This window comes from Neoarius graeffei, chromosome 23 (genome assembly GCF_027579695.1).
Source record: "Neoarius graeffei isolate fNeoGra1 chromosome 23, fNeoGra1.pri, whole genome shotgun sequence".
In the NCBI taxonomy this organism is placed as follows: Eukaryota; Metazoa; Chordata; class Actinopteri; order Siluriformes; family Ariidae; genus Neoarius; species Neoarius graeffei.
The window spans coordinates 46,334,805-46,394,020 of record NC_083591.1 but is presented as its reverse complement, the minus strand read 5'-3'; the positions used below and the strand labels follow the sequence as shown (position 1 = coordinate 46,394,020).

Here is a 59,216-nt window from a genome sequence, read left to right as displayed (position 1 = left end):
CATGTGCCTGGTAGTATGTCATTCTTCATTTTGAAATGTTTGAAAATGGCAATCCTGTTTATAATCCCTGTTTTTATTAAATGGATCACTGGTTACCATTGTTTCCCAATGACCAAACACTGATAACCACGATTCCCATTACATTACATTATCTCATCTCATCAGCTCTAGCCGCTTTATCCTTCTACAGGGTCGCAGGCAAGCTGGAGCCTATCCCAGCTGACTACGGGTGAAAGGCGGCGTACACCCTGGACAAGTTGCCAGGTCATCACAGGGCTGACATATAGACACAGACAACCATTCACACTCACATTCACACCTACGGTCAATTTAGAGTCACCAGTTAATCTAACCTGCATGTCTTTGGACTGTGGGGGAAACCGGAGCACCCGGAGGAAACCCACGGGGAGAACATGCAAACTCCGCACAGAAAGGCCCTCGCCGGCCACGGGGCTCGAACCCGGACCTTCTTGCTGTGAGGCGACAGCGCTAACCACTACGCCGCCCCCATTACATTATATTAATGGAATTTAGCAGACGCTCTTATCCAGAGCAGTGTACAACATACCAAGAGCACTTAAGCCATTCCTGCTGGTCCAGGGAATCAAACCCGCAACCTGTCAGTGTCTTGGACTACTTTTTATTCACGTACTAACACTGGTCATCAAAACTGCTTCTCTGGCTTCCCAATGACCAAACACTGATCACCACTGTTCCCATTACATTATATTAATGGCATTTAGCAGATGCTCTTATCCAGAGCGCTGTACAACATGCCCAGAGCAGTTGGGGGTTCAGTGCTTTGCTCAAGAGCACTTCAGCCATTCCTGCTAGTCCAGGGAATCAAACCAGCAACCTGTCGGTGTCTTGGACTACTTTTTATTCACACTGGTCATCAAAACTGCTTCTCTGGCTTCCCAGTGACCAAACACTTAAGAAGTAATCATTTTCTATTCTAATAAAACTCTATTCTATTCAGCAACAAAATGTTATGCAAATTATCGTTATTGACAATTCAGTGATTGTGAATAAAAAGTAGTCCAAGACGAAATGTATGAGCTGCTAATTTCCTCTGAAAACAGCAACACTGGAGCCTCAGGCACAGCATTTATAGAGCCCAGAAATTCTTGAAATATTCTGCTCATGATTCAAGAAAAACAGTTTCACATTAATCACACATTTAAATTGTAGTGTTTTCATTTAGCCTTTTATTAACGCCTTTGTTTCAATATTTACGGTAAGTAATAGACAACCCGGAAGTAGACTCTCGTGCTGCTGTAGCGGTTCAGGGAAAATATTTATGATATTGTTTTCAGTAATAATAAGACAGTAGCTGTGAGTGTTATTAATCTCTCATCGGGGGAAGGTTGGGGTGTATGAGAGGCTGAATAATCGAAGAGGACGATGCTGTCGGAGGACACGGCGAGCGGCGTTTCTTTCCACAGTCGGCTGGCCTCGGTCATGGCTGTGGTGGCTCAGTCTGCTGTGGCTGAAATCAGCAAGCTGTACGATGACGGGCTGCTGGTGCTGCGCCTGGAGGTCTGCCGCAAAGACTCGGAAATCGAGACGCTCAAGACAAAACTGGAGACGGCTGAAAACGAGCTGCGGCTTCTGAAAGAGTCTCAGCGCTCAGAGACCCGCAGCAGCACAACCACCACCACCGACCGCCTCCGCGCGGCTCCCTGCGCGCACACACCAGGTATGCGTGTATACACACGCACACACACGCCAGGTAAACCTCAGCAACACGCGCACACACACACCCACACGCCAGGTATACGTATACGCACACACGCACGCGCCAGGTATACGTATACGCACACCCACACCAGGTGCGCACACACGCACACACACCAGGTATACGTATACGCACACCCACACCAGGTGCGCGCACACACACACACACTCGCGCGCGTGCACACACCAGGTATACGTATACGCACGCGCCAGGTATACGTATACGCACACCCACACCAGGTGCGCGCACACACTCGCGCGCCAGGTATACGTATACGCACACACGCGCGCGCCAGGTATACGTATACGCACACACGCATGCGCCAGGTATACGTATACGCACACACGCATGCGCCAGGTATACGTATACGCACACCCACACCAGGTGCGCGCACACACACACACACTCGCGCGCGTGCACACACCAGGTATACGTATACGCACGCGCCAGGTATACGTATACGCACACCCACACCAGGTGCGCACACACACTCGCGCGCCAGGTATACGTATACGCACACACGCGCGCGCCAGGTATACGTATACGCACACACGCATGCGCCAGGTATACGTATACGCACACACGCATGCGCCAGGTATACGTATACGCACACACGCATGCGCCAGGTATACGTATACGCACACCCACACCAGGTGCGCACACACGCACGCGCACACACCAGGTATACGTATACGCACACACACGCGCACACACACACACGCGCGTGCACTGCGGTCTGCGCGGCCATCTTGGAAGTCAGTCGCTCCAGAGCGCGCATAGAGTACACATCATAGAGTACACATTCACCGATTCGTTTCCGCGTTAGAGGGCTTAGAAGCTTGGATTTTTAAATAATTTAGACACCTGAAGTGATGGAGCACTACTGTGAAAGTTTGGATAAGCAGGCACGGGAGCGTTATGCTGAGAAGGTACGTTTCATTGGGAATGTAGATCCATACACTGTTAGTGAGAAGGAATGGAAAGCTGAGCCCAGCTTGTTGCCGCATAATTATCAATTATTTTAGTCAATGAATTAAATATAGGCCTAGTATGTAACTTGTACTAACAGCATGTGTACATAAACATCACTAGGCCTAGATCTTAAATGCCATTTGATGCAACAATGCACTGCAGTAGACATAAGCTACCTAATGTGACAAATATATCCATTAATCATTGCTGAAAGTACATAGAAAAGATAAGTTTGTATCACATTTATTTTTAGTAACTATGAAATTCAAGACAATTTAACCTACCTGTCACAAAGTGATCAGAACAAATCCGGATACAGTCAAGTTGTCCTAAATTTGATCGGTTGATGGCAGCCAGCCACTGTCGTCTCCTCTGCTCGCTTTTCTCCTGTGCTGCAATTCCCTGGTTAGTCACGACTTTAGGGAGTCTGTAGAAGCTTTTGCCACCCTTTTCCCGCCGGCTACTACAGCCAACAATGACACACGTATTCGGCATTGTCACCCCTTTTTGCTTCGCTGGACAACAACAATGCACTGACACAGCGACCTTTGACTTCCAATATGGCCGCCGCCGGGTTCGCGCTGATCTCGAAGCACTCTATACACACACACCAGGTGTGTGTTTTTTTTATATATATATATATATATATATATATATATATATATATATATATATATAAAATATATACACACACACACACACACACACACCAGGTAAACCTGAGCAATACACACACAATATAAATTTTAGCATAAATACACAGGTGATTATAGAAAATCATGCGCGCTGACTGGTCGAGAAATTCAGAGTATTTCTCGATAATCACCTCAAGCGACTCGGCAAAATAGTGGTCAGTCACGTCATCATCATGTGGAACAGTTCCAAAATATGAAAGAAAATGCTGTTCCTAAAAGCACTAAAGATGCGCCAAAGTTTGGGCTGAAACTATTCAAAGTTAAGGTGGAAATGTGATTTATCTATTTCAAAACAAAGTATTTTATGCGAGTCGGCGTAGATAAACGACAAGTCTGGGCCATGCCTTTATTACATTTGCATGACGCTTTTGAAGTTTGAAATAATTTAATATGATTTTTAAAAATAATCACCCGTGTATTTATACTAAAACAGTCATCCGCCTCAGGCTCAGTGAATAATCGGTGAAATAATAACCTCGACTTCATCTCGATTATTATTCACCGATATTCACGTCGCATTCGGCAAATAATTGTTAAATAGTAGAATTTCTGAAAGAGTTATCACATATGTATTAAAAAATAAATAAAAGGCGTCAAAACAGAAAAAAAAAAAAAAGCGCACACACAAACAAGGACAGGGTACTCTGACGTAGGTTTCCTTCGGGTTCTCTATCTTTAAAAAAAACATGCCACAAGAGGACTGTCTCCACTAAACTGACTTTGTTCCACAGTGCCCCGAGGTGTACATAGCATTCGACCGGTTTTTAGTGTGAAATATCTTGTTTGATTCAGTCTTAAATAAGGATATGTAAAAAGTTTAAAATGGAACTCATATTTTCATCTTCTGTTCACATTCAGCCGACCTTAAAGAATGCACAGAGAGGACAAATCAGCAGCTTTCTTGGACACATAAACCTGCTACTGATGTGTGTAATGGAAAGCAAAACGATCACGTAGCAGAAATTAATTACAAATCCTCCGAAGAAACAAATTCTCAGGACATTCTCACAAAGGAAACGGCGCCCACCCCTACAGAGCCACAAACTTCCAGAGAGGATTTCGACCAGCCGGCATTCTGTGAGGAAGAGAGTGGACCAGTATTCCAGAAAAAGACAGAACAGGAGATACAGCCAGTTACTTTAGACGAGAGCAACGCAGAGTGTGTTGTGATTGAGGACAGAGAAACGCAGCTGTGGTCCGCCATGGAGAACAGCATGGAACATGCAGAGGACCCTGACTGCTCTATTGTAACCGAGCAAGACGGACATCCACTGATCTCCTCTGTGTGGAGCGTGAGTTCTAGTACGTCAAGTCCTGTGGGCGATATGACTATGATAAACAGACTCAGTGTAGAAGAAATAAGACCGCAACAGCATAGGAGTGAAAGAGGATCAAGAGAACCAAACCCATCGCGACAGGTACAACACAGAGCAAACACAGCGGTTGAACCGAGGCTTTTATTTCCTTCCAGAACTCATGAACGTGTCACGCTTTTAAGCAGTAGCATGAGCCAGAATCGGAACCAAAGACCTTTCACAGTAAACGACATCCCTATAGCCAGGTTACCTCAGAAGAGAAAGCCAGTGAGAGAGAAATGGTTCATGTGTTCGTTCTGTGGGAAAAGCTTTGACCGCATCAGCCATCTTCAGATGCACCACAGAATTCACACAGGAGAGAAACCGTTCCACTGCGGCATGTGCGGGAAGAGTTTCTCTCAGCAAAGCAACTTACGTACACACCAGAGAACACACAAAGATCTCAGGACACAAAGTAAAACGTTTTGAAAAATATAAGACAGCTAGAACATTTGTGAGTCATTTTTATTTTCTAATGGTTAGCAACACTGAACCATCTCAGTTGTCATTTTATTTTTTACAATAAACAAAAAGTTGTTGACACTTGTTACTGTCTTTACAAAATGCACAATAGAATACAGAAAAAAAAATCTATACAAAAAAGGTACAAACTGATCGATGGATTTGTCTCACCGTATTTACATGAACATCTTTCACAAATATACGTAGCACGCTGCTCCCGTGAACTTTGAAGCTAAGGCATTAATAAAGAGCAGCTAAACTAGGTTGTGGAGTTTAAACAAAATCATCATCATTGTATCTGATGATTAAAGAAAAAGCTGCAGAGATTCAGTAATATGTACGGTATGTAGTAATACAGTGTTTAATGAAAATTAAAATACGCTGAGGTAATTAATACGGAGAAAAAAAATACCTCTGAAAACACAAGTTGTTAAAGCAAAAAGAGCTAACCATGCTAGCGCCAAAGTAAAAAAAAAAAGTCACTTGTGTAACAGGTGTATATTCTTCTGGCAGTAAAAGCTGCTAATCCTTACAGTGATTTAAAGTTTTGTTTTTTGTTTGTTTCCCCCCCCCCCAAGCATGTGAATAAATGTCACTGAAAACTTCACGTGCTTCCTTCAGGGTCTCCTGCCCTTTCAGTGAGCTCTCTGTCCATCTGAGTAGCTCTGTCCTACTGCATGATGTAGCCTGAGCTGGAGATTATATATCGAGGTACAAAAGAGAACATCTGCTTCCTGCAGACACTAAAGGTCATGAAGGTTCGATAAACTGTCCAACATCCAGCCTTCATTATTGGCTGTGGACATGTCTGTCAATCTGCTTATAAATCACTCAAGTTTCCAAATGCTGTTTATTATCATTATTTTTATTTATTTATTTTTTTTAAAAGACCATAAACTCAGTAACCTTTTATAATTCTTTATAGACATGGAATTCAAAATCAAACGTATACGATTTTAACATGTCCTAAATTGTCAGGGTCAGCAAAATACTTAAAGTGCCATTCCACCATTGGATGCATTCTTTGGCATAAAATACAATATATTTTGACAACATATATAAATGGTATCACTAGATAGAGAAATCTTTTAGCTTCAAAATGATATATCAAACATAATTTTTTGACAACGACAAGTATATTAATTTTGCGACCAAAGTCACCTACCCTTTTAATTTCCGCGCGTGATGTCATCGGCAGGTTCCCCTTCTTGTGTACCACGTGACGTGGCACATATTAGCAATCGCGGATAGAACGCGATAAAAATAATACCAATAAATCTAGCTAACTGAAAGATTAACTCAATTTTTCGCAATTTTTTTGGCCCCCATATACGAGGAGAAATGACTCTCTCACTTTGGGGGTTTCCTGGTCTAAAAATAGACCGACACGTGGTACACAAGAAGGGGAACCTGCCGATGACATCACGTTTCACTACCGCGCGGAAATTAAAAGGGTAGGTGACTTTGGTCGCAAAATTAATATACTTGTCGTTGTCAAAAAATTATGTTTGATATATCATTTTGAAGCTAAAAGATTTCTCTGTCTAGTCATGTTGTCATAAAATATATTGTATTTTATGCCAAAGAATACATCCAATGGTGGAATGGCACTTTAAGAACGAGAGAAGAGTCTGTGAAATACTTGTTGGTTGTCCATCACACCTCCAATCCATCTGCTGGGTGTTTTTTTCCCCCCTTTTTGGTTTGTTTTTTGTTAAGAATAAACCTTTTGACCTTTATTTAGGTCAGCATATGGCAAAATACATGCAAGGGATTTGATTGTGAAAGTTAATTAACAAGCTGATTATTTACCCATTTTGAACATTTAATTCAAATGTTTCTGCTGTTCTGAATAAGAGCTATAGATGAAGGATTATCTTGTCTTCCAAATGAATTACCAAGCGTTAGAAAATTATCTGCCGGTGTTAAATCGGAACCTTTTAACTGGTAACGTTAATTTAATGTTACTTTTGCACTCATTCAGACAGTTTTCCGAATGCAGGCACAAGTCCTAACGGAGGAACTGCTACACGAGTTCATGTTTAGATGCTTTCACCAGCTCAACACGTTGCTGGTCGGCTTAAACCTGTTGATGTATCCATATCTGGACTTGCAGCCTGCTGGTAGAGGACCTGCGAGTAGAACAGAAAGCTGAATATGCGCCAACCTGCTTATGATATTAACGCGTGTGCTCCAGGGAGTGTAGAATGAATTTGTTGGTCGGATGAAGCAGCAAGCAGGACGAGCTCCACTGGACCACAAAGCTCATTACTGGTGACTTGAAAAGATCACAGGAATGACATGCCGTGTAGAAACATCTTCGCCTCATCATTATACGACATGGCCACGTGACTGGAGTATCACATTGTCTAGTTGAATATTTGACCTGGGGGTGCCGTTGCTGTAGTTGAAGTGGTTTGAAAATCCCTCCGAGTGCTGACATGAGTTTGAGGTACGGTCTCCCTCCTCTCCCTCTGGCATGCCTTCTCTCTGTTCCCACATGTATTTTTCTGTACTTTCTTCTCTTGAAACCCCCGAGGTCCTGGACAAGTGTGGAAGGCCCTGTTCTCTGCAAGCATTTAAATCCTAAGTGAGGGAAAGAGAAAGATCGTGTTAGTCCTCCACAGCCCCAAACGACTCATTTTCATAATTACATTCTTACTATTACTGCATGTATAGCTTGAGTGCAAATTTACTACTGACCACACAAGAAAGAGTGATATGCTGATGTTTCCCCAGTTTCAACCCAGCAACAGAAACCGAAGTGACATTTCCTGATCACTCGGCTGCTTTGTGCCCAAGTGATCTTGAGCAAAACTGCATTTATAGACCCTTTTCACTCACGTGACCTTCGTAAACGCGACCGCCATTTTGGACATGAAGAAATAACGGTTTATGGCACAGACCCTTTCGGTTCTCGCTCATCTAGCTGCTACAATGACTGCTTAGACTGCAACAATAATACCTAACACACATTTAAGTATCCGTCGTAAAGACGTGTAACTCGTCGAGTGACGAGTGTGTTCATTGATAAGCTAACACAATCTAAAAGTAGACATACCATCACACTGCCCTGGCGCTGTGTACAGTTTACCTTCTATGGTTTGTGCACTCACTATTTGCTAGGGCTGCACAATTAATCGAAAATCACGATTTTGGCTGCCACGATTAAATTCAATGAAAATCGCGATTTATTTCCATTTAAAATACGAGCTCTGCTGTATATCTGATCAAGCACTTTTTGACCAATACTCCGTCAAACCATTAGGGGGCGAACCGACGCATGTAAGGTTTCATTACTCCGCCTAAATAAGCAAACAAGCCAAGTGCAGTGTTGCCAGATTGGGCAGTTTTAAGTGCATTTTGGCGGGTTTTGATCATATTTTGGGCTGGAAAACGTCAGCAGCATCTGGCAACACTGGCCAAGTGCGCAGAGCTTCAGTGCAGCGGTATCTTCTTCAAGGGGTGATAGCGTGAGAGTAGGTAACAGATTGAGGTGAGAGAGAAAAGCTAACTATGTCGGAACAACAGACTATTTAGCACTGGAGGCAATGTTGTGACCTGCCTTCGCTCATGTTTAAAGCCAGAGCATGTTGATAGGCTGGTCTTTCTAGCTAAAAACTTGTAGGCCTCAGTATAATGCTATGTAATTGTTGCAATTGAGTTTTCAGTTCCTTCATCCTTTGGTAATTTCTTGGATAAATTTCATTTATTTGTCATTTGGAAATCAGAATTTCTCTTTTAAATAATTTCATTCTGCACTGAAAGCTGTTCATATTGTTTGTTTGAATATAGTGAAATAAAATTTAAGTGATTTCCCTAACATCAAGAATAATCGCGATTAATAATCACGATTACAATTTTGATCAAGATGATTGTGATTATCATTTTTTCCATAATCGTGCAGCCCTACTATTTGCCATTACTTTCTCCAATCCAATGTTCGAACTATGCCGATATTTTCGGGGTGTCCCTTTTTTCCCCTTGGGGGGGGGGGGGGGGGGGGGGGGGGTGTGTGTGTGTGTGTGTGCTTGCGCTTGTCTCAGAGCGCGGATCTCCAAACATATGAGAAGCCTCTCTTACGCACATATCACGCGGACTCCACACCTCCACACGCATCGCATCTGAAGTCATAACTCATCAGGGGAAATCGTGTCCGCATTGGCATGTTCAAAAAACAACCTCGCGTCAACAATGATACCACACGCAAGGAAAAAAAAAAAAAAAAAAAAACAGTCAGGCTACTCAACACATCTGATCTACAGCAGCACTAAAGTATCACTGGAAATCATGTCAACAACCAATCTTCCATTTCAACACGCGTCAACAAACAAATGGCACCACAAACATGAACGACTCGGTCAGGCTACCGATTCCAAACCCACAGCAGACCAATAATTAAATGCATCTTACCTTAAAGCAGAATCCATCACAAAGGAAGTCTGTTAGCACACTTCCTTTCTACTAGTTTGTGTCCCCAACCTGGCAGCAGCAGTCGTTGTTATATCGGTTTATTTCATCTTTGATGTAAACAACACTTCGGATATGCAAATGCTTCCCGTTACACACGATTGCTATGCCAATAAACATCATTTTGCCAATATTTTAGAGACCATCCATCTTCTCCGTCGGTCAGCATCTGTCGGGATCCGATAAACTGATAAATCTTGCCTTGTGTGTTGATGGTTACTACATCCAGGTGCACAACAATATAATGGCATGATGGAAGTCTTGCTGAAAGTAAAAACTTTCTTTGATGGCTATATTCCTTTCGATGCTTCGCCGTTGTTCCTCGTTGTTGGCTGTGGTAGACTACTGGTAGTTCATGTCCAAAATGGCGGCCGCGTTTGTCGTGACGTCACGTGGGAAGGGTCTATACACTGTGTGCACAATTATTAGGCAAGTGAGGACTCTGACCCTACCGGTATTTCTATGCATATTTTCCAACCCCAAGCTATATACACTTGAATACTAATTGGATTTAAGCATTCTCAGGTGGTATTTATTTATGTAATGAGGGACAGTGTGGCCTAAAGTCATTAACACCTTATATTAAGGTGTTCATAATTATTAAGCAGCTTCTTTATCTCAGGCAAAAACGGGCCAAAAAGAGATTTAACAGACACTGAAAAGACAAAAATTGTAAAATGCTTATCAGATAGATGCAGCACTCTTGAAATAGCTAAGCTATTGAAATGTGACCACAAAACAAAATGTTTTGTTAAAAATAGTCAACAGGGTTGAAAAAAAAAAAAAAAAAAAAAAAAGGGTGGAGAAGAAAAGACGCAAATTAACCGCAAAAGAATTGAGAAGGATTAAACATGAAGCTACCAGGAACCCGTTATCCTCCAGTGCCACCATATTCCAGAACTGCAACCTACCTGGAGTGTCTAGAAGGTGTTCGGTGCTCAGAGACATGGCCAAGGTAAGGAAGGCTAAACACGACCACCACTAAACAAGACTCACAAGCTGAACCGTCAATACTGGGCCAAGAAATATCTGAAGACAAATTTTTCAAAGGTTTTATGGACTGATGAAATGAGAGTGACTCTTGATGGACCAGATGGATGGGCCCGTGGCTGGATAACTAATGGACACACAGCACTACTTCGACTCAGGCACCAGCAAGGTAGAGGAGGGGTACTGGTATGGGCTGTTATTATTAAGGACGAACTAGTTGGACCATTTCGGGTTGAAGATGGACTTAAAATCAACTCCCAAACCTACTGCCAGTTTCTAGAAGATACATTCTTCAAGCAGTGGTACAGGAAGAAGTCTGGATCATTCAAGAAGGCCATGATTTTTATGCAAGACGATGCACCATCACATGCATCCAAGTACTCCACTGCTTGGCGAGCCAGCAAAGGCCTTAAAGATGAGAGTAATGACATGGTCCCCTTCCTCACCTGACTTAAACCCTATTGAGAACTTGTGGGCCCTTCTTAAACGTGAGATTTACAGTGAGAGAAGACAAAACACCACTCTGAACAACATTTGAGAGGCCGTGGATGCTGCTGCACAAAAAGTTGATCGTCAACAAATCAAAAGACTAACAGACTCCATGGATGGAAGGCTCATGGTAGTTACTGAAAAGAAGGGTGGCTATATTGGTCACTGAATATTTTTGAAATGCCAAAAGTGTTTGTTAATTCTGAGTTGTTTGTTACAGTTACTCTTAAAATTAACAAGTGAAATGGGAAAATTTTAGCTTTTCAATTAGTTGCGTAATAATTCTGCACACTAAATGTTGCCTAATAATTGTGCACACTTAAGATTCCCCTCAGAAAGCCTAAACTGGGAATTAAAATGGGATTCGCACATCTGCTCAATAGTCAACAAGGCTAACTGGATGCTTGGCTTTCTAAAAAGATCCTGTCCCTTGCTGACGGAAATTCAAGTGAGGAGGACTTTATATTTGTCGCTCGTCAAGTCACAGCTCTGTTACGCGTCTGAAGTATGGTCCCCTGCTAGTGTCACCCTTAGAAGCCTGTTAGAGTCCAACGACGTGCAATGCGCTGGATACTATGGTACGACAGCGTATTGGGGATGCTACTTACTCAGACAGACAGACTCAGAAGCCTGCACTTGCTTCCTCTGACTTATGATAGGGAGATTAGAGACTTAGTCTTTATATATAAATGCATTAATGGCCAAACAGATTTGAACATAAACCTCTACGTGTCTTTTGTAACTCATGACCGGTCTAGGGCCCAAAACCCGAAATTAATTTTAAAACCTGCACACTGCAGAACTTCAACTTATCAGGCCTCATTCTTCAATAGGATTGTTAAACCATGGAACTATGGATGCAGGCCCGGCACCAGGAACAGTTTACTAAGGGGGCAATTAGAAATCGCAAGGGGGCAAATATTTTTCATATAGTGTGTAGTAGTGATGGCAGTCTGACAACGTGTTTCAAACAAATTAACTGCGCCAACCACAAAACCACGGCCCCGAAGGTTGCTTTAGTACGGGAAAATCATGTGACATATTACCAGGGCAGTTGCGCTTTATCAACACCCGTGCCCACCTGTTAACCCTCCCCTCCAATTTTCTCACAGACACGCGGTACAACCGGAAAGATGCCAAACATAAAACAACACACACAAACCTACAGGCAAGTCCTTTACATTTAAAATACATACAAATAGCTCCGCGGCATGAAAACAAAACGTCAATGCAAGTCTAATGCCGCTTTTCCACTACAAACGCGGCTGAGTCGGGCTGAGCCGTGCCGTGCTGAGTCGGGCTGAGCGGGGCTGTTGGAGTTGCATTTCGACTACAACCGCGCTGAACCGTGCTGGCTGGAAGTGGGTGGACACATTGGGTGGAGTTAGCGAAAGTGGGTGGACGTCAGGTGATGTCGTTAAGCAGCGCAAACAGCGACATCAGTGAGCTTTTAAGCGGTAGTCTCACGACCCGAATAGTAAACAATAAACATGGAGGACATGGAGTCGTTAGTGTTGCTGGTCTTGGTGCTGTGGCTTGTTGTCACCGACCACGCGGACAGATACTGGCAAGAGCGTATAGATGAGGCGAGGCGCATAAGGCTTCAGAAATTCTCGTAATTCATAATTATTCTCCTTCCGGGTTTGCGGTGTTTACAGATCCCAGCACGCTCGCGGGGCGTGTGTGGGCATGTGAGGACACTCCTCCTCACCAATCAGTGCACAGGGGAGTGTCTGCTCACGCCCCCAGCCTCACTCGGCACGGCTTGGCTCGCTTCAGCCCCACTCCAAAACGGTGCGAGTTTTAGGGGCTAAGCAGGGCTGAAGCGAGCTGAGTCGTGCTGGTTTTTGGTAGTCGAAACACGAGCCGTGTCGGGCTGAAGTGAGCTGAAGCGAGCTGAAGTGAGCTGAAAAAGGGTAGTGGAAAAGGGCCATAAGGTACTTGGCTCGGCAGCCAAAATCATAATTTAAAAAAAATCAACAGACCCCGCGGCTGCACCAGTAATAGCCTTCCTGACTCGCACCGAGTCAACGCTAACCACTTAATCCGCGATCCCAGTTTAAGCGTGTAGGGGACAAAACACTCTGAAGTGATGAACTTTCACCCCTGCTGCATGGGGGGTGACGTCAACAACACATTCTTACGCTATTTGCGCACAAAGCGGACCATATATCAGGGTTTTTTCTAGAAAAATTTAGTATGAGGGCACTCACCATGGTGAGGGAGCGAAGCGGGGGGGGGATGGTGCCGGTTGTCCCCCCCCGTGCAAAGCCTCCAATGGGACATTCTGAGGCTATCGGAGAGGGAAATTGTAACAAATTGTCTGTCAACATTGAAAAAGAAAGAAGTAATCTTCTTCTGCCCTGGACAGTCTTTGGCTTTCTTCCGTTTCGTGCCGCGGGATGACATCTTTAAATGCCCAAGTGTCAACAAAAACAACTCGCGAACTACTTTTGTCAAAAGCTTCCGCGCCAGTGGGTGAAAGGTCATTCAGTCTCGAGAAATCTCACTCTACAAGTCAGCTGACCTTGTATGTAACCCATGTCAAATCTCGCGAGAGCAGCCACGACAAGTAAACAACTAAACAACATGGCACCTCAGTCTGGAAAACGCCAATTCGGATTGTTTTTGCACCGTCTGGCGGTGTATCAACTATGATTGGAATATTTTTGGAGTAATTATAACGTATTTGATGATCAGACACATTGTCACGTAGTGTTGCTGGGATGTTTTCACGGAGTCGGTAAGGGGGCGCACGCCGAGAGTAAGAGGGCGCAGTGCCCCTGTTCCCCCGTTTAGACGAAAGCCTGATATATGAACACATACACCAACATAAACGGAGATAAACTTAGCCTACAAAGAAAGAAAATGGATTCACAATATTGTGATTGAATTCGTTTAATTCGGTGGGGGAAAGACTACTCCCGTAAACTTGACTGCATATTACAGGATATTGCAGAGACAGTGCACTTGTAAGTACACATGTAAAACCCCCGCCCGCATGACCCCTCCCCTTGTCCTTATCACAGGTCTGTGTGCGCGCGGCTGTGTCAGCATTTCACACATACACCCACAAGAACTAGTAGTCCCCAGTAGTTAGGATTGATACATATGTCTAAAACAGGGTTAATATTTTCTTATATCCATTTTGATGCCATCTAACACACGGTCAGCAGCCAACTACGAGCTAACCGCCAACACTCTCAAAACCCTTTGCCTGCATGTACAGCATCAGCAATGAAAGAGTAACAGTGTGCAATGTAAGAATCATAACAACCAATCAGATTTGTTCTACCGTGCCAGTTTTAGTAGTGATTTATGTGAAATGTATTTTTGTGCAATGCGCAACCACTTAATATCTCGTATTTGAAAATGCAAGTTATTAATACGTCTATAATAAATTATATTTTCATAAGAAAACAATTAAGTGATCTGAGTTTCCGTTGAGGGGGCGGGGCTGTAGCCACGAGGGGGCGATGCCCCCTTTCGCCCCCCCCCACGGCGCCGAGCCTGTATGGATGTAAATATTTTTCCTCAGATAAATTCCGTAGCCTCCCTGTTTTCAAATCATCCCTGTTAGAGCTGTACTTTGAATTACTGACCTCCACCTATAATACAGACTTTTCATGTACTTGGTCTGTGTACCGTGACTGTGGTTGCCACAGATCAGTTTAGTCTAATTTTAATTGTATGATTTTTCTCTTTTATACCTTTGGGGAAACGCCTTGCATGGGTCGCCCGTTCGCGTTCTCCCCTTTGGGCTGACTTACTTTATTGTGTTTATTTTTATGTTTATTCCTTTTTTTTTATGTTTATTTTGTAACAGTCCAATAAAGTTGGTAAAATAAAAATAAATAAAAAATAAACTCCCTTTTCCCTTGTTAAACATTCAGGTTTTAGGTTTATTAACAATTTGGATTGACTGAGAGCACTGTATTTGTTCAGCAATAAAATTAATCCTCAGGAATACAACTTGCCTAATAATTGTGCACACGGTGTATAGTTATCTAGCATTTTGCATACACCATTTTCACATGGTAGTTTATCGATAATTATGGCAAGCAGATTTGCTCAGCATTTTTTTTTTTTTTAAGTGGTGAAAGAAAGAGGAATGAGAAGATAGGCTGGATTATGGTAAGATACTGTAATGACTGTCTCCTGCAGTCGGCCTAGACGACTACACACAGCACTGTGAAAGGTAATGCTCAAGTTAATTAACCTTTTTAACACCGTTTTTAAACTAGCTGGAAGCAGCAATTTACACTCATGAGCTCATTGCCTTTAGAAATACTGTACGTACAGAATTTGCAGCATTATGTACACCCTGCAGCATTTTTATAAAACTAAAACCATATTCACTCACTCCTCCTTTAAAGTGCCATTCCACCATTGGATGTATTCTTTGGCATAAAATACAATATATTTTGACAACATATATAAATGGTATCACTAGATAGAGAAATCTTTTAGCTTCAAAATGATAAACATAATTTTTTGACAACGACAAGTATATTAATTTTGCGACCAAAGTCACCTACCCTTTTAATTTCCGTGCGTGATGTCATCAGCAGGTTCCCCTTCTTGTGTACCACGTGATGTGTGACGTAGCACATATTATCAGCAATGGCGGATAGAACGCGATAAAAATAATACCAATAAATCTAGCTAATACCAATAAATCTAGCTAACTGAAAGATTAACTCAATTTTTCGCAATTTTTTTTGGCCCCCATATACGAGGAGAAATGACTCTCTCACTTTGGGGGTTTCCTGGTCTAAAAATAGACCGACACGTGGTACACAAGAAGGGGAACCTGCCGATGACATCACGTTTCACTACCGCGCGGAAATTAAAAGGGTAGGTGACTTTGGTTGCAAAATTAATATACTTGTCGTTGTCAAAAAATTATGTTTGATATATCATCTCATCTCATTATCTCTAGCCGCTTTATCCTTCTACAGGGTCGCAGGCAAGCTGGAGCCTATCCCAGCTGACTATGGGTGAAAGGCGGGGTACACCCTGGACAAGTCGCCAGGACATCACAGGGCTGACACACAGATACAGACAACCATTCACACTCACATTCACACCTACGCTCAATTTAGAGTCACCAGTTAACCTAACCTGCATGGGGGAAACCGGAGCACCCGGAGGAAACCCACGCGGACACGGGGAGAACATGCAAACTCCGCACAGAAAGGCCCTCGCCGGCCCCGGGGCTCGAACCCAGGACCTTCTTGCTGTGAGGCGACAGCGCTAACCACTACACCACCGTGCCGCCCCTGATATATCATTTTGAAGCTAAAAGATTTCTCTGTCTAGTCATGTTGCCATAAAATATATTGTATTTTATGCCAAAGAATACATCCAATGGTGGAATGACACTTTAACAACCACTTATTGTCCACCATTATCTGATCTGACCAAGAATGTGGCTTTGGTAAATTCTTATCAAGTATTGAATCTTTAGTATCGCAAATAACATTCGAAATCATTTTGGCCAAGCTTTAAAAAACATGTAATTGAATGAAACATGCGTAAACAGCAGTTAACGTTCCAAAGTGGATTATTTTCCTATAACAGCATGCCCCAAAGTAGGTTTTTTTCCTTTTGTACTACAGTGATTTGCCAACTATTCCACTTTTTACTTTATTAGTGAAGGTCATACTTTTTAACCATTTGTAGTTATATTTAAGGTTTATGGAATATCCACACAAGTTATCCTGTTATTACTTTATAGCAGCTATAAACAGTTGTTCCTCCACCAGCTTTTCTTTTGACCAAGAAAGTGCAAAAGACTTTTTGTCTTGACTGACTGTTACAAAGCACTAAACCTAAAGACTCCTTCCATAAATGTTAAACAAACATCACCTAACAGAAAGCGTCACAAGATCAATGATTATACTTGTTTCCTTGCTAAATAATATTTTTTAAATCCATCATCATCATCATGTGGAGCAATTGTCATATTAGTCTCTGTGATTGAGTTGTTACTATAGAAATAACATCAGAACGAGCATATTAAAATAAACCCATCCTCTAAATTACACCCAGAACTACTGTCAGAGCTGCTGTTACAGGAAATTAAAGCACACTTTCAGATTTGAGAATTATATAGCACTGTGGTATAAATGCATACATAATATACACACACGTGTGCAGGAAGCCTCACCAAAGTCGTATTACGGTCGTTTCCAAAGGATGCCTCTCTTTGTAAGTAGTATTGTCTCTCCATTTCTGTCCCTTTCCATCTCCCGCTGTCTCGCACGGAGCTGTAAGACCGGTAGAGGGCTGGACGGCCGATGCTGTCGCAGTCGCTGTATCTGCACTCGTTTGCCTGCTGAAACATAGTGGGATTTTCCTGATGAATAAGTGTTTGCAGTCTGCATCACATCATTACTGGCTCAGGCTTAAAATTATTTCACATCATCCACTATATTATTACACCATCCCAAAATGACATCAGTATGCAACTACATGACCTAGCTGACAAGATCTACTGTATATAAAACAAACAGTTATTATAGGAGCTGTCTGGACAGTGCAATCACATGATACAGTACCTCTAGTGAAATGTTACTGCTTTTTACAAAAGACTCCATCCTCAATCGGACACATTCTTCATTCTACAAGAACAGACACAGTAAAATGACATACAAGATCTCATGTCACTGTACAACCATGTTTGAAAAACATTCGGTTTGAGCCTTCCAGCATTTTAGTACTCTTCGTTGTACTTGTCTATAGAGGTTCAAGTTTCAGTCTTTGAGGCCAACAAGCCAATCCACATTCTTATTCGACAGCCTTTGGCACATCTGTGTGTGGTTTTGAACACTGCCCTTGGTGACCCAGTTCATATAAAAGTCTAGAGCTGGAACTGAGAAAAAAGCCAAAAATACTTCCTAGACAACTTAACTGGGCTTATATCTGTTTAAGGAGAGAAGCATTGTTGTTTTAAAGCAATAAAAACCATTACCATGTTTTCCAGACACTACCGGAAAGGTTTCCATTTGCAAACAACACAAGCTTTGTGTTTGTTAAAGCAGGAACTTGTCCATTATCACACCCCAGGTGTCAGTGTTCATGTTATATTTACAGCGTTATTGTCTCAATGTTTGCATGTACCATCAACAAATGGTGAGCTTTCATCTATTGAAAATAGGTGAGAAATAATTCCATGAGCAAAATCATACATCATATTCGATCTTTCAACCAACAGCAAGGCTGAGTTATTGTTTAGAAACACAGCAATTATAACATTTACAGTGACTGCTCACGGTTAATAAAAATAGCTATTAAACCCCCTCCCCCCCCACACACACACACTTTCAGGTACAGAAAAAAAACAGGCGTGCAGTTCTATTGTAAAAATTGTTCTAATTATTGTTCTAAAATAAAAGACTTAGGTGGTGTTTACATTAGACCACATCAGCGGATCATCAGATTAACGTTTTTAAAACGATTCGCGTGCACACAGCAACGCCAATACACGGATACGCTAATCACATGACTAATTAGACGGCACGTCACATGATCCCAGTGCATATCGGGCATGCGCAAGTCACTCGCCACTTGCAAGTGGAAGGATGGCAAGCGAACACCTTCTCCAGCAGATAAACACACCTGGCTGTGATGTTCATGTTCTCACTGAGTTTAAGCGCCTGAAGGAGGTTGAAATGTGTAAATAAACCTCAGTGCGGCTCAGCGCTTCCTCCTGCGCTCCAAATCACTCCGCCCTGAACAGCGAGTGCCCTCTGGAGGGTGCGCACTCCGGCCCTGCGCAGCTCACAGAGCGCGCGAGTGAAGCGCACGAGCAGTGATTCGGGACTGAGCCGCTGTGTGTGTGATCCCAACGCCAGCGAATCAGGAAGGTGGATGTCACAGTGACGTTGTCCAATGACGACGTCAGCTAGAGCTCAGCACAGCGTTTCCTCGTTCCTCAATGTTTACACAGCACCGGATCAGATACGAACTGGGTTGAATACGTGGGCCCTGGCGGATTCAAGTTGTTCCGCCTGTGGAGTCGTTTCCCAGCGTTTTAATGTGCACGGACAGTGCATCCGCGACGAAAACGAGACGGATATGGTCTAATGTAAACACCACCTTAAATATGACTCCTTTAACTGTTTGTTCAGGTCCAAGTGCTCTGTAATAGGAGCTGCAGGGAGGGGTCCTGCAGGTGACCATCCTCATCCAGCAAACCCCCCCCAGCAAAATAGGATAACAGCACATATATACTAGGCTTACTAGCTAGATAACTAATGTTAGGGATGAAAAGATATGAGACTCAGATAATAGAAACCAGGGCTTTGAACCGGTTCAAGGAACGAAAACCGGGAACTTTTTCTATTTCACATGGAACAGAAACGAAACCAGAAACTTTTATTTTTTATGTTCCGGAACAGAAACGCTTATTAAAAATAATGGTAACCGGTTAATACCGGTTTTTATTTCGTTCCTCAAAGTTTCCGTAGCCTACAAATAAAAAAGCCATTCTTCTCCTGCGCAAGTTTCTATGACCCGCTGGGGTTCACTTCCTGTGTGACGTTCGCTGACTGAATGGAGAGAGCGGGAAGGTGGACTACTATCACGTCTCCATGTGATAATAAGAGCATTACTGAGTGTCTGAGCAAAGAAGAGCCTGAACGTTGCAACCTCCCTATTGGCTGTTTGTAAAAATGTATCAGTTGTTGCCCTTGCCACGGGAATCATCGCGGGCTCGAGAGACGAGACCTGATGTGTTAGTTCGTTGGTAGCAGAACAAAATGTCTGGACACAAATCGGGTTTTCAGAAAAGGAAAGAAAATAAACGGAGGGTTGAAAATACAAAAAAGGAGGCAGAAAATGCAAAACGAGTTTTAAGGTAGGACAAATGGTTACTTTTCTGAGGCAGCCCGCCATGGCTGCCTGCAGGCTTATTTATTATAGCCCATTTAGTTAAAATAGTTGATATAAAATGTTTATAGTTATAGTTATGTGATGGTTGTCCTGATTTAGACTGGTGTTTTGTTTTTTTTTTGGGGGGGGGGTTGCGCGATGTTGCACCCGGGTCCAGATTAGGGCAGAACCGGCCCTGGCTACATTTCAGGTGTAGTTTGTTTTATGTATGTATGTACTTGCATAGATGTGTACTTGGTCTTCCAATATGGCACCTAACAAAATCTCGCGGCGCGGTGACGTCATGCGGTAGCCCTCTATAGGGCCTGACTAGCCTTTGGTAACACACTAAACGAATTATCTTTTCATTTTTGGCCCTTTTTCTGTTTGTGTAGATGGGAAGACATACTGAGAATCCAAATCGCCAACATTTGAAATAATAATTGTTTTGAATTATTTCTTGTCTTATTTAATGAAGGTTGTAATAGAATTAGCCTACATTTGGCTTAAGCTGGATGAGACAGAGACATAACTTTATAGCCATTTGTTAAACCGCTGACAGGGAACGTAATTAACCGTTCCGGGAACGAATTTTTTTTTTCTAACCGGTTCGGGAACGTCTATTTAATGGTGGAACCCAAAACCGGAAACGTTAAAATTCCGTTTCTGTTCGGAACGAACCAATAGGAAAAAAATTCTGGTTCAAAGCCCTGATAGAAACCCATTTGTGTCCCCCTGTGACAAGTTCCCAATCACTTACTAGCAGTTAGCTAGCTGAGTTATCATGGTTATGATATAGTTTGTCAAGTTTGCTTACTTTTCATGACAATGCAAAAAGCCAGATATTAAAATCCCATTTGTGACAAATGCAAGCTAGATTTCTAACAGTTAGCCAAGCTGTCTAGATCCATTGGGGGGGAATCATGGGTGTTATGGGATTTTTGGCAGGTTTAGAAAATGACAAAGCAAATCAAATCTCAGATACTGAAAACCAACTCCTAACTAACTGAGACAAATGTGTACATGTTTATTTGCAGCTAGTGATAATAGGGCTGGGGGAGTGTTTTCAAACTGTATATTCACGTCTGTTCATAGATATATACACATGTATAAAGAAGTTTTAAGGCCATTTTAGTAGTTTCTTTGGCATTATGAAGTATAAAATAATTAAAATGCCAAAACAGTTCAGGTACTATAGAAAAAGTACGTTAGACAACGGTACCGGTATCCTGGGGTCAGTATTGACCGAGTTGAGTCTCCTTATAGAGTTCTGTCTCGAAAGATTATTGATCTCCTCCCTGAAAGAAGAGGAAAAAAAAAAAAAGGACAAAGTAGGATTAAATTTTATTATAATCAATGTCAGATTTGTATTATTTAAGTGTTGCTAATAAAGGATGGTAGACTCACTTCTTCTCGGTGAGCTCCTTTTTAAGTTCCTTGGTCCTGCGTTTATGATGGCAGGTAACCAGAAGGATGATAATTGTCATGACAACTACTAAAGCCACGGCAGCTATACCCACTATGACAAGGAGATAGTTGTGGGAAGAGTCCTGGAAAGGTTCAGCTACTCCTTGAAATGGAAGGGGAAGAAAAAAAGTTGAATGCATTGTTTCTACCAAATGGGGGCGGTGTGTGTACATGAATGCCTAATAAATTGATATCAGGCGATAAATCATTATTTCGATAAGTGTTACAGAAGTTTGGTCCACTGCTTATATGCTGTAAGAAATTTATTAACAAGTTCATTTGAGAATTTTGGAAAATGTATGCAATTTAAGGAGAGAACATTCTGACAATACTGTGAGTAGTTTATTAAGAACTTAAATGAAGAAAAATTGTCACACTAAATCCTTCACTACTTTTAATGAACAACTACAATATGCACAGATTGAGATTTTTATTTGATTACTCATTTTGACTTCTCTTACTACAGTTGTCTTTTTCAAAAGAAACATACAAGACTGTCCCATGACTGAAGGCGACAGTGACTCTCTTGCATCAAAAAAGGAAGAGGAAGCTAAAGTGAAGGGAAAAAGCCTATTTTTTTCCATCAGCAGACACTGTTTTGTAATAAAGGCAAGTTTTCTTAAAGCTCACCATCCATTTTAAAGAGCAACATCACTTGCTTGGCGTGTGATACAGTAAGCATTCAAATCTGAGGGAGAGTGGGCTGTAGTCGTACATGTGAAACCAGAACCTTTTCACTATAAACTCTCAGAAAAAGGTACCAAACTACCTTTCCTTGTTTATGTGGTTATAAACTTGACGTGACATCTTTCATACCTTTATTATTTCTCTTTTAACTGGTAATATGAATATAGTGCACTTTTCAAGATAATTTAAGGTACACAGTTGGGCATTAAGGACTACTGCAAAGTAAAGTTACACCACCTCTGTACCTTTCCATGTAAAAAGACATATACTAAAAAGGTCCCACCCCAGAAACAAGGAAAGGTACAGTTTGGTACCTTTATTTCTGAGAGTTTACGATTTTGTAACCCAGGGATGAGAATGGGACATTTATATAAAAAAAAAAAAAAAAAAAAAACCTCTGAAATGTCTGCCAACTTTCCCACACACACATATATGAGAATGTTTTCAAATTCAGTGATGGTTTAAAACGTTTATAAACTTACTTTTATAACATTTAATAATCCCTAGTACTTATTAATCACAAATTCACAAGTAGTAATGATTAATAATCAATAATAATTACTATTACTACTAATTATTATTAGTGGTTGTTAATATTTATTCTTATTATATTAAAAACACTGTTGTAGATAAGTAATAAAACTAAAAAATTTTTTGTACAAATTACTTATATTGTACTATATTTAGAATTACTGTATTTTCTGGAGTTCTTTTTAATTGAGTTTTGAAATAAAGGTTGTTTATATATTTATATTAAACTTGGTACAACAAACAAATGTTAATTATGTAAAAAAAAAAAATGATGCTAATCACTATTATTTCCTATAAGCCCCATTTTCCATCTGACTTGTGCGCATGCGCGAACCCCCCTGCGTTTCACTCCGGAGTGCTTGACCTCTAACACACACACACACGCGCGCGCCTCGTGTCCGTGAAAAGCCAGTTTCCCAGTGGGCGTGTCCCCAGCGCTGCAGTACCGTCTTTAAACACATTTGTGCGATCCAGCGCTTTTTATCGCAAACGATTCTTCTTATTTTGGGGGTGCTTTCTAGCACCCACGTAAGCTACCTGTGTATCTCTCACTCTTCACAACCACCACACCGCACCACACTGCCTCCAGCAGCCTCCTAACGTTAGTTCTTGATCTACGGAATGCACAGAACCAATGCTGCCCCCAAAAGCTACGCTGGTCACTTTTAAAATTACAGTTAAAAAAAAAAAAATACCCCAAACCGGATGGAGACATTTCACTCGTTCGGTCCAATACTAAATTTAATACCTCCCTTTCGAAAATTCCAGTCATTCCAAACAATTTAAGACGTTTTTAGGCCTTGAAAACCGAAAGTTGTATTTAAGACTTTTTAAGGACCCACGGGAACCCTGTCCTCGCCTCGCGCCGACCCCTACCCCCCCAAAATTTTCTCAACGGGTTTACACGTTTCACAAAAATGACATTTTCAGCGGGAAAAACTCGGAATTCCGCGGATCCGCGGAAAATTCTCATCCCTGGTAACCACAGTGGAGAACATCCAGTGTACTCATGAAATCCCACAATGCATTACAGTAGGTTAGTGCCCAAATGGTGTACCCTAAATGGTAGAGAATAAACACTGATATTTCTCGGTTACAAAGCGTGAGGCAACATTTTGGACACAGGGATTATTTATGTCAGTAATCATGTGTATTGCACTCCGTTTCAGGAGGTGCAATGTAATTTTAATTAATTAAAAATACTGACAAAAGTAAATTGCAAGGCCATGTTGCAGAGATCACAGAGAGACTGAGCCTTACCTAGGAGCTGGACATTAATCTCTGTCTTCACCGATCCCACGGAGTTTTTGGCCTCACATTCATACACTCCTTCATCCGTTCTATTTAGGGGACGAGTGAAAATGAGCCTGTTCCCTTCCACAGATACGTCCTTGGGCAAAATCCCACCCTTCCTGAACAAAAATCAATCAATCATGTTTAATTACATATTCACTACAATATCCCTCAAAGTTTTTGATCAATATTGTAATACTGTTTAGTTATGTAAGATTTCTTATTAAAACACTGAATTATTATTCATATTATTGATTTATTTACTTTACTTTTACTACCCATTAGATGTTTATTTAGCAGGCATCATGAAGGCAAAAAATGTAAAGAGAACCCATTTAAACAAATGGGACAAAAATATGATACCTGGTCATTTACTTATTGAGGAAAATGATCCAATATTACATATCTGTGAGTGGCAAAAGCATGTGAACCTTTGCTTTCAGTATCTGGTGTGACCCCCTTGTGCAGCAATAACTGCAATTAAACGTTTCCGGTAACTGTTGATCAGTCCTGCACACCGGCTTGGAGGAATTTTAGCCCATTCCTCCATACAGAACAGCTTCAACTCTGGGATGTTGGTGGGTTTCCTCACATGAACTGCTCGCTTCAGGTCCTTCCACAACATTTCCATTGGATTAAGGTCAGGACTTTGACTTGGACATTCCGAAACATTCATTTTATTCTTCTTTAACCATTCTTTGGTAGAACGACTTGTGTGCTTAGGGTCGTTGTCTTGCTGCATGACCCACCTTCTCTTGAGATTCAGTTTATGGACAGATGTCCTGACATTTTCCTTTAGAATTCGCTGGTATAATTCAGAATTCATTATTCCATCAATGATGGCAAGCCGTCCTGGCCCAGATGCAGCAAAACAGGCCCAAACCATGATACTACCACCACGTTTGACAGATGGGATAAGGTTCTTATGCTGGAATGCAGTGTTTTCCTTTCTCCAAACATAACACTTCTCATTTAAACCAAAAAGTTCTATTTTGGTCTCATCCGTCCACAAAACATTTCTCCAATAGCCTTCTGGCTTGTCCACGTGCTCTTCAGCAAACTGCAGAGAAGCAGCAATGTTCTTTTTGGAGAGCAGTGGCTTTCTCTTTGCAACCCTGCCATGCACACCATTGTTGTTCAATGTGGAGCCCTGCACTCCCGCGGGAGTCCCGCGGGACTCGCCGCAAAGCAGTGCGACGCGGGACAAATTTTGAAAGCTCATTGCGGGCGCAGGCGGGACCGGAAGTGCACATATGCGCGTGCGGGCGGGAGCAGGAGTGCACATATGCAGCGCGGGTGGGAGTGGTGATAAGCTGCAGTCCCGCTAACTAAAAATGTGCTTGAAATAAATTTTATAAATTATTAATTTATGTCTATCATATATAATTTGTGCTGGATATTTTATTTGGCATTAATAAAAACATTTTAAGATACCTAAATTTGCAAAGAAAGTCAGATTGAATGAGAAATGGCATCTTAAAATTGCCATTGATCACCCTAAGGGGAAATTCTTTGATCACTCTAATGACTCGCAGTTCACACCCAGCTAGCAAGAAAACCATGAGTGAATTGATTTACTTGTTGCGTTAGTCTACAACTTTAATCAGAGAGACAGATTACACAGTGACGGTAGGCTTGACTCTATGCTATCCCAGAAATCCTTCCTGTAATATGCAAATTTGGCTGTCCAATCAGAGGCGGCCAAATTTGCATATTACAGGAAGGATTTCTGGGATAGCATGGAGTCAAGCCTACCGTCACTGTGTAACATGTCTCTCTGATTAAAGTTGTAGACTAACGCAAGCAGTAAATTTCTTTTACTAGCTGTGTTGCAATTAAAAAAAAAAAATAAAAAAATAAAAAAAAAACATTGGTACAAAGCAAGCCCATTCACTTTATGCTGATCAGAGAATTACAATGGTTTCTCATGTGATAAAAATGTGTGATTTGCGATTAAATATTTTAATCGTTTGACAGCACTAATTATTATTATTAGAGATATTACATGCTGAATTCAGAAACAAGGCAAACAATAACAAATGTGAGCTGTAGATATTTATGCTCAAATCCACTCAAAGTAGGGGGCGGGGCACCATCACGCTGTGTCAAGACAAGAACTTTCCTGAGAAATAACGCGAACGTCTGCATCATGCGGGATTTGCGGGCGGGAGCAGGACAAAATATGGCAGGCGCGGGCGGGAGCGGGACTGAAAATCATAATTCTTTGCGAGCGCGGGCGGGAGTGGGACTGCACAATGCGGGCGCGCGCGGGAGCGGGACTGAAAAATCCGACCCGCGCAGACCTGTAGTTCAATGTTCTCCTGATGGTGGACTCATGAACATTAACATTAGCCAATGTGAGAGAGGCCTTCAGTTGCTTAGAAGTTACCCCGGGGTCCTTTATGACCTCGCCGACTATTACATGCCTTGCTCTTGGAGTGATCTTTATTGGGTCGACCACTCCTGGGGAGGGTAACAATGGTCTTGAATTTCCTCCATTTGTACACAATCTGTCTGACTGTGGATTGGTGGAGTCCAAACTCTTTAGAGACGGTTTTGTAACCTTTTCCAGCCTGATGAGCATCAACAACACTTTTTCTGAGGTCCTCAGAAATCTCATTTGTTCATGCCATGATACACTTCCACAAACATGTGTTGTGAAGATCAGACTTTGATAGATCCCTGTTCTTTAAATAAAACAGGGTGCCCACTCACACCTGATTGTCATCCCATTGACTGAAAACACCAGACTCTAATTTCACCTTCTAATCCTAGAGGTTCACATACTTTTGCCACTCACAGATATGTAATATTGGATCATTTTCTTCAATAAATAAATGACCAAGTATAATATTTTTGTCTCATTTGTTTAACTGGGTTCTCTTTATCTACTTTTAGGACTTGTGTGAAAATCTGATGTTTTAGGTCATATTTATGCAGAAATATAGAAGGGCTCACAATATTTCAAGCACCACTGTATATTGTTAAATAATTATATCAGACAAACAAAGTAAATGGGGATTAGAACCTCATACATGCAGTACAAAGTCAATTTGAAATACTGCGTCTACATTCTGAGGGGAAAAAAAGGGCACTAAACCATACCATCCCTTGTCACTGGAGTGATACCATCAAGCATACACCTTCTGTACCATGCATCTTTAGTGTACCTGTAAATATTTACTATAAAAAAGGTAATTAAGGTCCTATTGTACACATTAAATCCTTTAAAAATAAACAATATCAAGGTGAAACATACTTAAGGTACAAAAGAAAAAGGTACCACCCAGGTGACAAGGAAAAATACAGTTTAGTGCCCTTGATCCTAAGAGTGTAGATGTGCACTTTGACTTAGCTGAGCATTATAAGTGAGTCACTTCCTCCATATAATGCTAATTCTAATTTCTATTTGTGGTGAATCTCGTTACTCAGCCAGTAGATCTAGAAAATAATAAATGAGTTCACTTTGAATATCTTTCTTCTTTTTTCCCTAGGCCTGTAATAAGCATCTTTGACTAATGCACTGAACATAAGTGGGTTGTCTTTTTGCCTTAAAACCCTTTACACAGCCACTTGGATGTGCAAAAGACACACCCCGATACTGTGCATGCGCACATGCACGCACGCACGCACGCACAAAGAAAACACTGTTGCAGTGAAAGGGGCCACACTGCCATGTACACAATAAACCAGGGTTCTCAGATTCCAGATCTCCAATCACACACACACAGTTCTTTGCTATTATCTTTATATTAATTACTTGCAGTTGTGTATTAAAATGAAATAGGACCATTACATAACAGGTCGAGAACCTGACCAGCCCAAAGCCTGTGAGCATTTTGCATATTTGACGATATGCATATAACTCCGCGCAGACAGTCTGCATTGTTTGGGAACAGAAAGATAGACCTTATCTACCATGGCTGTGCCTGTTATAATGATGTCTAACCGGAAAGATGAAAGATTGCGAAGTTTGCATGTACAGGCGTCACTCTCGAGATATCCTCTGCACACTGTCTCTAATCAAACTAAAACCCTGTCTTTTGGTGCCTATTAAAATGATATTTAAAGTAGAGCACTGTCATTTAAGGCTTAGAATGTGTCTCCCTGTTCTCTTCGCTCCTCCTCTCCTTTCGGCCTTTTCTCTTGCTGACTGTGTTTTCTTTATCTCCTCCCCTCCACCCCTTCTCACCTCATGTGAAATCAAGTCTCCCCACTGTCTCTTTAGTAATAGGTTGTAATGCTACACCACAGCTTTTATTTTACCCTCAAAAGAGCATTTGAATAAGCTGCACTTGGGGAGTTTAAGGCCTTTTGTCTGTGTGTATGATTACATGTGTGAAACAAAGTGAGAGAGGGTGGGCCAGGTGGGTATAATGTGCTTTTCCTCCTGATTGTACTGAGATTCTTGTGGATTTTTGTTAACAAACAGATCATATGGCGATACATGGCAGTGTGAGTCATGAACAAAGGAAGGTAAAGACAAACAGATGTTACATAAGCAAAGTGTTATGGACAGTGAAATGCACAGACAGCCAGGCCAGATCTGACAGCCAATAAGACAGGATTTTTGGTGTGCAAACACACAAATGCTGGCAGACAGAGATGGGTAGGAGGTACCTGGTCCAGGTGAAGTTGTGTGGTTGAGGATTTCCTTCACCCTTGCACGTGAGCTCAGCTCCCTTCTGATTAACTGACCAGCTCTGATCGTAACCAGAAATCATAGCATCAGGAGGAACTAAACACACACACACACACACACACACACACAATATTACTACACACTGAAGCCAAAGAGTCAACAGACTCAAACCTACTCATTTTACCCGACTGTTCTTTTAAGACGATATCACTCACCCCATCAACCTCTTGCTTACTGCCTTGTGAGATACGAGGAGAGAAAAAAAAAAAAAAAGGCTCATATATTTCCACCAATCTACTTCCTGTTTGAAGTTTGCTTTCATATGTACAGCGAAGTAAATGTTTACAATACCTTAGCTTGTGTGACACCTGAACCTCTATATTCCAGCTTATCTACAAAACTAAATTTCATGTTCATTGAATGGTGTCTTCCTGTTTATGCCCTATTACACCATACAATCTCAATCGTATAGCAACTAAGCAAGTCAGCAGTTATCTTTATTACCAAGCTCAAAGGTTTGCATAACCTTTGCTATGCTCTAGTTAATGTGCGAATGTGTCTTGTTACAGCGTGTAAAACTTTCTCCCTAATTTGGTCACCTGCCAATTTCCTCTCACCAACCAGCCTTCTCCTACCACACAAGCGCTAACAATCAGGGAGTTTGAAGGCTAAAACGTGCTTCTTCCAAGACATATCAAGGCAGCCAACTGCATCTTTTCAAACTGCACCTCATGCTGCATCACAGGCCAGCATAACACCCTCAGAGGAAAAAACATTGGACACCAAGAATGGTTTCACGTACATCTTGCAGTGGAGGGAAAATTGTATAAATTATATTTTTAGCCAAGACTAAGATATTCCCTACTGAATAGAGATCTTGCAGTCACGTGACCGGAAAGTACACAACCCCCATCTTGTCGGTCAAAAACACCGCTGAATACTGCTGCACTCATGTACAGAATGGATCAATTTCAATCGACGGACTACACGGCTCATTTTTCTAATGAACAGATAACTAGATATATGTCTAAAATAAACGAGCTACAGATTTGTGACCCTTATGGCTTTCCGGACGGAGTTTTCACGACTGGATTTTGAACTGCCAGCGGAATACCCGGACGTGTATGATTACCTCATTAACTTTCCCTCGCTGTTCAGTGGTGAAGCACTGCGTGCTTATAAATCTCTGGACAGTTTTCTTTACAGAAATTCAGGATGTCAGCGACTCAGATGTGGCATCTTGTAAACAAGAAAATAATCCTCATTGGATGGGTAAGTCACTTAAGTATTGAGTATAGCACTGACCAGCCGATTATAGAATAGAATAAGGTAATTCCAAATCGTCCGTCTTGTTTACATGGATCTGGCGTTGGAGAGGTAGAGGCTTGGCAGTGGAGGTTTGAGTAGCTGTTTTCTGAGCTTAGTCAACAGGCCGGCTCTGCCTGTAGCCTCGCTTTTGCTTCTGCTCCCGCTCCCGGCGCTACCTCCTTCGCTTTGCTTCCAATAACAATCCACGGAGACCCCGCTGGTCTCGCTGTCTCGTCCGGAATGTTTTTTTTTTTTTTTCTCGTCCGGAATGTTGTGCATGCGATGGAAATCGCTACAAACCGTCATTTTCTGCTGGAAACCAATGTCCAGTAAGTCCATACGGTTGTAGTGGATATTGAAGTCCGGTACAGACGAACAACACGCAAAAATACACACAAAAAACATTAACGTGCACAGGTAGGGAGAGCTTGTAGCCGCAGCCGTTGTAGTAGAATTGTATATAGTAGGGTTTTCCAGAAGAAAAGGTAGAAGTAAAAGCAGAAGTAGAACCAGAAGTAGAAGGCGGAATATGGCGTTTGACCGACACGATGGCGTCTGTCACAATCTGGATCGGCTGTGACGTCACATGCAAGTGCTCCATAGGCCACCTTAGATGACGACGACTTCTTTTGGCTGCTCCCAATTAGGGGTCACCACAGCGGCTCTTTCGTCTCCATTGCTCCCTGTCTACCGCATCCTTCTCTAGCACTTTCATGTCCTCTCTCACCACATCCATGTATCTCCTCTTTGGCCTTCCTCGTTTTCGTGTGCCTGGCAGCTCCATCCTCAACATTCTCCTTCCCACATGCTCTGCATCTCTTCTCAGGTTGTGCCCAGTCTCATCTCTCTTAGCTTAATTCCCAAGCTCTCCACACGTGCTGTCCCTCTGATGTGCTCGTTCCTTATCCTGTCCAACCCTGTCACTCCCATCGCAAACCTTAACATCCTCAACTCCGCCACCTCCAACTTTGCCTCCTGCCTCTTCGTTAAGGGTACGGTCTCCAATCCATACATCACAGCTGGTCTCACTACTGTCTTATACATCTTACCTTTTCACTTCTGCTGGGACTTTCCTATCACAAATGACTCCCGAAATCCTTCTCCAACTGCTCCACCCTGCCCGCACTCTCTTTCTCACCTCACTATCACAGCCCCCATTTTCCTGCGATAGTGAGGTGAGAAAGACCACCTTAGACTAGAGTAACTAATTACAATTTTGAGCTGTGACCAGCAATGTTCTGCTAGTTTATCGTGATGTCTAGCTAAACCAGCACCAACTAGCAAAAACCACTAAATGTGGGTGTTAGACTAATAAACTTCACAGTTACATCAAACACAGTAGGTAAGAATTTTATTTACCCAGAAAGTTCGGGTTAGCTATCGTGACTGCTAAATTCGGCTAGCTAAGCTACAGGACACACTGCAACCAAATGGTCATGTTTGAACAGTAAATAAATCCCTTTCAAAGTGAGAAACATTGATATATTATTAAAATGAAGTCTTGCATATCCACAGAACAACCACGATGTTGCAGGAATTTTGATTTCTCCATATTATTTGTATTTTCTAGTGCATAATATTATGCAAACTAAGCAACATCTAAAAACAGGAAGTGATTTAGGAGAAAAAGTGATATTATTTTAAGACGACGTTGCAGACTCTCTAGGATAAATAATACAGAAAGAAATACATAGAAAAAGATCATGTGGTTAACTGATCTGGGACGATTCAGGTTAGCAAAATCAGGTATACAAAATACACTGCTGGAAAGATCAAATCTACAACCAGAACCTTTTTTAGGAAGCAAATAACATGACCCAGATTAGTATAGTATTATGCCAAATCGTCTGTTGGAGTAGGGCTGTGCGATATAGCGAATATACTCGATATATCGCCGAAAACTGTGTGCGATACATAAAATTATTATATCGTAACTATTGAGTATTTTATGGTCATCTTCCGACTTGCGTTCGTTTCGTGTTTGTTTAAAACATTTCCCGGTGGTTTTCTCCCTGTCCCTCAGGCAGTAACGTGAGAGGCTGCCTAAGGGTAAAGAAAACAATGTCACGCACTCGCCAACCAATCCCGGGCGAGATCTCGGTGCTGAAAGGAACTTCCGGGAAGATTTTCTAGTTTCGGTTGTGTTGCCAGATTGGGTGGTTTTGGCGGGTTTGAACATATTTTGGGCTGGAAAACGTCAGCAGTATCTGGCAACACTGCCGGCGGGAAGATTTCCTAGTTCCTGTTTACAGCGCTGACTCAGTTCGTGCAATCGCTGATTTTGCATAGGCTACCATGTAAGCTCTGTCAATTTCAGCGACAAATTAAAAATGGAAGCGGATGAATTGGTTCCTAAAAGAACTAGTAAGGGGTCAGTCATCTGGCATTTTTTTGGATATCGCGAGGAGGACGTGGAACAGCAAATGCCAGTTTGTAAAGTGTGCAAAAAAAAAAAACCCGTCATCACGAAAGGCAGCAGCCAGAATTATACACATCTGAGAGGCAGAGCCAGAAAACATTCAGTTCAAAAGTGTACAAAGAGAAAAATTATGTTTTGCAGATCTCTCTCTTCTCTCCCTCAATCTCTCTCTCTCTCTATTGTGAATGTTCCAGTAGTTCTCAGTAGTCAGGTTAATAGCTTGGAGATCTATTTTTTAAAATAATTTAATGAAAGAGCACTTTTCTTATTTAGGCTAAATGTCTCTCTCAGTGTTGAGCTTGCACTTTATTGGTTTGAGCTCTGAGCAGCTCTGTATTGTACTGCCCCTTTGTTGCAATTTTCAAGATTGTTTTTGCAGTTTGTGCCACATCTTTGTTGAATAAAAATAGTCTTATTTCAATTCAATTGTGATTAATCACGGACATCAAAATGTAAAATGTGTTGTTGAAAACCACCTGTAAAGTTAACCAAGAATGTTATTTAATCTGCAGGGATTGTAGTGAAAACAGTAAAGAGTAAAAGTCAGATTTCATGGGGTCCTTTAGAGGAGATTTCAATATATCGAGATATATATATCGTATATAGTGAAATGGAGAAAATGTATCAGGATATTCATTTTTTCCCATATCGCACAACCCTATGTTGGAGGCATTAAAGTGGACTCACAGTGCACGACCAGTTTGTTGCTCAACCTGCGGGGGCGCTCTAGAGCAGGGTGCCACACCAGGCAGTCCAGATTGCGGCCATTCATGCCGCGCAGAGGGTGCAGCGAATACAGAGAGGTGACAACACCATCCCCTGAGCTCCTGTTTTGTGATTTGCCAGGGACGTCGGTGTCCCAGGAGAGGCGTGGTGGAGGCAGGCCAACTGCACGGCAGGTGGCGGCCACTCGGAATGTCTGACCCTCTTGCAGGATGACCGAGTCCAGTGTGGAGATGGGAATTCCTGAAGAGCAAGAGAGGAATGCTTTAGCTTATGTTCTGTTCATTACCTAGCAATGGATGTCATAGTGACACCATTTTTTACATGCTATGGCCACACTAATTTAAAATCTCAAGCAAATCTGACCTTCAACTGTGTTAGTAGTGATATCAACAATATTTCATACAAAAATGTCATATTTCCTACATCTTTCTGATGGCACTGTGAGCACAGTGCAAGTGTTAAAATAAGAGAGGTAGGAAACTAAAATCAATTACACCTCTTGGAATATTTAAACCTGATTTTTGACAATTAGATCTCATGTTCATTTGAGAAAGGAGCTAAGCACATAAAGATTCACATTTGCCCCGAAAGAAAAAATACATGCAAAGTATATTTACAGTGCAAAAGTTTGCATAACTGTTATCAAAAGTATAAAACCAACATTTAATGCAAGTGGTAATAAAGTAGTAAAAATGTGTGTGTTAAAATGGCAATCAAAATTATTTTTCTGAATGTGTATTTCACTTGCCTCTTACGACTTTTTCATACTTCTTGCTCTGAAGTTTTGCTAATCTATCTCTCAGCTTTTTGGTTATTTTTCTTTCATTATTTTGTCATGTCTTTGTATCTTTTTAATTTATGAATGATGGTTTTCACTGTGGGTAATGGTCTTTGTCTCCCTCAACACCCTGGTATATTTAAATAATATTGGCTGGCTTGGAGTGGTCTAACATGTATTCCATTCAGCTAGCATGATATTGAACGAGTCGAAGATGAAAAAAAGCCAGCTAATATAATATAATATAATATAATATAATCATACATACATACATATCAGCATTCTCAAAGGCCAACGCTAGCTTACCCGCAACTCGGTACTGTTAGCACGGCAGTCCAGTTAGCTTCCAGTCGGTGTAGCAACAGTGTTAAAGGCCAGTGCTAGTTTACTTGAGACTCAGTGCTATTAGCACGGCAGTCTAATTACCTTCCAGCCGGTGTAGCGTTAGCAATGCTAGCACAGTCGAGCCAATTATGGTAAATTAGCCAGCACTTATGTGTCCGGCCACATCACGATCTCACCAAGCAGTTGCTGGGATGTTGCTTCGAGTTTGAGACTTCTCCTACAATTTATACTCCTTAGCTTAGTCACTCCTCTGTATCAGTCCACCAAAGACTTTCCTCATGATGGTTTCTCCTTCCAGGAGAACAGCCACTTGCATCCTCCTAACTACTCTGGAGGCGCTTTTCTCATCGATTAACTTCTTAACCACTCGTTGCCTTCTCAACGCCACCGCCAAGACATCCAATAATGACTGGGGCAATCTCGACTGCCAGCCCTAGTCTTTTCTACCTGGTCTTGAAAGAAAGTTGTTGGTACTTGTCAAGCTTCTTCCTTGTTGCTTGCTCCAGGCTTTCCTTTTGGGGACAGGCTATATCGACAGTCCAGATCTTTCTTTCATTTGCATCCTCCAACACGAGATCAGGTCTTCGCGCTGCAGTCCGTTTCCTCATTTTAAACTTGAAGTCCCAACAGAGTTTGGAACCTTCCTTCTCCAGCACATGACCCTGTTTCCATCTCTGTACCACAGTGTGTTTCTCTGGGAGAATGCCTTTCTCAACAGCTCAATTGACTGCTAGGACCATTAGCATCATGCTCCGCCCCGGACATCCACTCTGGAGATTATGGATCTCTCATGCTAGCGCCGATCCGGATCCAGGACAGGAATTCCTTCTCTCCTGAACTCACTTCATGGTTTTTACTGCTGCTTATTTAAAGGCCGTTCTCAGACTCTGGCTTTGCCAGAACGTCTTGTTTGCTTCTCTAGCCGTTTCTGTGCCTCTCTTGCTTCTCATGGTTTTTCTCTCTAGTGGCTTTTTCTTGTTCATGGTTTTGTTCTTCTGGTTCATGGTTTTTTGCACTAAGGGTTATTTCTTGTTCATGGTTTTTTGCACTAGCGTTTTTGTCTTCACCTGTCTCATGTTTTTGTCAAGTTGTTTGTCTCATTTTGTCTGGACTATTTTTGCCATTTGTTTTTTGTCCTGTTTGTTTACCTTTTTCCCATGCCCTTTCTTCCCTGAATTAAAATCATATTATTTATTGGATTACTGTCTGTGTTCTGCTCTTGGATCCTAACTTCACCACACCTCCATCAATCCTAACAATTAGTGCATTATTGTGCCTTCAAAAGGCCAATGCTAGCACAGTCGAGCCAATAATAATAATAATAATAATAATAATAATAATAATAATAATAATAATCATCATCATCATCATTCCTGTGTAATTTACTTATTTACTTTAAAATCAACAATGGAGCTACCTGGCAGCCAAAATTCTCTCAAAATCTTCCATTTTTAACAAAGCAACCTGTGGCCATGTTTGTTTACAAATTGTCACTGTTGCTCGCTAACGCAAAAGTTTTACATCTCTGACGTGTGATGTGTTGTCTTGACAACATGCAATATTGTAACAATATTGCATGCTCATTCTCCATTGGGTAGAGTGGTGTAATACACAGAGGATACACGATATGATATTACATGCAATCAATAAACCCACTAGAAGGGAATAGAGCACGTGTTTGTTTGTTTTTCCATGGAAAAAGTGGCCCGTATGTGTAATAATTTATAATATCTAACCTTCTCTAGTTCTGTTTTTAGGTTGTTATAGCTAATGTACTGATCCCACTTGACAGTTCACAAAAAAAAAAAAAAGGTTTGAGTATTTTGAGACTTTTTATACTTTAAATAAGAATTAAAAAACGTGTTGACTGTTTCAAGCCAGAAGATACATTAAATGAGGTACATCTGAATAGAGCATGTCAAAGGAGATAGACAACTTATGGTTAAACCTAAGTGCTGTAATATTTAGATTGTATGTTGTAACAGGACATCAGTAGAAATATCCATTAAAAGGATGCATAATTCTGTATTGTAGAGCAACTGTAACATATAGGGAGTGCAGAATTATTAGGCAAGTTGTATTTTTGAGGATTAGTTTTATTATTGAAAAACAACTATGTTCTTGATGAACCCAAAAGACTCAAATATCAAAGCTGAGTATTTCTGGAAGTTGGAGTAGGGCTTTCTTAGTTTTAGCTATCTTAGGAGGATGTGTGTGTGTGCAGGTGACTATAACTGTGCATAATTATTAGGCAACTTAACAAAAAACAAACATATACCCATTTCACTCATTTATTTTCACCAGGGAAACCAATATAACAACTCAACATTCACTAATATACATTGCTGGCATTCAAAAAAAAAAAAAAAATCAGTCAGTGTTTTGATCTGTTTGCGATCAACATTGCGTGCAGCAGCAACCACAGCCTCCCAGACACTGTTCAGAGATGTGTACTGTTTCCCCTCCTTGTAGATCTCACATTTGATGAGGGACCACAGGTTTTCTATGGGGTTCAGATCAGGTGAACAAGGAGGCCACGTCATTAATCTTTCTTCCTTTAGACCCTTTCTGGCCAGCCATGCTGTGGAGTACTTGGATGCGTGTGATGGAGCATTGTCCTGCATGAAAATCATGTTTTTCTTGAAGGATGCTGACTTCTTCCTGTACCACTGCTTGAAGAAGGTGTCTTCCAAAAACTGACAATAGGACTGGGAGTTGAGCTTGACGCCATCCTCAACCCGAAAAGGTCCCACAAGCTCATCTTTGATGATACCAGCCCATACCAGTACCCCACCTCCACCTTGCTGGCGTCTGAGTCGGACTGGAGCTCTCTGCCCTTTGCTGATCCAGCCACGAGCCCATCCATCTGGCCCATCAAGACTCACTCTCATTTCATCTGTCCATAAGACCTTAGAAAAATCAGTCTTGTGATACTTCTTGGCCCAGTCTTGACGTTTCATCTTGTGTGTCTTGTTCAGTGGTGGTCGTTTTTCAGCCTTTGTTACCTTGGCCGTGTCCCTGAGTATTGCACACCTTGTGCTTTTTGACACTCCAGTGATGTTGCAGCTCTGAAATATGGCAAAACTGGTGGCGAGTGGCATCTTGGCAGCTTCACGCTTGACTTTCCTCAGTTCACGGGCAGTTAGTTTGCGCCTTTTTTTTTTCAACGCGCTTCTTGCGACCCTGTTGACTATTTTGAATGAAGCGCTTGATTGTTCGATGGTCACGCTTCAAAAGCTGGGCAATTTTAAGAGTGCTCCATCCCTTTGCAATATATGTCACTATTTTTGACTTTTCTGAGTCCGTCAAATCCCTCTTCTGACCCATTTTGCCAAAGGAAAGGAAGTTGCCTAATAATTTTGCACACCTGATATAGGGTGTTGATGTCATTAGACCACACCCCTTTTCATTACAGAGATGCACATCACCTGGTATGCTTAATTGGTAGGAGGCTTTCAAGCCTATGCAGCTTGGAGTAGGCCAACATGCATAGAGAGGGTAATGTGGTCAACATACTCATTTGCCTAATAATTCTGCACTCCCTGTATGTAGATTTTTCACCCAGAAACCAAGAGGATGCAAACTTTTGCACCAACTGTATCAAATAATTTTTGGAACGAATTAAAATGTTAAGAGAAAAGACTTCAGGACAGGACACTATTATTTCATATTTTAACAGTGTAAGTTATTCTAAAATGGTATATAAAATACGTATATAACCACCACTATTTTAATGTTTGGGATGCATTTAAGAATACAACATTGAATATTTGAAATGGATTTTGCATTTTGGTCACTTTGACACAATATGTTAAAGGTGCAATGTGCAAGAATCTGGCCACCAAGCAAATTCGTACTCCAAACAATTTGGGGGCAGTATATCACCAGAACACTGGGGTATCCACCGTTATCCTAAGAAACAAGGATACGTTTCCCCCAAACGAATCACCACCACTCTCATAGAATTATCACTCACTGAATACAGCGTAAAGCTATTTTTAGTTGATCCACTACTGGGTTCATACAATCCATCTTTAGAGTCATCAGTTATCAGAAACTTGGAGCTGGTCAAGATAACACTGCTATCTTATAATCTTCATGCGTGCTCTCAGCTTATAGTTCAAGTTATAACTTGCTTAGCTCAGTTTTTAGCAGGAAGCCAACAACAAACTCATGCATCAATACCACTACAGCTTGCGACATGGCAGATATGCCACCTCCTTTAGTAATAATAATGCAACTGATTAAACACACTGCCGAGGATTCAGTAAAATAACCAGACAGCAGAATTTAAAAACATGATGCATTTGGTATAATAATCGAGCCAAAAGAGAACTGGTACCTTACCTTTACGAGAATGTGTTCTTGTCCAAAAGCGAGATTATAATGTCCGGGTATGTGAGTGTTTGGCACGATGATTCAATTCAATTCAACTGACTCATCCGATGCCTTGAGGCGACAGTAAAACCATGCCCAAGTTGGAATGCCAAAAATTCTTACATCATTGCGGTTTTCGGTTCATCATTGCGGTTTAATTGTTCTTCGCAATTAAAATTGGTTTCCATTTCTATGATTTTCTTAAAAAAAATTAAAAAATAAAAACAAAGCTGTGATTAGGTTTCTCCCAACAGGGTCCCTTTTCTTTCTTTTTCCCCCTCCTCCAAAAATACAGCAGATCAACATGCAAAATGGTAACTGCATATCCACGTTTTGGTGCCTGGATTCCAGCAGTTTCTATGAATTGCAGTGACCCATTTGCTTCTCTTTTCTTTAGTTTTCAGCAGTCTGAGCTCAGAGGCTAACGTGTCTGTAGCTGCCAGAGATACACAACTTCATCTCCTCTCATTTTGGACTAAGGGCAGCCTGGATGCTACAGTGACTCGCTATCGGCTCTTGAAGTACGAAAAGTGGTATTACGAGATCAATAGTAGGTCTTGTCATGGGGCAATCTGGTTAGCATGCTAATTTCAGTAGACATCTCTGCAACGCAATATGTAGACATTTTTGACAATGTCAAAGCTGTGAATGTCAAAGCTTTATATTCTGTTGATAATTTTAGTTGATTTTTTGAATGTTTTAAACTAAAATTCTTACAGGTTCTTACACATACACTACCGTTCAAAAGTTTGGGGTCACCCAGACAATTTTGTGTTTTCCATGAAAAGTCACACTTTTATTTACCACCATAAGTTGTAAAATGAATAGAAAATATAGTCAAGACATTTTTCTGGCCATTTTGAGCATTTAATCGACCCCACAAATGTGATGCTCCAGAAACTCAATCTGCTCAAAGGAAGGTCAGTTTTATAGCTTCTCTAAAGAGCTCAACTGTTTTCAGCTGTGCTAACATGATTGTACAAGGGTTTTCTAATCATCCATTAGCCTTCTGAGGCAATGAGCAAACACACTGTACCATTAGAACACTGGAGTGATAGTTGCTGGAAATGGGCCTCTATACACCTATGGAGATATTGCACCAAAACCACACATTTGCAGCTAGAATAGTCATTTACCACATTAGCAATGTATAGATTGTATTTCTGATTAGTTTAAAGTGATCTTCATTGAAAAGAACAGTGCTTTTCTTTCAAAAATAAGGACATTTCAAAGTGACCCCAAACATTTGAATGGTAGTGTAGCACCTTTAGGCATTTACCAGGATAATAACTCCCTGGGTGTTGGTTTGGTAAATTACTGTAGTTAAAAAGCAAAACTGATGCTGAAGAATACATGTTATACAGTACTAGTCAAAAGTTTGGACACCCCTACTCATTCATGGGTTTTTCTGTATTTTGACTATTTTCTACATTGTAGAACAATACTGAAGACATCAAAACTATGAAATAACATCTGGAACATGTACGGAATTTTGTGGTAAACAAATACATTAAAAAACAATACGCGTTTCATATTTTAGATTCTTCAAGGGCTGTTTCACAATCATGGTTGTCTTTTGAATAACACCAACTAACTCCTGCAACTAGTTCAATTCACAGGCCTCCCACATCTTATGAATAGAGGCGTTTAGCCTCTTTTTCTTGTATTCAGTCCTGTCATTAGGCTTTCTGTGCACCTGTTTCATAAAAGCAGGAACAGGAGACTAACTACAGAAGAATGTTAAGAATTTGCTTGAGATAATTCATAACAGAAGATCTGAATGGCTTGTCAAAAAGTTCTCTCTCACACACACACACACACACACACACACACACACAGAAAACACATTGGCTTGAAGAGATGAAGTTTATCTTCTCATGTTGAAAAATTCGCATTCTTCGTATGAAATATATCGCAGATCTGAGTGATCTATTTAAATAATATTGGCTGGCTTTGAGTGGTATATCAGATATATTCCATTCAGATAGCATGATACTGAACGAGTCAACAGATCTGTTCTGTCGTAGTGCGTTCCATTCTGCTCTTTTCTGTCAAATTCCCTTATGGTATGTTCTATTGTCTTGTCATGGCTGTCTGTCCTGCTCTGTGTGGAATGTGTATAGTATTTTGTTGTATTCTGTTCGATACCACCATAATGCTTTCTATTCTATTCCCATCCGTTCTATTCTGTTCTATTATATTCTATTCCATCATAATACATTCTGTTCTATTTTTGACTTGTTACCTCGCCCGCTACGGAGTAAGTGGGGCAAGGTATTGTTTTCGGTCGGGTTTCTTTGTTAACGGTATTACGGGAAAAAACGGCTGGACCAATCTTCATGAAACTTTCAGGACAGATGGGCATTGGTCTCAAATAGAACCTCCAACATTTTGAGAGTCATCTGGTCAAGGTCACCAAAAAAGTCAAAATCGTTTTTGTTGTGGCTACTGGCTCATATAGAGGCGCTAGCCACTACGTCATTGTGCTGTAAGAATATAAGAGTATAACGATCGCGCACTGCACATGCGCCGATTAAAATGGCCGGCGAGTGTATACAATTCAGTTCACCATTCGAAATACATGGACTAGACTAAAGGAATCGCTTTCAGACATGTTTATGCTTATTACAGAGGGAAAATGCGTTCCATTGAGCTCTAGCGCCAGGCCATTTCCGAGAAATAAGAGTTTCGGTCATGGCGACAGTACAAAATACAGAAGACTTTATTGGATTCCCAGATGGAATCTTCATATCCAATTTAAAATATAATGAAGAAAAATATTTTATATATAAATAAAAGCCTATTTACAATTCAAGAAATCCTAAAGCATCTCATAAATCAATAATAATAAACCAAAAGGTAAGTGTGTGTATGTCAGCCTCGGTTCGGAGGTTTCAGTTTCGAAAACCCTAAGAGGGAAGAGTAGAATAATAAAGTACAGACACTTGGTATATTTTACTTCTGTGATTTTTAAATTGTTAATTTTTGGATTACACTTCATTTTTGTGGCTACTGCCTCAAAGTAAATATTTAAGCTAGATTTACTGTATGGACATGGTATCAGAAAACAGTTTTATTTATAAGCAGTAGCCACATGTACCCATAGGGTACCTATGTTTTTTGCGAGATCTTCCTTTATATTCATCATAAGTGCTACCGGGCGAGGTTTGTTTTGCCTGGCAACATTTGTTACCTTCTATTTTTTTTCTCTTGTGATGTATGCTACTGTATTGTTATGGCTGTCTATTCTGTGGAGAATATGTGTAGTGTTTTGTCGTGTTCGGTTCTACATCTTCATAATGCTTTCTATCCTATTCCATACAGTGATAATTCTATGGTATGGTCGTGTGTGTGTGTGTATGTATAAAATCTGTATGCATGTGTAATATTCCCTTCTTTTTTCTTTTACTTTATGCTGTTGTATTGTCATGACTATTCTACAAACAGAATAGTACAACAAAATAGTAAAAAAAAAAAAAATTTTGTTGTACATTTGTGCAGTGACAATAAAGGCATTCTATTCTATCTTGTCATATTCTGTTCTATTCTTTTAATCCCGGGTATGACTTTAAACTGCAACCGGTAGTGAGTCTCAGGTCCGAGAGGACTTGAGTATAAGGGGTAACTCCACTTTCCCCAAATCACCATTGCTCCCAGGTTCACTCTGACCCAGAGTGGTAGCACCTGCCTGGGTTCCAGCTATGGGTTAAATAGTACATCACTAATAAGGCACTGGCAGCAAGGCACTTTTCAGTGCAATGTGGCAGATGAACCCAGCAGGGTCAGTGGCATACCACCAGATGGCATGTGGAAGAGCCACTCAAATGGCAACGGCTGGCATCACTCGGCAAGTCAGTTGTCACTGCGGGGCAACTTCCATACTCGCCAGGTTTGTGGCACTTTTGTGCACCACTTGGCATCAGGTCTGGAGGTTCAGAGAGACAACACGATGGGGGCACGACATTGTCTTACATTACTGTGCAAGGCACTTTGTTAGGAGAGGAGAATAGTATGCAAGAGCTCACAAAGCCAGACATTTCATGGCGGTTCAGCCGGGCTGTTCGTGCCGCCACTGTGGGCGACTCTGTTGCAGACCTCGCGGCCCATCTGTGTTTCTGCACATCCTTAATGAAGCAGCCACCATTGCTAGCAATGGACAGCTGATGATGACGAACGAGTCGAAGATGAGTTCAATATCATGCTAGCTGAATGGAATATATATCTGATATACCACGAAAGAAGCCAGCCAATATTATTATTATCATCATCATCATCATTATTATTATTTATTAATACATACATACACACATTCCCTTCGGGTGTTCAACGCGTCTTTCTCTTTCAAAATTCTCTCAAAATCTTCCGTATTTAACAATGCAAACCTGGCGGCCATGTTTGTTTACAAATTGTCACAGTTGCTTGTTAGCGCGCAAGTTTTACGTCTCTGACGTGTGGCATCAAGTTGTCTTGACAATCATGCAATATCATAAACCATATTCAAAGCTCATTCTCCATTGGGGAGAGTGATGTAATGCATGTAGGATAAGCAATATGCTAACAATATTGCATGTTATCAAACCAAATGAATGAAACCCGCTAGAAGGGACTAGAACACATGTTTATTCCATCGAAAAAGTGTCTAGTATGTAGAATAATTCCTGATATTTCACTCTGATGGCGTCACTCCCAGTGTTTTCCCACTGACTAGATGCATGTTGTCAAAATGGCGAACCGGTTCCAAATGAAAAGTTTTTGATTAACTTGTGTATTTTTTTTTTTTGTGGATTTATCCATATAATATAAAGAACATTACAAGGTGGCGTGAAGAAGTTTGCTTCGCTCACTCGTGAAATATACATTTCACCACTCGAAGATAAACTTCATGCCACTGTGTAATATCATAAGGTTATATAGCTTAATGTCATTTAAAGCATGTTTTTGATGATTTGAGCATGTATAAATGTCTAAATGAATACTAACGTATAAATACAGTATTCGGGCAGTGACATGTTTCCATTACTTTTTGGTTACATCAGGGTCATAGCTCCAGTGCAAAATTAAAACAGTACATCACAGAAACGCTGGTTGGTCTTTGCTGTTTGACTACATTTGTGGTAACGTAAAAGAAATATTTACGTTTGATTGTTCACCAAACCATGCCTCAGACTGCTGCTACAAATAATTTATATGAATTATGTGCTAGTTCAAGTCAGCAAAAAACATGAGACATTTCTTACTCCAGACAGTGAGGCTGATTTTTCTGTCGAAGTTCCCTGAAGGAAAAGTGGCGATGTGGCAGGTGTACGTGGCTTGATCCGACTCCTTTGTGCTCAGAATCAACAGCGTTGAGTCTTTAATCGCATCAGAACTTGCAAAGCGGACACGGCCTGCAAAGCTAGGAAACTCTACACACACACACACATATACACCAAAGGGTTCAGGTGAGGGCAACAATGAATTAGAATTTTTTTTTTTTTTTTGACGTTTTGTGTGTGCGCGCGTATGTGTGTAAGCACCTTGAAGCCCCTCGGTCACGTGTCTGGTGATGACCTGCTCCTTGATACCATTGCTCTTTTCTACAGACCAGGTCACCTGTATCACCGTGTCACCGTCCTGCGGTTTATACTCACACGGCAGTTGAGTCTCTTCTTCAGTGAAGGAACGCAGCGACAGAAACGGAGGGGGTTGAACAAACTCGCTACACACACAGGCTGGTCCCAGAGAGAAGACAACACACAAGAGAAATGTGTAAAACATTACTGTATTCATTTACGCTGGCATAAAAATAGCGTGGGGGTAGGGGAGAAACAGGTTTGTGTGTATAGTCTTAGCAGAAGCGTAGACTGTCTCTAGACTGTCAGTGTTTGTGGGTTTCAGAGATTAGTGTGGCTGGGTGAAATATTTTAAGGTGAATAACCTGAATTTTCAGTTAATGTTCAACTGTGTCTACACACTTTTAAAAAATAACAAGGCCATGAATGACTCGCTGGCATTCAAACACAAGGACGTTCTCACACACACAACTGTACGTGAACTGCTTTTGCACAACTTTTTCAGATTGGCTCAGTTTTTACTTCCTGGTCACTGTGTTGAAGAGCATCAGCTGTTCTACAGGCATTTCTTGTTCATGCTGATATTTACATAAACTCTGCGATGCCACTTCATACGAACATAAAAATACAGAGAGTGCTCCAACCTGTCACGCAACTCCAGGATGCAAGCACAAATGTACACTGAGAATGAGCACACAAACTCAAATGCTTAAGACACAAACACACACCTTCAACACTTCCTCTGAGCAGGTGTTTAATGGGTGAGTAATCATTAATCACTATTCATTCTTAGACCATCTCACCCCTGGTCACCTCTCTAGGAATGTCACTCTTAAACTTTTCTGTTTACACACACACCTTTTTAGGAGTATAAGGTTCTTCCTAATTGGGTTTTAAAGCAATTAAGCTGTACTCACCAATGACTGCAGTCAATAACAGGGCAAAGCAGACTGGGTTTGATATTTTCTTCATTTCCTCCATTTGGTTAAACCTTTCAAGAATTAAATAGGCTACTTTTACTTACTTTACACTTGTAGATACATGAATTAACTACTTCTTTGCTATTCTACTCTCTAGTTTCTCACAAACTATGGCATTCCTACATTAGCCTCAGTCACTGTGTTGAGTAAAACCTCTCCACCAGGCTCGTAGGACACCTCAGTTCTTCTATTAGCCGTAGAAAAGTGAACACGTTTCCACAGAAAATGAAATAAAAACGTCCTCAAACAATTTCTTTCAAACTAATATAACATTTACAGGGTTTTTTTAAATCGCTTCACGGAGTAAAAGCCGCCCAAAACACACCGGAACCGACTCTTGCATATAAACTCCAACCGACACGCTCGATAACACACAGATAGAACATTCCGCACGCGCACCTGTTCGAGCGTTCGCATTCGGCGCAGGCCACGCCTACTTTTGTCCACTAAGCTCTCCTTTGAGAAAACGGAAGTTTTTCCAATATTTTCGCTGCAGGGTGGCTGGAGGGAGACTTATTAATATTCATGAAGAAAGTGTAATCTGATTGGCCAGTGAATAAGTAAGGTGTTACCTGGTTGGTTCAAGGTTTGGGTTAGGCAGGTCTGTGTTGAGGAATGAAGGTATTCACCGGCCAATCATGTCGCGCTCTTTCCTCATGAATATTAACTAGATTTACCAGACCCAACTTGAAATATAGATCAAAATATTAAATATTATTATTATTATTGTAAATTTCCCGACCGAGGAATGAATAAAGTTTATCTTATCTTAAAATGGTGTGTGTGGAGCTCTTCCGGGAACTGTCTTAAAGGGAAACTTAGTGTTGTAGATAGCTAATATAATTTCATCTCATCTCATCTCATCTCATCTCATTATCTCTAGCCGCTTTATCCTGTTCTACAGGGTCGCAGGCAAGCTGGAGCCTATCCCAGCTGACTACGGGCGAAAGGCGGGGTACACCCTGGACAAGTCGCCAGGTCATCACAGGGCTGACACATAGACACAGACAACCATTCACACCTACGGTCAATTCAGAGTCACCAGTTAACCTAACCTGCATGTCTTTGGACTGTGGGGGAAACCGGAGCACCCGGAGGAAACCCACGCGGACACGGGGAGAACATGCAAACTCCACACAGAAAGGCCCTCGCCGGCCACGGGGCTCGAACCCGGACCTTCTTGCTGTGAGGCGACAGTGCTAACCACTACACCACCGTGCCGCCTATTCTTCTTCTTATTATTAATAATAAGAAGAATAAGAATTCTTCTTCTTCTTCTTCTTCTTCTTCTAATTCTTATTCTTCTTATTCTTATTATTAATAAGATTATTAATTATAATTATTATATAATTATAATTAGAATAACTAATTATTATTCTTATTATTAATAATAAGAATAATAATTAGAAGAAGAAGATCTTACTAAGGCGGCACGGTGGTGTAGTGGTTAGCGCTGTCGCCTCACAGCAAGAAGGTCCTGGGTTCGAGCCCTGGGGCCGGCGAGGGCATTTCTGTGTGGAGTTTGCATGTTCTCCCCGTGTCCGCTTGGGTTTCCTCCGGGTGCTCCGGTTTCCCCCACAGTCCAAAGACATGCAGGTTAGGTTAACTGGTGACTCTAAATTGACCATAGGTGTGAATGTGGGTGTGAATGGTTGTCTGTGTCTATGTGTCAGCCCTGTGATGACCTGGCGACTTGTCCAGGGTGTACCCCGCCTTTCGCCCGTAGTTAGCTGGGATAGGCTCCAGCTTGCCTGTGACCCTGTAGAAGGATAAAGCGGCTAGAGATGATGAGATGAGATCCTACTAATAGGATGAAAGTGAAACATGGATAAGATTTACAGTGCCTTGCAAAAGTATTCATACCCCTTGAACTTTTTTCACATTTTTCCACCTTACAACCACGAACTTAAAAGTTTTTTATTGAGATTTTATGTGATAGACCAACACAGAGTAGCACATGATTGTGAAGTGAAACGAAAATGATAAATGGTCTTCAAAATTTTAAACAAATAAAAATCTGAAAAATGTGATGTGCATTAGTATTCAGCCCCCTGTACTCTGATACCTCTAAATACAATCCAGTGCAATAAATTGCCTTCAGAAGTCATCTAATTAGTTAATAGAGTCCTACTGTGTGTAATTTACTCTCAGCATAAATGCACTTGTTCTGTGAAGGCCTCAGTGGTTTGTTAGAGAACACTGAAGAACAAACAGCATCATGAAGACCAAAGAACTCACCAGACAGGTCAGGGATAAAGTTCTGGAGAAGTTTAAAGCAGGGTTAGGTTATAAAAAAATATATATCCCAAGCTCTGAACATCTCAAGAAGCACTGTTCAATCCATCATTCAAAAATGGAAAAAGTATGGCACAACTGCAAACCTACCAAGACATGGCCGTCCACCTAAACTGACAGAGTGAGCAAGGAGAGCACTGGTCAGAGAAACAGCCAAGAGGCCCATGATCACTCTGGAGGAGCTGCAGAAATCCACAGCTCAGGTGGGAGAATCTGTGCACAGGACAACTATAAGTCGTACACTCCACAAATCTGGCCTTTTTGGAAGAGTGGCAAGAAGAAAGCCATTGTTGAAAGACAGGCATAATAAGCCATGTAGGGGACACAGCAAACATGTGGAAGAAGGTGCTTTGGTCAGATGAGACCAAAGTTGAACTTCTCATTCTCATCTCATTGTCTCTAGCCGCTTTATCCTGTTCTACAGGGTCGCAGGCAAGCTGGAGCCTATCCCAGCTGACTACGGGCGAAAGGCGGGGTACACCCTGGACAAGTCGCCAGGTCATCACAGGGCTGACACATAGACACAGACAACCATTCACACTCACATTCACACCTACGGTCAATTTAGAGTCACTAGTTAACCTAACCTGCATGTCTTTGGACTGTGGGGGAAACCGGAGCACCCGGAGGAAACCCACGCGGACACGGGGAGAACATGCAAACTCCGCACAGAAAGGCCCTCGCCGGCCCCAGGGCTCGAACCCGGACCTTCTTGCTGTGAGGCGACAGCGCTAACCACTACACCACCATGCCGCCCCCCAAAGTTGAACTTTTTGGCCTAAATGCAAAGTGCTATGTGTGGCGGAAAACTAACACTGCTCATCACCCTGCACACACCATCCCCACTGTGAAACATGGTGGTGGCAGCATCATGCTATGGGGATGCTTTTATCAGCAGGGACGGGGAAGCTGGTCAGAGTTGATGGGAAGATGGATGGAGCTAAATACAGGGCAATCCTGGAAGAAAACCTGTTGGAGGCTGCAAAAGACTTGAGACTGGGAAGGAGATTCACCTTCCAGCAAGACAATGACCCTAAACATACAGCCAGAGCTACAATGGAATGGTTTAGATCAAAGAATATTCATGTGTTAGAATGGCCTAGTCAAAGTCCAGACCTAAATCCCATTGAGCATCTGTGGCAAGACTTGAAAATTGCTGTTCACAGATGCTCTCCATCCAATCTGGCTGAGCTTGAGCTATTTTACAAAGAAGAATGGGCAAAAATTTCAGTGTCTAGATGTGCAAAGCTGGTAGAGACATACCCCAAAAGACTTGCAGCTGTAATTGCAGCAAAAGGTGGCTCTACAAAATATTGACGCAGGGGGGCTGAATACTAATGCACATCACATTTTTCAGATTTTTATTTGTTTAAAATTTTGAAGACCATTTATCATTTTCGTTTCACTTCGCAATTATGTGCTACTCTGTGTTGGTCTATCACATAAAATCTCAATAAAAAACTTTTAAGTTCGTGGTTGTAAGGTGGAAAAATGTGAAAAAGTTCAAGGGGTATGAATACTTTTGCAAGGCACTGTATATATCTATCTTCATGCTATTCCATTTGTGCAGATTGTTCATGTTTGTCTTGATAGTAGTTGATAAGGAGGTTTGCAGAGAAGTTTTGCATTCAAGAACTTCGACCAGCCAAACCAGTTTACACATGAGCACCTTCTCCCAGTAAATCACCAGCAGCGTTAAATGTCAAAGCAAAGCAGAGCAGAATAAAAACATGCAAAACAAATGCCAAAAGAGGGGGTTTGTTTGTCTCATTCTCATCTCATTATCTCGAGCCGCTTTATCCTGTTCTACAGGGTCGCAGGCAAGCTGGAGCCTATCCCAGCTGACTACGGGCGAGAGGCGGGGTACACCCTGGACAAGTCGCCAGGTCATCACAGGGCTGACACATAGACACAGACAACCATTCACACTCACATTCACACCTACGGTCAATTTAGAGTCACCAGTTAACCTAACCTGCATGTCTTTGGACTGTGGGGGAAACCGGAGCACCCGGACGAAACCCATGCGGACACGGGGAGAACATGCATACCTTCCCGCTGTGAGGCGACAGCGCTAACCACTACACCACCGTGCCGCCCCCTTCTGAAAGTGATAGAAATATTCTTTAGTAACTTGTATGTCCAGCCTCTGTTTTTATAACTACTTTCAGGCTCTTTGCATCCTCCAGGCCCTTATTCTTCCTGACATATCTGTAATAACTGTATAACTATAACTATCACTATATAACTGTGTTCTTCAAAGAGCAGTCTTCTTCGTGGATGAGTCATGGTGAGTTTTTGACTTCTTTCTTTGCTTGTTTTCAAGCTATTCCTTCATTCATCATCAGTAGCTGCTTTATCCTGGTCAGGGTCATGGTGGATCCAGAGCCTATTCCAGGAACATTGGTACACCTTTTCAACCGACAGGGAACTGGTTCCATTCTGGTTCACACACCAAATTTTGAACCATTCAGAGTATTTCGACCAAAAATAAATTGATTTGGAACCTGAAAATTTGGTTCTCAGCTGGAATCAAAATATAGCTGGTTTTTCCAGTGCGAACCATGACGACATCAGTGGGCGTGTCATTAATTTGGAGAGGAAGCGGAATGCAGCAATGGAGAACGCAATGGAAAAGGATACGTCTTCAGAAAAAATGGGCCAAAAACAAATATCTGCAATAACAGAACAAAAGCTCAGAGGTAATCAATGCACACTACCATCTTGCTACTACTGTGTACTCCTGTTGTGAATTGTTCAACGGCCTCTGTTCATGATGCATCCTTGATCACAATGGTTCTGCTCAAAACTGGTGAATACATGGGCCGGTTCACTAGCTGGCAACCAAGGTTCAAAGAATCCTGAACGGAACTGGTTCAAGAACCCATTCCCTGTTGGTTGAAAAGGGGTATGGATGTGAAGCAGGAAGACACCATGGAAGGAAATCCAGTCACCATGCTCACACACTCACTCATTCTAATGGGCAAGTACCACCATGGTGCCCTGTATTCAAATAATCTTTCTATCAGTTGTTGTCTTTTATGAGTGATACACAAACATTTCATTTATAACTTCTTAAACTATATAATGAATCGACACTTTTCTTCTCAAAACTTTATTTGTTCTTATCAATGATTTGATCTCTTTTTAAAGGCTTCTTTCTGTACATTCATCACTTTTAGTATTAAAGCAAAGTAATAATATTTAATAGCACTGTTTTTTTATTATAATTGACATAATTGTATAATTATGTCTGCTAGATGATAATTATATCATGCTTAGCTTATAATTTAATGATATAAAATATAGAAAAGTTACAAGGCATTTAAGGTTCTTACCAAATTATGTAATGCAAAAGGACATAAATGCTCATAATTGATGAAACGCAAGCTGTGTAATCAAACGTAAAAAATAAAACATGTTAGTAAGCAAAAGAAACAACAGATATACGAACATAAATTTCACAGAAAGGAAAAGCCTGTTAGACAGGCAGAGTTGCTGTAAATCAGAAGACAAAGGAAAATGTCAAACAGTTATGCCAAGGGTTTCTTCTTCACATGGAGCGTCTCATAGGTGTCCTGGTTTTGATGCTTCAAACCCTGATTTAAAAAAATAAATTAAAAAAAATTACAAGAGATGTTACATATGCAGATAAATCCGCAATCAACATTGGATGTCAGCATTCAAAATGGTCTTAAAAAATGCTCATACCTGGTAGATGCCCTCTGGTTTCCCTTCATTTGTCTGTAAGAGAAAGACAGTGTTTGAGCATGAAGTTAAGAGGAAACACAGGGATGTGTAGTAATCTTTTCTTCTATATTGCATCATCTTTCCAAACACAACAGATAGTTCTTGTTTCTACACCCTACCTCCTAAGATATTAAATCCTGAGTTAGGCTCAAATGTAAGTAGAAATGAAATGTTACTCAAGTGCCATCACTTTTTGAGTCTTCAAGGCTCATTAGATAGCGGTAGATGAGGCATTGAAGAGTTCAGAGGAACTTGTGCAGCCAAGAAAGTATAAATAACATCGCTAATGGTCACCAGTGTATCAGAAAGAGAACTAAGTACAAGTGTACAGGGGAAGTAACGACAAGAGAAAACACACACACGCACACACACACACATTACAGACAGTTAGTCATGCTCACCATGTAAACCAAGTCCTTACCTCATTATTTTGAGACAGCAGCTGCAAAGCATATTTGAAAAAATTATAAATGATATTAATTCATGGATTATCACTTTTCTGATCAAGTGTTTGCTTATTAATTAAGTGATTAATTTATAAGTAAATACATTGTAAATGATAAAAAGTACAATTGAGTGCAAATGTTTGTGAGCCCTCACTTGAATTTGTGAAACCAAGAAGACATTTACTGATGATAATGAAACTGTTTTGGTATTATCACCACTTAAAAATGTGCATGTTTATTTAAGATACTTAATTAAAAAAAATTACAACGATAATTTTTGAAGGTAACCTTAATATAGACTTTCATTTGATTTGCCCCAGGAACATTTTAGTTCTCCTATTTTGGATTTTTCCTTTCAGTAAAATCTCTGTTTTGGTTTTTTTTCCACTGTTCGGTCATGACTTTGTATCCATATTTACCATTTCACAATTACAGTTTTGTACACTTCTCGAGTTCTATAAAAGGAGAATATTTCTAATTTAGCTTTCCTGATTGCACTGACTCATAACAGTGTAAACCTATGTTCACTATCATAGCATGCAACATCACAGACACCATAATGAGTCATGTTCAACTAAATTAATTATTACAAATAATATAAAATGACTGGCGGGTTTTGAAGAAGGAAACGTGATGAAATGAATGTCCTGTTCTGAATGTAAAAACTAAGAAACATATTTGACATTTTTCTCCAGAAAACTAAAGTTGTGCAAAAGTTTTGCTCTTCGCGTTAACACTTTTGCAGTCAGTTATAACTTTGCATCATGGCTATGAAGTAAAGCCAGTCTGCGTTCTCAAAAAATTATCCCACTGGTGTGAATCATCACCTGTCATTTTCAACGTTATATTTATTATCCAAGGGGCGGCACGGTGGTGTAGTGGTTAGCGCTGTCGCCTCACAGCAAGAAGGTCCTGGGTTCAAGCCCCGGGGCCGGCGAGGGCCTTTCTGTGCGGAGTTTGCATGTTCTCCCCGTGTCCGCGTGGGTTTCCTCTGGGTGCTCCGGTTTCCCCCACAGTCCAAAGACATGCAGGTTAGGTTAACTGGTGACTCTAAATTGACCGTAGGTGTGAATGTGAGTGTGAATGGTTGTCTGTGTGTCAGCCCTGTGATGACCTGGCGACTTGTCCAGGGTGTACCCCGCCTTTCGCCCGTAGTCAGCTGGGATAGGCTCCAGCTTGCCTGCGACCCTGTAGAAGGATAAAGCGGCTACAGATAATGAGATGAGATGAGATTTATTATCCATCCATGTGTTATCTATAGCCGCTTATCCTGTTCTACAGGGTCGCAGGCAAGCTGGAGCCTATCCCAGCTGACTATGGGTGAGAGGCGGGGTACACCCTGGACAAGTCGGCAGGTCATCACAGGGCTGACACACAGACAACCATTCACACTCACGGTCAATTTAGAGCCACCAATTAACCTAACCTGCATGACTTCAGACTGTGGGGGAAACCGGAGGAAACCCATGCAGACACAGGATGAACATGCAAACTCCACACAGAAATGCCCTTGCCGGCCGCGGGGCTTGAACCCAGGACCTTCTTGCTGTGAGGCGACAGTGCTAACCACTACACCACTGTGCCGCCTGTTATGTTTAGTACTGAGTCCTAATAGTTATCACATTGTTTTAACTGATCATTTAAATGATCAGTTAAAACATGGTCCTGTCTTGCACTTTAATATTTGTCTTGTTAATGTCAGTCCTATGTTTGTCTATGTCTTTGCATGGGATAGAGAGAAACGTAATTTCAATTTCCTTGTATGACCTGTGCATATGAAGAAACTGACAATAAAGCTGACTTGACTTGACTTGAAATGCATTTAATCCAAACCTCATCTCATCTCATTATCTCTAGCCGCTTTATCCTTCTACAGGGTCGCAGGCAAGCTGGAGCCTATCCCAGCTGACTACGGGCGAAAGGCGGGGTACACCCTGGACAAGTCGCCAGGTCATCACAGGGCTGACACACAGACATAGACACTCACATTCACACCTACGGTCAATTTAGAGTCACCAGTTAACCTAACCTGCATGTCTTTGGACTGTGGGGGAAACCGGAGCACCCGGAGGAAACCCACGCGGACACGGGGAGAACATGCAAACTCCACACAGAAAGGCCCTCGCCGGCCACGGGGCTCGAACCCAGGACCTTCTTGCTGTGAGGCGACAGCGCTAACCACTACACCACCGTGCCGCCCCTAATCCAAACCTCAATAAGTCAAAAACAAGTATATGAATAATATTAACTAATAATAAATTTATTCAAATTGTGTCCTGTGAGTGGATAGTGTGGGAATTAAAATTGTTCTTGCACAAATAAATAGCCAAAATATTATTATGCATATTTGAATAGTTGGATTATTATGCTTATTAAAAAAAAAAATCTGGGTCGAGGAGTCAGATTTTTCCCCCCGGCTGATAATAGCTTGTGAACCGTATTTTAGAGCATCAGATGTTTTTAATTTTTCATTTTAAACAACTGCGTTTAAAATAACTACATTTATGTGGCTTATTACAGACCAATAAACAAACACCTATTTAGTTGTTGAAACAGAGTCTGCACTATTTAGCTGGTCTCTAATTATATCTCACCCAGAGGAAACCCACGCAGAGAACATGCAAACTCTGCACAGAAAGGCCCTCGCCGGCCACAGGGCTCAAACCCTGACCTTCTTGCTGTGAGGCGACAGCGCTAACCATGCCACCCTCTCTAAGTATATATTCCAGGAAATTATACAATTAGCTATTATATTCAGAAAAACATTACTTTACTTTACTTTATTTTTCAGGACAGTGCACATTAATGAACATATATACATACATGTAAATGTGCCAGATTTTAGCACAAGTGCTAATTTCCATCTGTTGTCCAACATAGGCAGGTTAGATGTATGTTAAACACAGAGTAGTAATAAGAACAAGTAGTAAGAGTATATAAAAGCAATAGAAAAGTAGTAATAAAAGCAGAAACTAAAAGAACAGAGACACAGGGAATAAGCAAACATATACAGACCAGAGACAAAAGAAATTAGCAGATATACACACTTATATAAATACATATACAGACCAGAGACAATAAAAATTAGCAGACATGCACACTTAATAAGAAGGGGAGGGGAGAGAAAAAAAGAGAGAGGACAACAATCAAAGGTGTGTACATATTTGTTGATCTCTGATCCACATTTTGACCTGACACTTAAAAGTAGGAAAAGAGGGACACTCTCTGATTTGCACAGGTATGGAGTTCCATAAGGCACTACCTTTTATAGATAATGCAGTCTGACTAAAAGCCGTTTTCCTAAATGGAACCACCACGTCTTTATTGACCGCTGCTCGTGTCGTCCGTGTTTGACGGTATTTAAAGAATTCCTGCAGGCAGGGTGATGCCAAGCCATGCAGAATTTTATATAATAAGCAAATGTAAGACAGTTTACAGAAATTATCAAAGCTCAGCAGATTATACTTCACTAGAATATTGCAATGATGGTATGATATAGGTTTCTTATCTAAAATTTTCAATGCCTTTTTATATAGAATCTCGACTGGCCTAAGTGTAATGGAACCCACCATGGTCCAGCTAGTAATACAGTAGCTTAAATGAGAAAAAATCATTGCGTGTAAAAACGTTAGGGCAGCCGTATCTGACATGGCACCTCTAATGTGCTTGAAGTTATAAAGATTAACTTTAATTTTTTTGGTTATCATTTTTATATGTTTTTTAAAAGAAAAATTTGAATCTAAAATTTTCTTGCATTGTTCTTGCAGGCTGCGGGAATTCAGTGCATTTACAATAAAAGTCAGTGTATTCTAATATACTATTTTTATTTATTATTTATTTTTAATGTGGTGACCCGTAATATCAGAAAGTTAAGAAATCTGTCATTTGTGATTACTATATCTCATCTCATCTCATCTCATTATCTCTAGCCGCTTTATCCTTCTACAGGGTCGCAGGCAAGCTGGAGCCTATCCCAGCTGACTACGGGCGAAAGGCGGGGTACACCCTGGACAAGTCGCCAGGTCATCACAGGGCTGACACATAGACACAGACAACCATTCACACTCACACCTACGGTCAATTTAGAGTCACCAGTTAACCTAATCTGCATGTCTTTGGACTGTGGGGGAAACCGGAGCACCCGGAGGAAACCCACGCGGACACGGGGAGAACATGCAAACTCCACACAGAAAGGCCCTTGCCGGCCCCGGGGCTCGAACCCAGGACCTTCTTGCTGTGAGGCGACAGCGCTAACCACTACACCACCGTGCCGCCGATTACTATATCATATCACCAAATATTTTTTCTAAGCCCATTTATGAACTGCGTCACTCAGATGTTTGGTGTAAATGGTCTGTTTTGATCATGTTATATACATACACTAAATACCATATATTTTTCCTGTAAGCACTGGATGTTATAAACCAAAAATCCGATACATTGACAGCTTTCATGATCCATGAAAGAGTTGTTCATATTTCTATGTTTAAGAGTATATTAGATTCACTTCTCATATACTATTGTGTTGATAAGTCAAGTTACTTTTCTGTATAATTCCATCCATCCATCCATCCATTATCTGTAGCCGCTTATCCTGTGCAGGGTCGCGGGCAAGCTGGAACCTATCCCAGCTGACTATGGGTGAGAGGTGGGGTACACCCTGGACAAGTCGCCAGGTCATCACAGGGCTGACACATAGAGACAAACAACCATTCACACCTACGGTCAATTTAGAGCCACCAATTAGCCTAACCTGCATGTCTTTGGACTGTAGGGTAAACCGGAGCACCTGGAGGAAACCCACACAGAAAGGCCCTCACCAGTCGCTGGGCTCAAACCCAGGACCTTCTTGCTGTGAGGCGACAGTGCTAACCACTAAACCACCGTGCCACCTATAATACTAGCTAAAATTAACTATAATGGAATTATTTTATTAGAATAGGATGAACAGTGTGAATAATTTACTGTCAAATTTGACTGTTTTAGTCAAAAGATTTTACAGAATGATTTGAATGCTGTTGTAAATGTTGTGTATTAATTTGAAACATTGGGTTTTGATTGTTAGCATGTCGAAGTGATAAATGACTCACCCTCAGTCTGCAGTAGAGGATCGTCAGCACGACGCCATAGACAACCAAAATCCCATCAAGAATATAGCAATATCCATTCCCAGCTATGACTTCTGGAAGAGTGGACACACACACGCAAGCACACAGTCTTGTGTATAGGGATCACGCAATGTTAAAATTAACATTTATCACATATACTTATGAGCCCATGAAAAACAGGTCCCCCATCACCAAGCAAGAAAAAGTTAACGCTGGCTAAAACAGAAAGGTTAAACTTTTTCAGCAGTTTGTGCTACAGTAGCTCTTCTGTGGGCTTGGCCCATATGGGCTAGCCTTCGTGCACCATGCGAATCAATGAGCCTTCGATACTCGTGACCCTGTCAGCGGTTCACCGGTTGTCCTTCCTTGGACTACTTTTGATCCCCAACAAAAACACCCTACAAGATGTGCCATTTTGGAGCTGCTCAGAGATACCCAGTCATCTAGCCATCACAACTTGGCCCTTGTCAAAGTCGTTCAAATCCTTATGGTTGTCCATTTTTCCTGCTTCCAACATATCAACTTCAAGAACTGACTGTTCTCTCGCTGCCTAATACTAATATATCCCACCCCTTGACAGGTGCTACTGTAATAAGATATGGTTATGGTACATTGGTATGTTATTCACTTAGACTACATTCAGAGCTCTTGCTTAGCCACAAATGACAAAAGAAACTCTTTCAGTTTTTCTTCTGAGCACTTCCACATTTTGATCAACTAATAGAGACATTTGATCGCTCAGAAGTGTCCTAACAAAGTACTATCCTACAAAGATCCTTTAAAAAAATCCCATAAAAAAGATCAATGTACGATAATAACAAAGCATCCTGTATAGCATGGGGTGTATACACTTCAGTATATATACTGTATATAGATCTAAAGAAAAATTCAGGAAGTAACTGCGGTGTATTTCAGTAGAGATGGCATATACTCTCAAAGTTATGTATAGTACAGTAAAGTTTCCAGGGAAACATTGGACTAAAGTGCTTCATAAAATATATATATATATATATATTTGGTATATAGCGGATGTTACTCATTGTATGACGTCATCAGCAGAAACACATATCTTCTATCCATAAACAGGTCTAAAATCAGTTTTTTAAATTTCAAATACACTGTAACGATACAAAATATCAACTATAATAGCAAATTATGATCTGAAATTGAATTCGATTCCAAGTTAGAGATGAAGAAGAGTTTTAACACGAGTTAATATCTAATCAAATCCAATTAGGGAGTCTGAGATGTCAATGGTGACTCACCGGCAGCCACAAAATTCAGGAACAGGAGGATCAATATCCCTGATCTGTACATCCTGGCAATTGAGAAGAGCTGAAGCGAAGCTGAAGCGATGGACGGACGATGAGACAGTGTGTGTATGTGCATTAATTCTGCAAGAGTCTGTGTGAAAGCAGTTCTTTGAACAGGAAACAGTGGGCTGTGACAAAATAGCCTTTCCGAGGTACTGCAAGGCAGAGGGCTGAAGAGGGTTGGCCACAATTTCACACCATGGTCTCGCAGGCTCTTTATTTGCCACTTTTCACACGCAAACTTCTACTTCACTTACATTACATTGTCTGAATTTTCACAGTGCCTGCATACAGAACTGCTGAAATTAACCAGGAACCTTCTAGGAAACACTTTACAATTAGCACGTGATCACATTCGTATCCTGATTTAAATAAATGTAACATAAAGCAGACTGCAAAGTCATTCTGCAAGAATGTATAGCTTACTGATGCATAATCTAACCAGAGATGAAAATGAACAAACAAGTCTATGAATGTTACGCTATGGCAGCTCACAGAGGAAGTAGCACGATGGTGTGTGTGCACATGAGTGTGGTGACTATTTGTACATGACTCAAAGTACTAAGCTATTTATGCAAGGATTTCCTGGCAGCATTGGTCAGTGTGATTATTTTCACATAGGAAACTTCCCATTGTTGAATGAATTAGATGCAATTTTTATTTGAATAGATCTTTCAACAAAAAGCATGGTCACGAAGCAATGCGATCCCTAACGAGCAGGTCAAAGGTGACATTGGCAAGGATAAAAACTCCCTGAGATGACATGAGGAAGAAACCTTGAGAGAAACCAGACTCAAAGGGAACCCATCCTCTTCTGGGTGAGACAGTATAATGAGATTATAAATCATTTATCTTCTGCAACTGTATACTTTAAAGTTAGAAGGTCAGCGTAATCAGATTGTAATTAAGACCCATGGGAAATGTCTCTTTGATTACAACAACAGTTCCTAGGTACAAACCTACAGTATCTGATTGAGATGAGTCACTGAAGCAAGGGTGAAACTTGGACATCTTTTTTTTTAAAGGAAGAACAGCAGAAATAGTGTATTAAATACTGTATACATATATAGTGTATTAAATACTGTATATTTAACAGTTATTCCACGAAAGTGACGAGCTGGCTTTTAGCCATGTACGACGAGATTGAGTGG

The 59,216-nt window shown here is 41.2% G+C and overlaps 3 protein-coding genes across 7 annotated transcripts; 1 reads left to right on the top strand and 2 right to left on the bottom strand.

The window, feature by feature from the left end:
* The first annotated feature begins 1,250 nt into the window (after positions 1-1,250).
* Positions 1,251-5,301, top strand: LOC132871770 (zinc finger protein 510). Of its 2 annotated transcripts, none has more exons than XM_060906260.1 (2): positions 1,251-1,699; positions 4,264-5,301. In XM_060906260.1, exons 1-2 carry the CDS (start codon positions 1,405-1,407, stop codon positions 5,187-5,189), a joined length of 1,221 nt encoding a protein of 406 aa, XP_060762243.1. In that variant the 5' UTR covers positions 1,251-1,404; the 3' UTR covers positions 5,190-5,301. The 2 variants fall into 2 exon arrangements, with proteins under 2 accessions (XP_060762243.1, XP_060762242.1); XM_060906259.1 differs by having other exon boundaries at positions 1,251-1,732.
* A 1,453-nt stretch (positions 5,302-6,754) lies between these two features.
* On the bottom strand, positions 6,755-45,574 carry nectin4b (nectin cell adhesion molecule 4b). Of its 3 annotated transcripts, none has more exons than XM_060906254.1 (12): positions 45,277-45,574; positions 45,091-45,164; positions 44,138-44,332; positions 43,859-44,026; positions 33,083-33,361; positions 28,647-28,764; positions 23,994-24,145; positions 21,456-21,618; positions 21,271-21,346; positions 17,735-17,797; positions 17,344-17,511; positions 6,755-7,808 (listed from the first exon to the last, which is right to left on the bottom strand). In XM_060906254.1, coding segments are annotated over exons 1-12 (1,713 nt in total). In that variant the 5' UTR covers positions 45,279-45,574; the 3' UTR covers positions 6,755-7,553. The 3 variants fall into 3 exon arrangements, with proteins under 3 accessions (XP_060762237.1, XP_060762238.1, XP_060762239.1); XM_060906255.1 differs by having other exon boundaries at positions 17,344-17,508; XM_060906256.1 differs by having other exon boundaries at positions 45,091-45,574.
* Positions 45,575-50,583: 5,009 nt separating this feature from the next.
* On the bottom strand, positions 50,584-58,191 carry fcer1gl (Fc receptor, IgE, high affinity I, gamma polypeptide like). Of its 2 annotated transcripts, XM_060906262.1 has the most exons (5): positions 58,018-58,182; positions 56,735-56,826; positions 51,620-51,640; positions 51,160-51,192; positions 50,589-51,047 (listed from the first exon to the last, which is right to left on the bottom strand). In XM_060906262.1, exons 1-5 carry the CDS (start codon positions 58,139-58,141, stop codon positions 50,982-50,984), a joined length of 336 nt encoding a protein of 111 aa, XP_060762245.1. In that variant the 5' UTR covers positions 58,142-58,182; the 3' UTR covers positions 50,589-50,981. The 2 variants fall into 2 exon arrangements, with proteins under 2 accessions (XP_060762247.1, XP_060762245.1); XM_060906264.1 differs by lacking the exon at positions 51,620-51,640 and having other exon boundaries at positions 50,584-51,047; positions 58,018-58,191.
* Between the last annotated feature and the right edge of the window lie 1,025 nt (positions 58,192-59,216).

Bases quoted from the DNA above. Each gene is read 5' to 3' on its own strand.
- LOC132871770 (XM_060906259.1), top strand. From the start codon at position 1,405: ATGCTGTCGGAGGACACGGCGAGCGGCGTTTCTTTCCACAGTCGGCTG. The intron at 1,733-4,263 runs GTAAACCTCAGC...GTTCACATTCAG, and splicing joins CACACGCACACACACGCCAG to CCGACCTTAAAGAATGCACA.
- nectin4b (XM_060906254.1), bottom strand. The intron at 28,765-33,082 runs GTGAGTCCACTT...GTGTGTGTTTAG, and splicing joins CAACAAACTGGTCGTGCACT to TTCCTCCTGATGCTATGATT. The intron at 21,347-21,455 runs GTGAGTCTACCA...CTCTTCTTTCAG, and splicing joins AAGGAGCTCACCGAGAAGAA to GGAGGAGATCAATAATCTTT.
- fcer1gl (XM_060906262.1), bottom strand. From the start codon at position 58,141: ATGCACATACACACACTGTCTCATCGTCCGTCCATCGCTTCAGCTTCG. The intron at 56,827-58,017 runs GTGAGTCACCAT...CCACTCTTCCAG, and splicing joins CCTGAATTTTGTGGCTGCCG to AAGTCATAGCTGGGAATGGA. The intron at 51,193-51,619 runs GTAAGGACTTGG...TTTCTCTTACAG, and splicing joins TGCTGTCTCAAAATAATGAG to ACAAATGAAGGGAAACCAGA.